Source organism: Schistocerca nitens, chromosome 8, assembly GCF_023898315.1.
Source record: "Schistocerca nitens isolate TAMUIC-IGC-003100 chromosome 8, iqSchNite1.1, whole genome shotgun sequence".
NCBI lineage: Eukaryota > Metazoa > Arthropoda > Insecta > Orthoptera > Acrididae > Schistocerca > Schistocerca nitens.
Genome location: NC_064621.1, coordinates 573,018,592 through 573,090,680, shown reverse-complemented (window position 1 = coordinate 573,090,680; position 72,089 = coordinate 573,018,592). Strand labels below are relative to the sequence as shown.

The following is a 72,089-nucleotide window of genomic DNA, read 5'->3' as shown; positions in this document are numbered from 1 at the left end:
CAGACTGTAGTTATGATTTTCACTCTGAAAACTATTTGACTGCTTACTTTGAGGTTTAAATTTCAACGTCCAAAAATTCATCTATTAAGTTGCTAGGACTGTGCATTAGATCCTACTGCAAATTTTCTCATAACCGCCTTTTCAACGTCGTAATTTCAGTAATCACTCCCAATGGACGTTTCACATGCATTAATCTCGCAAGTTCACGTTTACAAAAATCTCGCATCGACCCGTTCCTGTATTTAAATGTTGGCCCTTTCAGAAACTCATTTTGGAGCCGTGTTTCCTTCGCTTCACTCCTGAACTTGTTCACGAAACTGCTTTCAAATATTTCATAGGTAGTGAATGTATCACTGTGTATATTTGCCCTCGATTGCGGCTCAACTTCTAAATGTCTTTTCACGAATTTTATCTTCGCCTCGCCAGATATTCCCCTTATGAAACCATCCCTGCATGCTGCTAAAAAATTTACTGGGTGATATTTCCCGTCGTCTGCAAAACATTTGACCGTTCCCGAGTTCATACATGAAACAATGATCACTCTAGGGGTTTGATGTGCAGCTAAAGAGTTCAACTCGCTTTTTATTTAATTGATTTGCTTTTTAACTTCATCATTTTCAATTTTAATGCCAGATTCGACTTGTTCCTTTATTTTATCTACTTCTATCTTCCCTTTACCTGTTCGAACAAATAAGTTGGTAATAGCCTCTGTCGTCACAGCCATTAGAGTATCTTGCTTACTCATACAATTTCTTACGTTGCCTCCCAGATCTGCCTGCAATTTCTCCACCTTATCACTGAAATTTTTCTCCACTTAATCTACCTTTGAGTCAAGTATCCCAACTTCGTCAGAAATTTTACCCATTTCACCCCAGATGGTTTTTAATTTTCCATCTATCAATTAACGCTTGCACTAGCAATTTTACTTACTTCATCTTTCAAAACCGAAGCTATTTCGGATTGAACCGAATCAATATTTAAATTTACTTCACCCATATCAGTTTTAACAGAATCAGTTTTGGATTCCAATCCTCTTATCATTCGCATTAATTGTGACATCACTTCTCCCGCAAACTGCCTGATTTAGGACTATTCACCCTACTCAATTCACCACAGATCTTGCTCTCCTGCTCTGACTTTGGGCTAAGTGGCTCGCTAGTATTTTCGGACCCACACAAACTGGCTGACTGCTTAATATTAGCGTCGTCTGTTACTGGCGATTGAACTACAAAATCATACATAATCTCGCTGTCAGAGCATGTACTTAGCTTTGTCGTGCTGGATACTTCTGCCATGGTATTGCTGTAGCCTCTGCCATCGTACTGCAGCCGCCACTGCATGATGAATCGCCATTGAAGGTGCTACTGCTGGCTGGAACCACGTGCTTTCGAAGACGACTCTTCTTCTGCATTACTTTTTTATCACTCCTAAACACTACTAAAACTCGGTGCACACAACTGTTGAAAAATCCGTAGCTCAGAGCCCCCACGCAAACAGCCTAAACTGCCACAGACTTGGAACCTAGATCACAGAATGTCGTTCACTGTGAGAATTACAATTGCAATTTCACAACTATTAAAGAAACCTTATATTCAGCCCTGAACCGATATCACATTTAACTTTTGCGAGAGGTGCAGCCTATCGTAGTTCAGATAATACTTTTGGAAAGACTTTGCACAATTCAAATGCAATTCTAAACTTTCCAGAGTTCATATTCCACAATTAACACTTTCCAAAATCCAGTCCTGTTCCAACACTTTGCAACATTCTTATCCCTCAACTAACAGTTTTGAAGTTCCTATCCCAGATGAGCCTCCAATTGTGAGCAAACATCCCAAAGATGTTCAGGATCACATGGGCTTCCTCTTTGTCAAAATGTCTTGGTTCACTCGTCTAGGGGTTGAACAGTATGTGTCGCATTACGCGCCCTAAATTAGACACTTGTGACCCTTTGGTTAAATTATCTGGCCGACGGCAAGTTTGCGAAATTATATGAAACATACAGTGTTAATATAACAAATAACAACAGTAATAATAATATCAGGATCTAAATTAACAACCCATAAATGATTTAGGCCACACAGTTGCCTTTTGGTTAGAATAATGATTGTTCAAAAAGCAAACCAACAGCGAAAGTGGTTGTATTTAGAATTACTATTACACTCGAGCGCATATCCATTTGACACAGTTCAATCATTCACAATCTCATTGAGATTTACAGGCTCGATACACCACCTCGTTAACTATGCGAAAAGATAGAGTTCATACCAGGTGTGCGGCTGCTCACCATTCAGAGACTAAGTCCCGTGATACCACACAATGCGAAATTTTCTCAGTCGTTTCACTTCCTACCTACCTAAAGTCTGACCGTCCGCTTTCATGTCTTCACCAGTACCGTCCCTCTGCCCATCCCCAGCCACGTTTCCTGCACCCTGAACATCCTCGCTGAACTGGCTAGGGCAGTTCTCTTTCCTGAAACCATCCATCTGAGTGCCTACAACTTATTCTACATTATTTTACATTTTAACATGTTTAAACAAACAAAACTCGACCACTTTCATGTTCTAAATGAAGTGACAATAATATTCATTATATAATAAATGATAAATTCTTTTGCATAAAACCAATACAATTCCCTTCTTACCTTTGAATGTCATGGCCAGTAGCCTTGCACCAATGTGCTTTCTGATAAATAAATAAAGAACGAAAAGTAACTTTTATGCACTAAGTTTTACAACAAATATTCTATAATATAACCTAATGATTCAGTAAAGTGTCATGCTGTCATTGTTCACTGTGTTTTGTGTGGAGGAAATGATGATCTGATGCTTAACTGAAAATACTGATAATTTATGTAACTTTAAACAAATAAAGTTACAGAGTTGATATTTACAACAGTTGTCACTTTAATGATACGCTTCTATGTGAAATGTCGATTGTTAAGATCGACCAAAGCATTCAGATTTTAGCATTCAGGTCTTTGTTACAAAAGTTGTTAATTTCACTTTAACAGTAAATCCGAAACTATTATAGATATAAGCAAAATTCAAGTTTTATTGGGATCACCATGAAAATTTATTAAGGATGACAGATTAAAATGACTGTGGCTACAGAATTAAATAGTTTCCATAAATGTTAAAGAAGATTAAACGGGGTAAGAAGATTATTTTCCTTCTCGCGCCTATAGCACGGATTTTAGGCTTAATTTCACGCGCGCGTATCGTAAGTAAACAGTGAGTTATATGTAATCACCAGTTTTTTATTCAGTACTCTTTCAATTTATTTATATCTGCCTGAATAGTTTCTAGGGTCCTTTGTTAACGTTTTAGTCACTACTTAAATCAGCTTATACGATTTCTGTTTTTACCATGAGTGAGAAGTGTGTGACATGCCGTAGGATCGTTAGTTCCAGGGTGTGGTGTGATGCGTGCTGTAGTTTCTTTCATTGGGGCGAATGTAGTGGCGTGGGAAATGGGGACATAAATGAGGCTCACCAGTGGTATTGTAGGATCTGTAGTAGAGATAGGAAAATACTGGAACAGGAAGGGAAAATTGCAGCTCTTCAAGCTGACCTAGACAGGGCAAGAGAGGATCTGGACAGGTTAAAGAGGGAGAAGGGTGAACAGAGGTGGGAAGTGGCAACAGGTAATAGGGGGAACAGGCAAAGGAGAGCATCAGACAGCTTTGTCATAAATCTTGAAAATAGATTTGACCTGTTGCCTCAGTCAGAATCGGATGAGCCTCATGTAGCTGAAGCTGTAGAAAGGGCACAACAAGCTTTCAAGGACTTGAAAAAGGTAGGGAAATTCGTAAAGAGAAAGAAAGTTCTGTTGTTAGGTAGTTCCCATGGTAGAGGTGTTGGCCAACTACTGCAGGAAAATCTAGGTCCAGAGTACCAAGTCACAAACTTTCTCCTGCCTAGTGCAGATCTGGGTCAGGTAACAGAGGATGTAGGTGCTTTATGCAAGGATAAGGATTTCACAAAGGAGGATGCCGTGGTTATAGTGGGTGGTCCGGGAAATAGCATTGACAGAGACTCTGAATATTTCATAGAGAGTGACCTGGTGGAGATAGCATCAGCAACGAAGCATACGAGTGTGTGATTTGTGTCTGTGTTGAGACGCCATGATCGGCCTCATTTGAACTCTTCCGTGGGGAGGGTGAACTTGGAGTTGGAGTGGCTGCTTAGGACGGATATAGGGTCCCATATTGGTTTGATTCCTGTGGATGCTATCGATAGGTGGGACTACACTAGGCATGACCTTCACCTCAATAGGAAACGGAAGGGAAAACTGTCTGGGTTGATTGCAGAAAACTTAAGGGGGGACACTGGCACAAGTGGTAAAATACCAGTGGTCACAGGTGTCAGAGGGATGCCTTTTTTAGGATAGGGAAGCGGGAAAGAAAACGAGTTTTAAGAGAGATTGGCAGACACACTCAGTTTTAGAAAACAGATGAACAGGAGTCAGATTGTATCATACAGCCTCCATTTAAACAGTGTTTAACAGAAAGTAATCAGAAACTGCCAGTTCATCTTCGACAAAGCAGTTACAATCCCATTAGTATGCAGTATCAGTTACCTTTATTACACCAGAACATTCCGGGACTTAGAAATAAAGTTGATGAACTACTCATTTGTATCGATGAAATGAATTCATCTAACCAAATTGACATAATCTGCCTCTCTGAACATCAAGTGACCACTGATATAGATATGTTAGACATTTCAGGATTTAAGCTAGCTTCCTACTTCTGCAAAGTAGATATGGATGGAGAAGGAGTTGCCACATTTATCAAAAACTGCCATAAATTCGAGAACATTGACATTAATAAATTCTGTTTAGAGCAGCATCTAGAAGCATGTGCAACAGAAGTAGAGTTCCATAACAGATCCTATATAATAATAACTATTTACCGAGCACCTGCAGGAAATTATAACATATTCTTAGATCATCTAGAAGCTCTTTTGGGTTATTTAACAGGAAGAAACAAAGAAACATTGATTGCTAGTGACTTTAATACAGATTTTCTAATGCAATCTTCCAGTAAACATTCACTGCAGTTAGTAATGTTGTCTTTCAATCTAACTCACACTGTAAACTTTCCAACTAGGATCACTAAATCCTCAAGGACAGCCATTGATAACATTTTTATAGACAAATCAAAGGAACAAAATCATATCATAAAACCTGTTATAAATGGACTATCAGATCATGACACGCAGCTCCTTGTTTTAGATGTAAATTCTAAGCAGATTATCAAGACTGCTAAATCTGAGTACAGGAGAGTAGTCAATCAACCAAAAATTGAGTGTTTTAGAAAACTGCTCAAAGATATGAACTGGAAAGATGTTTATAGTGCTTATGACATGAATGAAAAATATAACACATTCATGAACAATGTCAGTACCATGTTTGAAAACTGTTTTCCTCTAAAAGTTACTCAAATTAAACAGAAGTCTATAATAAAACCATGGATTACACAAGGAATAAAGATTTCCTGTAAGACAAAAAGGAAAATGTATCTGTCGACCAAGAATAGCTCCAATGCTGATGATTTAGCTAAATACAAGGAATACTTTAAAACATCAAAAAAAAGTAATTCAGACATCCAAACAAATGCACTACGAGAAGAAGATAGCAATGTCAGGGAACAAAATAAAAACAATATGGGATGTAGTGAAAGAGGAGACTGGTAGAACCAGAAAGGAACAGGAGCAAATAGCATTAAGGGTAGATGACACATTAGTAACTGATGGGCATAGTGTGGCAAATCTATTTAACAAGTACTTTATATCCGTTACTGATAGATTGGGACTTTCAGGATCAGTAAATAATGCCCTTGAATATCTGAAACTAGCCTTCACAAATAGCTTCAAGTACATGAATATATCACTCAGTTCACCAAAAGAAATAACGTCCATAATAAAATCTTTAAAAACAAAGCATTCTAGTGGGTACAATGAAATATCAACAAAGTTAATTAAGGCATGTTCTTGTGAGTTTAGTACAATTCTAAGTTACTTGTGTAACCAGTCAATTATAACTGGGACATTTCCTGACTGGCTAAAATATGCAGATCTTAAGCCTCTATTCAAGAAAGGAGATAAAGAGATACCATCAAACTACAGACCGATTTCACTTTTGCCAGTATTCTCAAAAATTTTAGAAAAAGTAATGTACAGGCAGCTGCTCAACCATCTGACCACAAATAAAATATTATCAAGAACACAGTTTGGATTTCTGAAGGGTTCTGATATCGAGAAGGCTATTTACACCTACAGTGAAAATGTACATAATTCATTAAATAACAAATTACAAGCAGCAGGTATTTTCTGTGATTTGTCAAAGGCATTTGATTGTGTGAACCACAACATCCTTTTAAGTAAATTAGAATTCTATGGTGTCACGGGCAGTGCTGCAAAATGGTTCAAGTCATACCTCACTAACAGGAAACAAAGGGTGTCAGTGCAAGGGACTAGTGAATTAAGTCATCAGTCATCATCAGAATGGGAAGAAATTACATGTGGTGTCCCACAAGGATCCATCTTAGGGCCATTGCTTTTTCTTGTGTACATTAATGATCTCCCATCAGTTACACTGCCAGAAGCAGAGTTCGTTTTGTTTGCAGATGACACAAGTGTTGCAATAAATAGTATGTCAAGTGTAGTTCTAGAAAGATCTGCTAATGATATTTTCATGGATATTAGTAAATGATTTAAAGCCAACTCACTGACATTAAACTTTGAAAAGACTCACTATATGCAATTCAGAACCTGTAAGAGGTTTCCACCCAGCATATGCATAAAATACAAAGAAGAGCAGATAGAAGAGGTTGACAGTCTTAAATTCCTGGGATTACAACTTGATAATAAATTCAGTTGGGAAGAGCACACCACAGAACTGCAGAAACGCCTTAAAAAATCTGTATTTGCAATTCGAGTGTTAGCAGATATAGGCGACATAAAAATGAAAAATCTTGCATACTTTGCCTACTTTCATTCCATAATGTCATATGGTATAATATTTTGGGGTAACTCTTCAAGTCAAACAAAAGTTTTCAGAGTCCAAAAGCGTGTAATACGTATTATTTGTGGAGTAGATTCATGGACGTCCTGTAGAAACCTCTTCAAAGAACTGGGTATACTAACTACTGCCTCTCAGTGTATTTACTCATTAATGAAATTTGTCCTAAATAATATATCTCTTTTTCCAACAAACAGCTCAGTTCATACATACAATACCAGGAACAAAAATGATCTGCACAAGGACTTAAAAGCACTTACTTTAGTTCAAAAAGGGGTCCACTACTCAGGAACACTCATCTTCAATAATTTGCCAATAAACATAAAAAATTTAGTTACAAATAAAGATCAGTTTAATAGGAGCCTGAAAGACTTACTGGTGGCCAACTCCTTCTACTCCATTGACGAATTTTTTAATAGAAACAAATGATGTATTGTATATATTCATACTATTAGTATTGTTATTTCAGCTTTAAAAAAAATTGACATGTTCCACATCCACAAGGATCTCCTCAGCACGGATCTATGGAACGAAAACTAATCTAATCTAATCTAATCTTCCCTTTAATGTCTATCTTAGGTCCGCCATATTTAACACTGCTACGTCTGACTGGCCACAAACAGCTTCCACTGGGTTTCCGTATTATGTAGGTTCTTGTCTGTCTCTTTCACGCACTACAGTGCTTAGGTCTCATTCAGCACACTAAGCGCCTATGAATTTTCCCATCTTGTGGCAAAGCTGCGCTCTTTGTGGCACATGGTGCTGGACGACTCTTTCGGCCACATACTTAAATGAGAGTGAAATGCTCGTTAACTCACGTGGGGACAAGCTAAATATAATAGTAAAAGAAACACATGCCAATTCCAAAAAAAAAAAAAAAAAAAAAGAAAGAAAGAAATGACGAACAAAAAAAATTATATTATTCTGCTACAACAACAAAATCAACAGGAATCGGATTTTCCCTTTACCTATGTAGGTCAACCACAGCTGGCAATATCAAAACACCAACTCCTACAACTAAAACTACGAAAATTCGAATCTGACGTTTCCCTTGACCTTTATAGCTCAATCACAGGTGATGACACTGAAGCACCAACACCCACAACTAAAAGTATGAAATTGGCATTGGTCATTTCCCTTGACAAATATTGGTCAGTGACAACTATTGATACCAAAAAACAACACCCACAACTACAAAAAATTAAATGAAAACCACAACACCTCAATAATTCAAAAATCAAACATCCCTATATAAATCAAAGGACATTCAGTACAGCATAAATACACAAAACATCCCAACTCAAGAAAAAGAAAACAGTTACTTACTACCAAAAAATACTGGCACTTTTATATATATATATATATATATATATATATATATATATATATATATATATATATAGAGAGAGAGAGAGAGAGAGAGAGAGAGAGAGAGAGAGAGAGACACCAGTCCCCAGTCCGAGACATCAGAACTCTGGTCAATCTCATATTCTTGTGACAAATACTACACTTCACAGTTGCAGCACTCAGTAAAAATAACTGGAGGAGTTTAATAACGGACAACAAGTCCTCCCCCATCTGCGGCCACAACATAGCACTGTTACATTTCATTGTCATATCCATACCTAACAACAGAAGCCCACAATAAATTAAACATCTTACCACAACAGAAACAGCAAACCAATAACACGAAAACGCCAAACTCATAAACAAAAACAAAAAAAAAATTAATTGATAACTCACTGAAAAAACTTCCACACCTTAAGTTTGGAACTACAAACACCGCCAGCAACTTCAGATATCCAACACCCAGGCTCAAATGAGCTCGCCCGGCTAGCTGCGCGGTCTAACACACTGCTTCCCGCGCAGGAAGGCATGCTGGTCCCTGGCACGGATCCGCGCTGTGGATTAGTGTCGATGTCTGGTGTGCCAGCCAGCCTGTGGGTGGTTTCAAAGGGGGTTTTCCGTCTACCTCGGCGAATGCCTTATTCCACCTCAGTTACACTGTGTTGGCGATTCAGCAAATGCTGCGCAAACACCATTTCCACATAAGTGTACACCATAACTATTCTACCACACAAAACTCATCTGGTATGAGATGTTCCTAGGGTTGGGGGTGAGGGGGCCGAACCACACAGTAATATGGGTTCGATGTGGGGCATCAGTGCGGTGGATGGACTGCTGTGTCCTGTTGTGGAGTTGTGAACCACTGAGGGCTATGGCGGGATGAAGCCTCTCTGTCGCTTCTATGTTCCCAGTTTAATACATACATACAAGGCTCAAATGGGTCCAGTACAACACATCACAGTCAGCATATACATACACACCACTAGAGGGCACCATCAAACACAACAAGACGTCATCTATGGACACAACCAACTCATAAACGCCCTTTCATCACAGTTCAAAGCAGATGAGTGGAATCAGATGCTTCCATTGATCCAAAATGTTACATATTGTGATTTGTATAGTCACGTATTGATCGTGTCCTTTTGGAACAGAGTTTTCTATGGTAAAATTTGCATATCTGATTACACACTTTGCACTCACACATTGTTTTTGGTTCATGATATGACATGTTGTTGCAAATAAGGTGGTGGAAACCATGGACTGCCAGTCTGGTGATCACATGCCTCATTTAGAAGTTTTCCTATGCCCGTGCCCAGTCAATCATGGAGCCTGTGCTGTAAAATTCTGGAGGTATATCTTCCCTTTTTTCCTTCAATGTTTTAAGTAGACTTTCCAAAGCCCTGCTGTTGTGTAAATGAAACACTTGTAAGAAATGGGAATAAACTGATGTAACTATGCTACCATTAGAGTTTTGACGTAATGGTCAATACATCCATCGTATTTAGCTGTAATTTTTTGTATAGCAGACAGAAGATACAAGAAAAGGAACATGTCTCAATGCAAGCATAACTAGAAACATCTTACCTATTTCTGCTTTTGTACTGTATGTAAGCCTGAATAATTACATTACAGTTTCCTTTATCTGAAATACCGGTAGTATTTAAGTAGTTCATGCATATTTTAGGGGGTTTAATAATCTGGCATTAACAGATGTAGCTTGCTGATGTGCTTTTAACCAGTTTTGATCAATTTCGGCTTTTCTTCGAATAATATGCTCGTTATGAAATTGCTGCTGTAAGTTCAACATGCTATTTGTCGTTGATATTAAGTGTTTTTATTCATTTGAGTGTTCTTACAAAAGCTATAATACGCTTTAAACGTATATATATAACTTGATGCTCTTCTCATAACACGAGTCTACATTGTATGTGTAAAACTCAGCTATTACACAAATTTTTGCTCAACTGCAGAAATTCTTTAAACCATCTTGTAAATCTCACAACGCCATTTCGTTTCAGAAAATCGTGTTAGGACCACACCTGATGTTTTAATTTCACAGACTGGGCATATGATTAGCAAAACCGAACAGTTCAAATTTCTAGGTGTTCAGATAGACAGTAAACTTTTGTGGGAAGCCCACATTCAGAATCTTGTTCAAAGACGTAATGCTGTCATTTTTACTATGGTATTCGAACGGTATCAGAAGTGAGTGATCGTTTGACACGAAAATTAGTCTGCTTTGCTTATTTTCATTCGCTTATGTCGTATGATATTATATTTTTTGGTAACTCTTCCCATTCTAAAAGGATATTTTTGGCTCAGAAATGGGCGGTTTGGGCAATAAGTGATGTAAGTTCATGAACCTCTTGTCGACCCCTGTTCACGAGTCCAGGTATTTTGACATTGGTCTCTCAATATATATATTCCTTATTGTCATTTCTTGTTAATAATATTAGCTTATTCCCAAGAACAAGCAGCTTTTACTCAGTTAATACTCGGCAGAAATCAAACCTGCCTTTGGGGTGGACTACCTTAACTCTTGTGCAGAAAGGTGTGCAGTATACTGCTGCATCCACTTTCAGTAAGCTACCACTAGAATTCAAAAATCTTAGCAGTAGTCCACGCGCTTTCAAATCTGGACTCAAGAGTTTTCTCATGGGTCACTCCTTCTATTCTGTTGAAGAGTTCCTTGAAAAATTCAGCTGATTCTCGTTGTATTGCTGATTGCGTTTACTTGAACTTATGGCTTGACTTTTTTTCGAGTTCATAAACATTTTATTTTTATCTGTTATTACCCCTATGTTGTAATTTCATGTACTGACACTTCCATGACCTTGGAGATTTGCTCCTCAATTTGGTCCGATGGAATTTGTCATGTAAATGAAAATAAATGAACACAAACTTCCTGACATCGTCATCTTACCTCATCAAATGTCAGGGTTCAGAAAAAGTCGCTAGCATAGTAATGTATGTCTGTGTGAAATTGAGGAACTACATTAGATGTAGTTTTAGTTTCATAGATCCAAAAATAAGATGTTCTTCTAACAACAATAAAGTTTATTAATGGCCAAAGCAAGCTCCACGATGTATCTTCATCAGTTTTGTTTGGTAAAGTGCTGTGAACTGAAACAACATTTTAAAACATCACCATTTATTTGCTAGCGAAAATGAGGACATAAAAAACATCAAACAACATTTATAAGAGAATGAATAGATTTGTTTATCTTAGTCATTGTTTTTCCCTTGCATTACTGTCATTAACAACTGTATTTTTCTCCTTTATTAGAACTGACTCTTTCACTTAAAATGTTATTTACTGAAAATTACTTAGTCAACTCATTTTCTTTTTTATGTACATTGTGGGCGTCAGGCCTGTTCTGCTATTACAAAACCTTAATAATTTTTCGTTTTCAGATATCTGACCTTGCTACTGGAAGAACACTCAGTGGAAAAATATCCAAGTCGTCGTACAACATTTGGAATTTGCCACGAAAACAAACCACAATTATAGTGAAAAATAAAGTTAAAGAAGAAATAAAAGCACAAAATCCACTGATATTTCATTAGTGAGCGAGGTGAAAATAGGTTAACTTTCTATGTTACCAGACGACAACGCCGTCAAAACTTTCTTCCCCAGAAAATATGATGGGACCTGGCGTGAGGTGACGGTCCATTGACGGCCTGTTTGAATGCCGCCAGTTGAAATGCATTGACGTGACGTGACGACCAGGGTGAATTCACTTTAAGATATCTCGTTGTAGTAGAGGTTTCTTTGTTCTTATTTGTGGCTTCTGTTAATTGTACAATCTGAGAAGTCGTAATATGCCTATCAAAACAAGATCCAACTGTAACACGTCATACCTGATGTGCCACCTGAGTGTACAAAACATTTGAGCGGATCATCTGCATGGCACGTTCAATAGCGTTGGAAACGGTGCTGTGCGTCGGAAACAGTGACCTTATCGAGGTCACTGGTCGGAAACAAAGATGTAGATTTCGAATGACTGATCGGAAGTCATATGTTTTCAGTCGGCGCGAATTTGGATATTACAGCTGCTTCGTAAGTTTGACACATAATTGCATAGCGTTGGTTTGTGATTGTGTATTTTGTTGGGTTGTACGTGTTTTGTAAGACAGGCTCGTGATGCGTAATTGCAGTCAAGAGGCAATCAGCTAACGCCTTTTAAGTGTATTGTTGGGTAAATAGCTCCGGTTTTTAGTTTGAGAACAAGTGAAGGATTTGGGGTTTTTGGACATGTATGCCTATTAACGCATTCGAACCAAAAACTTCATATTGGACCGCAGTATGAATATACGGATATTTGCTAGAATGTAAATATAATTGCGGAAAGCGCCCTATATTAAAGACTGTGTCACGACACATTATTTGCAGTCTCATATGTAAATTAAACCAGTTGTATTAGGATTGCTTGAAAACTTTAGAATTTGTGCATACGGTGTATATTTGAATGCAAATAAACGATACTAAACGAGAACCTGCGGTGTTCACGTGTGGAATGACAGATACTCAAATGAAACATGGTGACAAAAATAAAATTGCAATTTTAAAACCCCACAGAAAGTAAAATGCTTTTAGTAACTTCACTGCATTATTTGAGTATTATAAGTATGCACAACACTGGTAGGTTATTCTAAATTCGTTTTATACTGGTAATGTTTTGGTGATCATATTTGATCTAAAATTTTACATATTCAAGGACGTGGGGGACAATGATATTAATCACATTACAGCTTCAGCCCTTCGTTTCTGATTTCAGTTATCATCAGCTTGAAAACGTTCCATCCGATTTGTTTCAACTGTCAATAAAATTCACTTATTTTATCAAAAATTTTAATTTTGCGTGAAAAATTGTTGTGTGTGTGTGTGTGTGTGTGTGTGTGTGTGTGTGTAAACTGTAGCGACTTGTTAGGTGCCACTTAAAACCTTGGATTCCATTTGCTCCAGTTAGAAATCTGAGCAAAATATGCGAACTGTCTGTTGAAATGCATCACAGCTAAACGTCAGTTCACTTGCCGTTTTTGTACAGTGCTATGTACGCAATTAACGTGCGATTCTAGCCAGTTTAATTTTGCATTTCTGCCAAACTTACGACCAAAACACGATGTAGAACGAAAACGAGTTGGTAAGTCGAAATGAGTTTATTAAATGCCGAAATTCAGATATCCTTGATATGCAAACTGCCCAAGAACATCTCCCGGTGGCATATACACACAAATAACAACATAAAATTCCACAGAAGACGCTTCACAAATAATACGTAAACCACTTATAGTACAATAAAAATAGTCTTTTATTTAGTTGCATTAGACGAATCACATCTCAAGAACCTTAAAATGACTTGCTGGTGCCAGAAACATACCTTAGGATCATACAGTAAGTTAAACCCTGTGTGTGAAATTCCTTGGCATTTAGCTAGATAGCAAAATTAGTCAAAACAAATTAAATAACAAAGCTCAGATCACTGTTTTTGTAACGACCTAATTTCTGACTGTTCACTTGAAGACAGAGTGCTGGCTTATTTTCATAGTTTCAGCCACTTTTACCCTAAACAGTTATCCTTTGGGGCAATGCAGCTACAAAAACGAATTAAGTATTCGTTCAGTTATTTACTACATTGTGTAGATCCCATCAAGAACCAACTTTGTGGATGCTGGAGTGAGACATTGTGTACATTAACATAAGATAAGCAAATAATAGAAAAATGTGTATGACATATTAACAATAAATTAGTGCAAACAGTGGAAAAATCCAGGTTGAAATGTAACGATATTGTGAAAAGGATAGTTCTTAATCACTATACAGCAGAGGTTCCAAGTCACAGATAGGCACAACAAAAAGAAAACAAGCTTTTGGCCAACAAAGCCTTTGTCAAAAAAAGACACATGGACACAACCACAGTCCCTCGCAGCTGAAGCCAGTAGTCTGGCTTCAGCTGTCAGAGACAAAGTCCTTGTTGGCCAGAAGCTCATTTTGGGACAGTCTTTTTGTTGTACCTATCTGTAACTCAACATCTCCGCCATATGGTGAGTTGTAACTAACCTTTTCACAATACTGTTACAATAAATTAGTGCCATTCACACTTAACCACTGAATGGAAAACTGTGCCCAGTAGCTGAAAAAAGCACTGATCACAAGAGTTTACAAGCAGGGTAGTAGAATGATCCACCAAACTACTGTTCAGTAGCCTTGACATCCTTTTGTTGTAGAATCTTAGAACATATTGTGAGCTCAAATGTAATGTGATATCTCAAACAGAATGGCACACTCCATGCCAACCAGCATGAACTCCAAAAACATCAAACTTGTGAAACCCAGCTCACACTTTCCTTACATGACGTCCTGAAAGCCATAGATCGAGGCAGTCAGGTAGATGCAGTATTTTTTGATTTACAGAAAATATTTCACTGAATACAACACCTGTGCTTATTATCAGAACTATGATTGTGTGGAATATTGAGAGAAATTTGTGAATGGGTAGTGGATTTCTTTACCTTGGATGGAGAGTCCTTGATGCAGAAGTAATTTTAGATGAGCTCCAGGGAAGTGTGTGGGGATCTTTGCTGTTGATCTTGTGTATTAATGATCTTGCAGACAATATTAATAGCAACCCCAGAATCTTTGCAGATGATGGTATTACCTATAATGAAGTACTGTCTGAAAATAATTAAATACAAATATTCAGTCATATCTTGATAAGGTTTCAAAGTGATGCAAAGATTAGCAACTTGCTTGACGTCTTCAGAAAAGTAAAATTGTCCACTTTCACAAAATGAAAGAACCATGGTATCAAACGGTCTCAGTTGGAATCTGTCAACTTGACATTTACTTGGCTGCAGGCCAACTCTTTATAGGAATGTGTAATGGATCACTTTGGTTCAGCTGTAGGCAAAGCTGGTGGCAGACTGTGGTTCGCTGATAGAATATTAGGGAGATGTGGTCAGTCTACAAGAGCGATTCCTTACAAATCACTCATCTGACCTATGCGAGAATATTGCTCAAGTGAGTGTGATGCATGCAAAATAGGACTAACGGGGGACATTGAACATATTCAGAAGAGGACAGCATGAATGGTCAGAGGTTTGTTCGACTTCTCAGTGTGTCACAGAGATACCGAAGAAACTGAACTGGCAGACACTTGAAGATATACATAGACTGTCCCTAGAAAACTTACTACAAAATTTCAAGAACCAGCTCTAAATGATGGGTCTAGAAATATACAGCATCTCCTGTAGGGATTGTGAGGGTAAGATTAGAGTAATTACAGTCTGCACAGACGCATTTAAACAGAATTTTTTTCTGCATCTCTATATGTAAGTGGAATGGGAAGAAGCCCTAATAAAATGATGGGTGCAGTGGGACATTCCCTACCATGCTGTTCAGTGGTTTGCAGAGTATGGTTGTAAGTAGCAGCTAAATCGAACCAAGTAAGGAAGAAAGCTGCTACTTTGAAAAACTTTTTATTAAACAGCTTTTATAGACAACATAATATTTCAACAATGGAAAATCTAGGATGGAAAAATGACAGTATCATGAAAAGGATGGATTGCTACTCACCATATAAAGCTGGTGTTGAGTTGTAGACAGACACAACAATTAGACTGGTTTGTTTTTTAAGAGAAAATGGTTTCCTACATGTGTAAATATTCAGCCATGGTTACAGTTGTCATGAAGCCTCACAACACTCTGCTGCTTGCCATATAGCTAACATACCTTTTAAATCTTTGAGTCTAGATATTCAGTTAATTTGTAGAAAGAATGACTAATGAGATAGTTTTTAAGTTTTCTTCTGAACTGGTTGTGATTACCCATTTCTTGCTTTGTCTGATGGGAAGTAGAATACTTTTGCACCAGGTAGAATACATTTACATGGGGGGGGGGGGGGGACAGTTCAGCTTCAATTTATTTTTGTCAGCAACATTGTAAATATATTGGGAAGTGAATGCAAGAATTTAGGATTTTAAAAAGGCATCTGCAAGATGAGCAGTTTTCTACTTAACATGCTATTCTTACTGGTCACTTCTGTTTATTAAACAGTTCATTTCTTTAGGTACACACTCCAGAAGATAATTCCAGAAGGCAATGAGGAGTGAAAACATGTGAAACAAACCACCACAATGAGAGATGCTCCTAGCAAAACATGCAGAACTGACCATTTAGATTTGTTTGTCAATATGCTGTCTCCAGTTTAACTTGTTTTCCAACAGGACTCCAAGGCATTTCACGCAGGGAATTGAATGAAGGAAAAAAGTTCTAAATTTTATAAACTCCCTCTTGATTGTCAAGTCTTAAGGAGTACGGTTAGAAGCCCAAAGCCACTGAACTTGAAGTGCCTTAGCAAATGATGTTTTGAAACTGACAGATCTAGGCTAGTTAATCTGTTTGAACCCAACAATACAGGAATATTAAGATGATAGTTGTTCTTATGTGTAAGGGGAATAGATAGGCACCAGGTATTTATTGAATCACACTGACATGGAGGCTCTTTGTTGATAGATTCCTCTTTCATTGAAGAGGCATTCATCCATGGAAAGGTATACTGTGTAGATGTAGTCATTACCAAATCAGTTGGCATAAAATAATGCATTATCCATCTTATGGCTGGCTGTTCCAGAATGAGCAACATAAAAGGAAACCATTTTGGAGGTTAACGATCACATGATCATCTTCCCTTCACACTTCTCAAAGGATATCTACTATTCTATGTTGATTACATTATAGCTATGTCTAGTTGGCTCATTGTCATATTCTCAGGCAAGGGGACCCATCCTATTGCCATTGTGAAGCCCCTTGTTGGTGCCCCACATTATGCTAGTGCCCCCAACTTCACTGCCCTGTGATGAACACTGGTGCTTCACAATTCTGGTCTCGGTAGGTGATGTCCAAGCTGTGGACATGGTTTCTAAACTTTAGAGATAGTTTTTGTATTCATTTAAGGGGCTCCGGAACGCCCTATACTTGCAATGTTAAAATAACGCTTATAAATTACATCTTTCCTCACAAAGTATTTGAGGTAGGAAGTTGAACTTTTTACAGATTATTTATTGGAATATGGGCTACAACTTAACACAGGGATTTTACAAAATTTTAGTTAGCTATTAAAGATGATTTTTTTCAATTGTAATGAAAATTCACAACATTTTTTTGCAATTATTTATTTATATATTCAAAAATATACAGTTTTTTGGAAAAAGGCTGTGTTAAATTATGCAGAAGGTACTGTGTAACATTTACTGAAAGTTTGAAACAAATATGTTTGGAAGATCCTTAGAAAACATGTAATTAGTATGAGAAAATAAAAGTTTTGGGAATCGAGCGACAAAGATTGGATTAACTTTTTAGTGCATTCCAGGTCCATAGGATGGATTATCTTCATCCTCTGCAAACTCCTCCTCCAGCTTCCTCTTGTTCCTCCTCCTGTTTACTCTTGCTTGTATTTCTAGACTCTTTACAGCCCTGTCTGCAGCCCGAAGGCGTTCCTTGTCTAAAGCAAGCATCGCTCGTACCATGTTAGAACCTATCTTCATTCCCATATTTCTAAATACCTTGGCTTTCCAACATTTCTCCTTTTCTTAAAAGCCTTCAGAGGATTTCTAATAACTTTACTTTTACTCATTATTATACTTCAACAAAACAGAGACTCAAGAAACAGAATTAATTACGAATATTTTCGAGATAACGACAGAGTAAATAAACATGAAACAATCGACAATCACACCAGCGATATATATTGAACCATCACAGGTTAGCCACAACACATACTTTATCTCACATCACTAAAATGTACCTGATGAACACGGACGTTAATAATAACACCATTTGACAGCAGTTTAACAGCGCCACAGTGGGTCACGCCCATGTAGAAAACATTTCAAAAAAAATTTAAAAATAGTTGTAGTCTTCGGAATTGAATAAATTCTATTAAAAGGTAATAGTCCGCAGATTCAGAAAACGCAAAAAAGTAAAAATTGAACTTTTCATGATTTTGAGCCTTTCCGGAGCCCCTTAAAGTGTGACACCATGGTCTCATCTTATTTTTCCCCATTCTGTGATGCGAGCATTCTGCCACTATTCTGCAATGAATAAAGGGCTGTTATCAGATGAGGAAGTTGACATTCAGCTACAAACTAGGTGCGTGAGAGGAGGAGGGGAGGTGGAGCAGTTGTGACTCTGGCTGCTTCAGATCGCCTACCTCTCCTATTTCATTGCAGTTCCTTACTTTTTGATGTTTATTTTCCTCCTCCTGCTTTTCACCTGGCTCCCTGTCTCAGGTGATGCCACAAAGATAAAGAGTAAATTGGCAGTCTCTACTTTCCTTCTTCCAGAAAGTTTTTGGCCTAGATTATTAAAGAAATTAATGAGAGGTGATGACCTCAATATTTAGTCCCTTTCAAACTCCTCAAAAATTTGACAATACTATGGGAAGGATAGATTGCTACTCACCATATAAAAGAGATGTCGAATGGCAGACGTGCGACAAAAAGACTGCTGCACATGTGAACTTGCAGCCAAAAGGCCTCCATCTAATCTAGCGAACACACGTGCATTCATGCAAGCGCAGCTAACACACTAGTGACCACTGTCTCTGGCCACTGAGTTCAGTCTTAGTCATAGCTTTGCCCTCGTGCCAAGAGTTGTCATGTGCTCAGTCATTGGCTGTGCAAACCAACTGTGTGCTTGAATACATTGTCAGTTGCTTATCTACGTGGGTTCAAAAGTTGTGCTTCCTATAGTTCAATTCGCATGAGTAATTTGTTCCACTCACAGGATTCTGTTACCCAGTCGTTACGAAGTCATCATTGGTGTTTGTAGTACCTGTAACGACCGTGTGGAGTACCGGCGTTGTCACACCTGCTGCAAATACTAAAACCTTCAAGAGGGATTCTGATTCAACAACATTGCAACCAGAGATGGGTAATAGGTGTGTGGATACAATGTGAAAACAGCATGGACAATGTGTGGGAAGCATTCTTCCCAATTACTGAAAACATGTGTGCCATGTGAAATAGAAAATTAAAATGATATTTTGTGTCAGGTCAGTTCTGTAGTGCTAAAAATAAATGGTGACGAGAGAAACACAATGTGCATAAAGTGGAAATGTGTCTACCCAGATTATACTGGAACAAAAAGGACTACAAGATGGTGACCAATTTCTATGTCTCAACAACCGGAAATACGGAAGCGTCCGAACCCACCTGTCTCCTTTGACCCATGACGTCACAAATCTGGCAGAAACGACCATAAACGACAATTCCAATATGGCGCATATAAAGTCGTTACATACACATTATGAAGACGAAAATACATCGAAAAACAAACACACACATGTTCCACAAGAGGCCTAATGACACTAACGGTACAAATGCGAGAAATTGGGGGTTTTTGGGTGGGGTCAAACTAAATATAAACAAATATGATAGAGGGAAACATTCCACGTGGGAAAAAATGAACTATAGGTAGCACAACTTTTGAACCCACGTAGATAAGCACCTGACAATGTATTCAAGCACACAGTTGGTTTGCACAGCCAATGACTGAGCAACAGTTTGTTGCGAAAGCTTGAATTTCGTGTGTATGTTTGTGTTTGTTTGTGTGTCTGTCGACCTGCCAGCACTTTAGTTCGGTAAGTCACATCATCTTTGTTTTTAGATAAATGTAAACAAATTTAGACACTCACCCCCATACAAAACCACGCAAAACGACGAAAAAAATCGACATCACAAAACTCCCAAAATACCACTAAATACAATATCATCTGGAATCAGATACTTCCCTTGACCTATATAGCTCTACACAAGCTCCCGATCCCATAAATTGGGATCGAACACTTCCCTCGACATATATAGCTCAACAGCAGCTCCCAATCCCATAAGTTAGGATCGAACACTTCTCTTTACCGTGTTGTTGTTGTGGTCTTCAGTCCTGAGACTGGTTTGATGCAGCTATCCATGCTACCCTATCCTGTGCAAGCTTCTTCATCTCCCAGTACTTACTGCAACCCACATCCTTGTGAATCTGCTTAGTGTATTCATCTCTTGGTCTCCCTCTATGATTTTTACCCTCCACGCTGCCCTCCAATGCTAAATTTGTGATCCCTTGATGCCTCAGAACATGTCCTACTAACCGGTCCCTTCTTTTTGTCAAGTTGTGCCACACACTCCTCTTCTCCTCAATTCTATTCAATACCTCCTCAGTAGTTATGTGATCTACCCACCTTATCTTCAGCATTCTTCTGTAGCACCACATTTCGAAAGCTTCTATTCTATTCTCGTCCAAACTATTTATCGTCCATGTTTCACTTACATACATGGCTACACTCCATACAAATACTTTCAGGAACGACTTCCTGACACCTAAATCTATACTCGATGTTTACAAATCCTCTTCTTCAGAAACGCTTTCCTTGCCATTGCCAGTCTACATTTTATATCCTCTCTACTTCGACCATCATCAGTTACTTTGCTCCCCAAATAGCAAAACTCCTTTACTACTTTAAGTGTCTCATTTCCTAATCAAATTCTCTCAGCATCACCCGACTTAATTCGACTACATTCCATTATCCTCCTTTCAAGACACTGTCCATTCCATTCAACTGCTCTCCCAAGTCCTTTGCTGGCTCTGAGAGAATTACAATGTCATCGGCGAACCTCAAAGTTTTTCTTCTTTTCCATGGATTTTAATATCTACTCCGAATTTTCTTCTGTTTCCTTTAATGCTTGCTCAATATACAGATTGAATAACATTGGGGGAGAGGCTACAACCCTCTCTCACTCCCTTCCCAACCACTGCTTCCCTTTCGTGCCCCTCGACTCTTACACTGCCATCTGGTTTCTGTACAAATTGTAAATAGCCTTTCGTTCCCTGTATTTCACCTCTGCCACCTTTAGAATTTGAAAGAGCGTATTATAATCAGCATTGTCAAAAGCTTTCTCTAAGTCACAAATGATAGAAACATAGGTTTGCCTTTCCTTAATCTTTCTTCTAAGATAAGTCGTAAGGTCAGTATTGCCTCACGTGTTCCAACATTTCTACGGAATCGAAACTGATCTTCACCGAGGTTGGCTTCAACCAGTTTTTCCATTCGTCTGTAAAGAATTCGCGTTAGTATTTTGCAGCTGTGACTTATTAAACTGATAGTTCGGTAATTTTCACATCTGTCAACACCTGCTTTCTTTTGGATTGGAATTATTATATTCTTCTTGAAGCCAGAGGGAATTTCGCCTGTCTCGTACATCTTGCCCACCAGATGGTAGAGTTTTGTCAGGACTGGCTCTCCCAAGGCCATCAGTAGTTCTAATAGAATGTTGTCTACTCCCGGGGCCTTGTTTCGACTCAGGTCTTTCAGTGCTCTGTCAAGCTCTTCACGCGGTATCGTATCTCCCATTTCATCTTCATCTACATCCTCTTCCATTTCCATAATATTGTCCTCAAGTACATCGCCCTTGTATAGACCCTCTATATACTCCTTCCACCTTTCTGCTTTCCCTTCTTTGCTTAGAACTGGATTTCCATCTGAGCTCTTGATATTCATAGAAGTGGTTCACTTTTCTCCAAAGGTCTCTTTAATTTTCCTGTAGGCAGTATATATCTTACCCCTAGTGAGACAAGCCTCTACATCCTTACATTTGTCCTCTAGCCATCCCTGCTTAGCCATTTTGCACTTCCTGTCAATCTCATTTTTGAGACGTTCGTATTCCTTTTTGCCTGCTTCATTTACTGCATTTTTGTATTTTCTCCTTTTGTCAATTAAGTTCAATATTTCTTCTGTTACCCAAGGAGTTCTACTAGACCTCGTCTTTTTACCTACTTGATCCTCTGCTGCCTTCACTACTTCATCCCTCAGAGGTACCCATTCTTCTTCTACTGTATTTCTTTCCCCCATTCCTGTCAATTATTCCCTTATGCTCTCCCTGAAACTCTGGACAACCTCTGGTTCTTTCAGTTTATCCAGGTCCCATCTCCTTAAATTCCCACCTTTTTGCAGTTTCTTCAATTTTAATCTACAGTTCATTACCAATAGATTGTGGTCAGAGTCCACATCTGCCCCTGGAAATGCCTTACAATTTATAACCTGGTTCCTAAATCTCTGTCTTACCATTATATAATCTATCTGATACCTTATAGTATCTCCAGGAGTGTTAGCTATGATTAAGTTATGCTCTGTGCAAAACTCTACCAGGCGGCTTCCTCTTTCATTTCTTAGCCCCAATCCGTATTCACCTACTATGTTTCCTTCTCTCCCTTTTCCTACTCTCGAATTCCAGTCACCCATGACTATTAAACTTTCGTCTCCCTTCACTACATGAATAATTTCTTTTATCTCATCATACATTTCTTCAATTTCTTCTTCATCTGCAGAGCTAGTTGGCATATAAACTTGTACTACTGCAGTATGCGTGGGCTTCGTGTCTATCTTGGCCACAATAATGCGTTCACTGTGCTGTTTGTAGTAGCTTACCCACACTCCTATTTTTTTATTCATTATTAAACCTACTCCTGCACTACCCCTATTTGATTTTGTGTTTATAACCCTGTATTCACCTGACCAAGTCTTGTTCCTCCTGCCACCGAACTTCACCAATTCCCACTATATCTAACTTTAACCTATCCATTTCCCTTTTTAAATTTTATAATCTACCTGCCCACTTAAGGGATCTGACATTCCACGCTCCTATCCGTAGAACGCCAGTTTTCTTTTTCCTGATAACGATGTCCTCCTGAGTAGTCCCCACCCGGAGATCCGAATCGGGGACTATTTTACCTGCGGAATATTTTACCCAGGAGGACGCCATCATCATTTATCCATACAGTAAAGCTGCATGCCCTCGGGAAAAATTACGGCCGTAGTTTCCCCTTACCTTCAGCCGTTCGCAGCACCAGCTCAGCAAGGCCGTTTTGGTTAATGTTGCAATGCCAGGTCAGTCAATCATCCAGACTGTTGCCCCTGCAACTACTGAAAAGGCTGCTGCCCCTCTTCAGGAACTACACGTTTGCCTGGCCTCTCAACAGATACCCCTCCGTTGTGGTTGCACCTATGGTATGGCCATCTGTATCGCTGAGGCACGGAAGCCTCCCCACCAATGGCAAGGTCCATGGTTCATGGGAAGGTCTCTTTACCTATGTAACTCAAAAACATCTCCCAATACCAACCTTCACAGCCACACATTTCAATGAAACACTTCCCTTGACCCCAACACACGACACATACACCGAAAACAAAACAATAAAAACTTACCACAAAAAAGTTCTGGCGCCACAAACTAGATTGGCCACCACAATCTCTCTCTCTCTCTCTCTCTCTCTCTCTCTCTCTCTCTCTCTCTCTCTGTCACACACACACACACACACACACACACACACACACACACACCAATGAAAAAATACTCAACCAAAAGAAAAACCCGACCCACCCACACCTCAAACTCTCCCTCCCCCCCAACCAACCCAACCTCCCCCCTCACCCCAAAATAAAAAACTCACAAACAAAAACCAAATGCAACATAAAAAAAATCTCAATCACACACTACAACTCAACAAAAACTTCAACAAAATAGATCCTCCACAACTAAAACACGAACAAACACCCCCCCCCCCACAAACACTCTAACACAAAATAAACCACCCACCCCACCCTGAGCTGCAGCCAGCCAGCTACCCACCCACCCACCCACCCACCCACCCACCCACCCACCCACCCACCCACCCACCTACCTACCCACCTACCTACCTACCTACCTACCTACCTACCTACCTACTCAGACCACCCTAACCAACTACTTTCGGCCTATACATTTTATTCACAGCCCTTAAGAAAACCGGAACAACACAATAGCCCTCAGGGATACTCTTCCGCCAACAGTACTCATCTAAATGAGACTGAAGGTTAGAAGAGTGCCTTTTCCCCCTCCCAAGAACTGACTTAACCACCCCCCACATCCCCTCTATTGTATTGGTACAAGCCCCCGTCTCATAATTCTTGAACTCTAAGCTATGATTCACTACTAAATGATGAAATCCCCTCTCACCCAACCCCCTATATGAAGAAAAAGCATCAGAAACTACTGTGAACCCCGGCTCTATATATTCCTCAATTAACCCCACTAATTTGGCCTTAGACCTCCCTTCCACAACCCTAAAAACACATTCGGAACACCCCCCCCGGAACAACAGCCCCCCACATCCAGAGACCAGCCACAGACTTACCCCTCCCATACTTCCTTTTCCTAAACTGTGACTCGTCCACCTCCACAACAACCCCATGCCCCTCCAGCTTACTACTGTACTTAATAAACCCTGAACACACTTCACAACAAAAAGAATACCAATCAAGCACACTCCTCTCACTCACACCAGTCTCATGCATGCAAAAACTGTGTGGGGATCCATAACAAAAGTAATAAGTAACCAGTAGAATCTCGCGCATGCCCAACCTAGACTTCTCGAACCAGGTACCGAGCCGTATGGAACGCCAAATGTCGTCTTTCCGACAGCGCCACATATAACCGACCCTGGTCTGAGAGGCCGGAACTTTAGCCAACTTCATTTCTTCACAGCAAACACTGCATTTGACCACCTTGGCAATTAAGCCAAAAAGCTGCAGAAACTTAATGAGCTCTAAAGGGGTGTTCCCCATCATAGCCCTCAAACGGGAACTATTAATCTTATCTGTCATATCCATTCCTGATCAAAAAACAACAACCGATTAAATTTAATAAAAATACCACATGACATACAGTGATCACAACTAAATTAACCTTCACACAAAACCACAAAATCGTTAACCACTGAAACGAATTCCACTTCAAACACACTCGAACAATACTCGACACTGAGCAACAGCAAACTGAGCCCAAAACACCAAACAAACGAAAACCCTGAACATACCACCAGAGGGCACAACAAACCATAACACGACGACATCTACAAACACGCCACACTCACAAACCAAACTCCGTGCCGTCATGACGTCACACACCACAACACCCTTACGTCACGGGTCAAAACCGACACGTGGGATCGGACGCTTCTGTTGACCCCAACAACCTTATCTGTAATAATGGGGACATAGATGTGGACAACAGCAGCAGAATGGGAGAGCTTCTACAATCTTCCAACATATATTCAAAGGGTGTGTCCACAAAGCTTTGGTCGTACTATTATCATCCTTCCGATGGCCATATATGCATGTTAGATGTGGAAAATATCAGTAAAATTGATACACAAGCTCAACGTTTTATACCAACAATTCTTCAGGAAAGTTCTGAAGGTCAGTTATCATCGCCACATTTCAAATGAAGACGTGCTGAGAAGTGGTCTATCCAGCCTGCACAAAGTCATTGCTGAAAGAAGGCTGAAGCTTGTGGGGCATGTTCTCTGCATGAAAGATGGAACAACCCCAAATCAACATTTCTGTTGAAATAAACAGATGGATACAGCAAGATCTTGTAACAAAAAGAAATAAACTTCTGCAAAGGATCATCAGTGCATGGACATGACCTGGGAGGAAGCTGAAAACCTGGCAGCTGATAGTTCACTGGAGGATTCTTGCTGCCTTATTTGGTACTGAGCATTGGAGGAACTAACTGTAAGTCAGTGGGTGTTACCTATAACAGCTACTAAATGAAAAGGCACTAAAAGGTTAAGAAGTAACAAGCTAATAGTCAAGTAATTCTCTACAGTCTTTGTGAGGTATTTCAGGGCAAGAGCCCAGGTCAGTGGAAGACAAGTTGCATCGCTATGATGCCCATCTGATCACAAATGAACCGTTTGTCGGAAAATTAAATTTCAGTTGTTTGCCAGTCTTCCTCTCCAGACATTACGTATTGTGACTTATTGCTGTTTTTTAAACGAAGATGCCTTTGAAAAAAAAAAAAAAACATTTTGAAAGGAGAGTAGACAAAGTGGAATATGATGATGGATAGCAGTAGATCATAATAGAAGAAATTTTTTTGAGGTGTTTTAAGCATTGGAAGGTTTGATGGGTCAATGCTTTGATGTGATAGGATTCTACTCTTAGGATTGCAACCCCATCAGATACACCATATATTTTTCCTAGCCAAAATATTAGGTTGGAAGCATGGATTCTGAAAACATGATAATGTGAAACCCAATTAGCACTTTTCTCACATGACATACGTGAAGCTATATATCAAGGCAGTCAGGTGGACGCATTATTTCTTGATTTCCGAAAAGCATTTGACTCAGTACAATACCTTTGCTTGTCATCAAAAGTTCGATCATATGTGTTATTGAGTGAAATTTGTGACTGGATTGAAGACTTGTTGATAGTAAGGACACAGTAGTTTATCTTGGATGGAGTCATTGTCAGATGTGGAAGTAACTTAAGGTGTGCCCCAGGCAAGTGTGTCAAGACCCTTTCTGTTCATGGTGTATGTTAATGACCTTCCAATATTATATTTTAAGCACTGTTCTCCTTTGTAATTTCATGCATAAATGCAATGTTTGGTTATAAACTTATTAATGAGAAAATTATTTTTTAAAAATTACTAGACACATTATTTCTTTACTTTATTTCTCGTGGAATACAATATATAGAAGTAGTATAAGTATTGCGTATGAGTGTGAGTGTTTTGTATCTCAGGAGAAGGCCATTTTGCATAAAGCTTGTGTGTCTAGCAGTCTTTCTGTTGTGCCTGGCCGGCCGAAGTGGCCGTGCGGTTAAAGGCGCTACAGTCTGGAACCGCAAGACCGCTACGGTCGCAGGTTCGAATCCTGCCTCGGGCATGGATGTTTGTGATGTCCGTAGGTTAGTTAGGTTTAACTGGTTCTAAGTTCTAGGGGACTAATGACCTCAGCAGTTGAGTCCCATAGTGCTCAGAGCCATTTGAACCATTTTTGTTGTGCCTGTCTGTGACTCAATGTCTCCTCCAAGTGGCGAGTAGCAATCTATTCTTTTCGTAATTTATATACAATCTTTGAAATGCTAATGAAACGAACATATAGTGGAAGCATTGGCATATCAACTGTTTGTATTTTTCAGAATTATTCTCCTTGAATCTGTAGATAATTTCCAAAACCCACAATCCTGTAAAATGTACATTATGAAAGTGCACATACTTCACCCTGTCTTTCTGTTTGTGTGTCAGCCTCATAATGGTTGAAAAATAAAAGTGCAATCTTCATTTTATCCAGCATTTGTAACACCATATTCAGTTACACACCATGTTAAATAAATTGCATCCTGCAAATGAGTATTTAGGGATATGGAGTGAGTCAAGTTGTGTATTAGCGAGCAAAAGAGTCATTGCAGGCAACTTCTGTGAAATATACTAACCACAAATTGCAACTGTCACATTGTTAGTTAGGGGAATTGCTTCTATGTTATTTTGTAATGTGTTATAAATAATGGTATTATGTATGTAAAGTTGTCCTCAAACTGAAGGTTGGTTTGGACACTACAGTAGTTTAGTAGCAGGGTCCTTTGTTTGAGCTTAGAACTGATTTACCAACCAATTATAGGAGAGACCTACCATTTAATGTCGAGTCAGAATCATTACACAGCTTGTAATTTTTCACATGAACTGATCATCACTTGATAATTTACAGAAAAGTATTAAGGCCACTGTAGTGCTGAACCCCAGACCTTTGGATTTGTAGCCAGAGAACCACCAAGTCAACTAATGGCTGTGTCTTAGAAGACTCTTTACCCTTCATTATTTCTCACATCAGGGTGTGTCTATTGATTTCAAATAGCGATACTGGCTGTCTGTATACTGAAAAGTTGAAATCTTGTTAGGCATGTACTGAAACTTAGACTGTTGAATTTTAATACTCAGTAAGTGATAAGACACTCTTGTATTTAATTTTTGAAAAGCTAGAGATTTCAAATCTCCTCTCTGGTTTTTACTGGCAGCCTGTTACTGTTGCACAAGAATATAAAACTACATTCTAAACCTGTAACATTTTCAATTTTAGTACTGTGGTTTCTAAATTTCACTGTTCATCTTAAGTTTGATGTTCATTTCTCATCAGACTAATGTTTTTGTAACAATTGTAAATGATTATTACCTTCATCTCAGACTGGGTCATGCTTAGCCCACAGTTTTCTTGTTAGAGCAATGAGAATGCATATATAGAAACCACAGTCTGAAAATTCAGGTGTGCCGTGTTTTAATTATAGGTTATGACTGGCTGTATTGCAAGGTGGGGTAGTGCAATATGTCTATAATCCTGCCAAAACAATGAGACTGGAAGTAACCTGCCCAAATAGTTAAGAAACATATTCAGTCTCTCAGTAATATGAAGAAGAGAGAAGGCTGCCCACCACATGTAGGAGACATTGCATTGAAGTAATACGAAGAAGATAGAAGGCTGCCTCTCTCTCTCTCTCTCTCTCTCTCTCTCACACACACACACACACACACACACACACACACACACACACACACAAAATGGAAAACTGCTAAACTTTCAGTAAAACTACAATGAAATTTTTGCTAAAAGATAAGCAGTCTTTTCATTGTGTCTGTCTGCAACTCAATGCCTCCTCCTATTTGATGAGTAGCAATCTATCATTTTTCATATTGTTGTTATTCTGTACTGAACTCGCATTATTTCTTCCTGTGTCACCAAAAGACTATTTCCATATGTTTTCCTAATGTCCCGTTATTTCCTGCCCCCTTATTGTCCTGTATGTCTTTCCCCTCCCAGCAGGGCCAGTCCTTCACTATTCTCCACACACACACACACACACACACACACACACACACACACACACACACACACACACACACACACATCTTCCAAGGCATCCACTTTGTACCAAAAAACACCAAGATTTCTCAAACTAAAAAAAAAAAAAAAAATATTTCTTTTTATTCCACACATTTTCAGTATCGGTACTCACAGAAAAAAAAGCAAATAATGAAATCTTACTTATGGTGCATGTACAATGAGGTGACAAGTCATGGGATAACAATGTGCACATATATAGATGGTGGTAGTATCGTGTACACAAGGTATGAGAGGGCAGTGCATTGTCATTTCTACTCAGGTGAGTCATGTGAAAAAGTTTCCAGCATGATTGTGGCTGCACAATGGGAATTAACAGTTTCTGAATGTGGAGTGGTAGTTGAAGCTAGACTAATGTGACATTCCATTTAAGAAATCATTAGGGAATTCAATATTCCATGATCTTCAGTGTCAAAAGTGTGCCGAAAATAGAAAATTTCAGGCATTACCTCTCACCATGAGTGAAGTGGTGGCCAGTGACCTTTACTTGATGACTGAGAGAAGTGGCATTTGTGTAGAGTTGTCAGTGTTAACAGACAAGCAACACTGCATGCAGTGACCATAGAATTCGATGTGGAACATATGATGAACGTATCCATTAGGACAGGCCAACGAAATTTGTGTTAATGAGCTATGGCAGCAGACAACTGCTGCAAGTGCCTCTGCTAACAGCATAACATCATCTGCAGTAATTCTCCTGGCTTGTGACCATATTGCATGGACACTAGATGACTTGGAAACTATGGCCTGTTCAGATGAGTTTAGATTTCAGATAATGTGGGCTTTGTTTACATGAAATGGACCAGGTTCTGTGGTGCAACCGTACCAATCATTGACAGGAAATGGTTATGTTCAGCAGCTTGGAGACCATTTGCAGCCATTCATGGATTTCAACTTCCCAAACAATTGTGGAAGGTCACAGTTCTTTGCTGTTGGTTTGAAGAACATTCTGGACAATTTGCATGAATTATTGGGCCACCAGATTCCCCGACATAAATCCCATCAATCATTTATAGGACATAAATGAGAGGTTAGTTTGTGCACAAAATCCTGCACCAGTAACACTATTTGCAGTTATGGATGGCTATAGAGACACCATGGCTCAATATTTCTGCATGGGACATCCATTGAGTCCATGCCACATCGAGTTTCTGCACTACGCCAAGCAGAAGAAAGTCCAACATGATAGTAGGAGGTATCCCAAGACTTCTGTCACCTCACTATGCTGTATAGTAAGAAGAATACACAATTTTGTTTGTATGTGGTTTTGGAGTATACAGGATGTGAAATGTACACAAAGCTGCCAACCGTAGCCGCAACAATGGCTCCAACCAGGCTGAGCATTGGGTTGAACTGAGATTTGACTATAGGTATGGGTAATTTGTTCTATTCTAAAACTTCCTGGCAAATTAAAACCGTGTACCAGATCAAGACATGAACTGAGGACCTTTGATTTTTCAGTGGCAAGTGCTCTACTGACTGAGCTACCCAAATACGCCTCTGTGAAGTTTGGAAGGGAGACCAGATAATTATGGAAGTAAGACTTTGAGGGCTGTTCTTGAGTCGTGCTTGGCGACCTCAGTCGGTAGAGTATGGGCCCAAAGAAGGCAAAGGTCCACACTTCAACTCTTGGTCCAGCACACACATTTAGTATGTCAGGAAGTTTCATATCAGTGCACACTCCACCACAAAGAGAAAATTTCATTCTGGCATTCTATTCTGCTTTAGCCTTATGGCAGAGTTCATCAGTCATAGCAGCTGTTGGTTGTTGGCGTGCCAGTCTCTCAGCAAATGGCCAGGTGTTTTCAGTTGGTCGAAGTTCTGGAAAACATATTGGCCAGAGCAGTAGCAGAACAATCTCTGTATCTAGGTGGGTAGGTCAGGACAACAATGGTGACGTGTGATATTAAGTTGCCTTGTTCACAGATTGTCACAGTGACTTTGGAGACTCATCTCGGCTAAGCCACTTGCCAGAAATGCAAATTATGCTGTCTGTATTAATATCTGTTTGAACCAGAAGTGATTGTGTTGAGCTGTTATATCATGTTTTATGTAATGTAATGTACCCGTGTATAAATTTCTGTTTGCCATTATAGAATTATTCATACCTAGATCAGACCAACTGTGCAGTCTTCGTTACTGTAGACTTCATTTCCTTCTGCAACTTCTGTGCTGGAAGCTGAACAGATCTCTTACAAATCTCAAATTTCCAATAAATAATGTAGAAACGTTCTTTGTTAATATGAATACATTGATCTATTAATTACAACAGTCAAACGTGTCATACATTCCTTTATGACCAAGGGGCAGTATCATTAGATTTGCTCAATTACGTATGATAGTAATTGACCTTTATTCTCTCTTGGATGACAGCTAACTGAATGATCTCAAAGACTCTCCAGATATTGGGGACATCATCACGATTGTCACAGACGTCCTCCTCCTGTGGATTGTACCATATCTCCAAGGTAGGAGCAGACAACGCAAAACCAACAGGTACTATGAAGCTTAGTAAGATTCCTGTTGTCATCCTGACTAGCAGATATGCTGTGTCCATTCAACTTACACACACAGAAAGAAAACAAATTTCCAAACAGCATGCTATACTAACTCATTACTTAAATTTGTGTTGTTGCAATCATCATTCGTTGGTTTGGTAAATGTTGTGCAACACCTCTGCTTGTTAAAGTGATATGTTACCTTAGAACTTGTGAACTTGGTAGTGCCCCCATATCATCACACTAGGTGCTGGGCTCATATGACAATGTTTATACTCAGAGCTACCCCACATGATTACATCCATCACAATAGTGTATGCAGAGCTGGGACTCATCTAAACAGAATTTGTCTTGTCAGTATTAAATCCAATGTTTTTGTTGCGCACACTGCTGTGGTTGTGCCTCTTTCCACCGGTGTTCTTCTCACTGCCACTGTATTAGTGGATGTCACCACAGTGACAAACATACTGACAGTAGATAGTGCTCCAGACTTCGTCCCACTGACCATGTGGATACTTGTGTTACTGCAAAGTAGCCAGTTTCTTGCCATCTCTCAGGTTTTATCAGTGTGACAGATGCGTTCTTCCAGTTATTTTGCTGAGTTGTTTCCATTTTATGCACAACATGTTGATTACTAGCCCAACTGTCTTCCTAAAGTGCTGCAAAGTTTGCTGCTGTGTGTACTCGATGCATGCACTCCAAAAGACTTGACTGCTATTATTGGTGTCATGCTGCTATTTCTAGCTGAGTTGGATTCCAGAAACCTACTTTGCCTTTTGATGTGCTTGTTTTTCAGAGCTCAAACTGAAATTCCATGAAATGCAAATTCTGTGTCCCAGCTCTGGTGAATATAATGGCCAGAGAGAACAAAATGAGTGCAGGGCCTCAAGCCTCGTTGAAAATAAAGCCTTTGTCCTTGTTTGTTAGGTTTTCTAACATACTTATTGCAGTTGGCTCCTTAATTATGCTGTCCCAGAAACCTGATATTTCCACTACAAGGCTGTTCGCATTATATTTCATTTCATAATTATATTCGAGGCAGTACTTAGCGATAGCTGGTTTGCCTGGTTGTTACAGTCGGATGTGTCACTGATGTGCTTTCACCTCTCCTCGAATGTCCCAATAGTCTGCCCCCACATAAGACGTGCTATGTTCTAATGGCATTTGATATATGCCAGACTTTTGGAGACATAATTTGTAAACAGTTATAGTGAATGTTACATAGTGCAGGTCTTCACAGTGGAGATAGTGGCGAAACCACAAAAAATGACAAACTGTGAAAAAAACAATTATAATAAGAAATACAAAAACATGGGAAAACGATAGCATTTTGTAACAAGGACGAAAATAATGCCCCACTGATGATGTTGGAACTTCAGCGAAACATGTCTGGAAGATAGAGGAAAAAATAAAATTGTGTTTTGCTCAAGGTGGACCACCTCCAAAATCAAATCTATTTTTAAGCAAAGGTGGACAGAAGAGCTTCAACCTCAAGGTGACATATTGTCTTTAACACTGTAAAGACTACTTTTTATCTTAGTTGAAAGGAGTGAAATGCACTGTGTGCCATATTTCTATAGGAGCCTACTGATCTTTCTGGATATTTGGCCGGCATTAGATATGTAAGCAGTTGTTTGCTTCTCTTCTTCCTTCTCAGACTTAATCTTTTTCTCATTCATTCTTGATTTTGACAATCTGAGTACCCATTCCTTTGGAGCATTGCTTGTAATTCTTCAACTCTCCTTGTCTGAAAGTATCGACCAGATTTCGTAGCAAAAAATTTTTGTTAACTGATGATGACTTGAGGCATGGAGATAGGTTAGTGCATATAGGTTTGCCTTATGCATTGTGACAAAGGTGTCAACGTGTTCTCATATCATGTCAAGGAAAGGTAGCTAGTTCTCTTTTCAAAGTTGCATCAGGGGTTTTATGTTACAAAGAGTTTACGTGTTCCAGGAGCTCAAGTTTTTCTGCTCGATGTGACCAAAAGACAAGTGCCGTCCATGTGCCAATAGAAACGTGTTTCAGCTTGGAGGATTTTAGTACCTTTGTTTAATTGGGTTCCATGAATAGGTTTGCCATCAGGGGTTTGGTCATCATATTTTCCTTTGAATAGGAAATAAGTTGACTTCAGAAAACACATAAAACTTTCTGTGATACAATCTTCAATGTTTTCCATGATTAGTTCCAAGGTGTCAAAGTGGAACCTGGTCAAGAGGGCAATACCACTGAAACTGACCATAATATCAATATTCCGCTTCCGCAGTTGGCTTGGGGGGGGGGGGGGGGGGGAGGACTCAGCACAACACACCATTAATCAACCACACTTGGAAAGCCTGAGAGATCACCTCACTTCATTCAACAGGGAGTAAACATTTCACAATGCATATCATTTGGAGAAGCTGTGCCGGGTGAAAGGTAGACTTCTCAGTACACAGATCAGATCTATTGGACAAGGTGTCATGATGAAAAAGCCGTACCTACATCTGCAGACATCGAACATCACAATAACACACCAGCCTTCCAAACTTGGCCCTAGTAAGAGAGAGAATTCATGAAATCCGAAGAATGCCAGACATCACTTAAAAAAAAATTCTTCATCTCCATCTTTACATGTCAGCTACACAATCTGGAATTCTTGGGAATGGGGTGACAATATGGCCTTGTCACAAACAGAATCAGTGCAGTTGAAAATTACTTCACACCAGAAAACAAAATTCAATCATTAGCACAAAAAGCCAAGACAAGGTACAGGGAAACATACTGTCATTAATCTCACCGACAATAATGTAGATGAGAATACAGTGAAGATCCTTTCTAAATGGCCCGATTTCATACACACTCCAAAAATTATACCAGTAGTAGATTACATCAGCTCCATGGAATATGTTGCAGCTTCTCTACCACCGGAAGCAGAAGAGGTGGTTTGTTGTAAAACCTTTAGAGCACTTATCACGGTGCCAATACTAAGATCCAGCATCTCCAAGGAAGAGCAAGCAACACTGAGAAATCTGCAAGGGGACAAGGAAATTATAGTCCTACCTGCCAATAAGGCGATCCTACAATCCTAATGTCACAAGGACTACAATAAGATTTTTCACCTTTTCAATTACGTAGCATACAGACAAATAAATGTCGACCCTACAAGTAAAATCAAAAGGAAGTCTGACCCTTCTCAATGACTCAAGGTTCGTCATGCAACATGATTAAGGCTCTTAGAATATGCTGAAGCCAGACAGTTGTTTCACAGACGTTTTTATGCACATTGTGACATCAGTTTATCTCCTGTTCTTTGGTAACTATTATGAACAAACTAATGATGTGGTAGTGGGTAGTCCATTATTCAGTACCAGCCTATGCAAAGACCCTAATTTCGCTAATTTGTTTCTGTTGGTATATGATACATTTATGGAGTGTTAGCACTTGGAACAGAAGAGCTGAAGAGTTACTGGAACATTTAAACTCTGTCCATCATAATACAAAATTTGTGATGGAACTGAGAGAGAGATCAAGCTACCTTTCATTGATGTGTTAGTTATGAGAAGAATCACAATGGATCCCTAGGTCACACCGAGCGAGGTGGCGCAGTGGCTAGCACACTGGACTCGCATTCGGGAGGACGACGGTTCAATCCCGCGTCCGGCCATCCTGATTTAGGTTTTCTGTGATTTCCCTAAATCACTCCAGGCAAATACCGGGATGGTTCCTTTGAAAGGGCACGGCCGACTTCCTTCTCCGTCCTTCCCTAATCCGATGAGACCGATGACCTTGCTGTTTGGTCTCTTCCCCCAAACCAACCAACCCTAGGTCACAGTGTATGTAGAAAGTCTACGTATACTGACATTTATCTCCAAGAATAGAGCCAATGCCATCCATCACAAAGGAATTTGATGCTAAAGAATGGTCCATGTGTAGTGGTTCCACCTGCTTTGTTTCTTCATTTGTTATCCTCGGTGATGACGTACTGCATTGCTACACTGGCTGAAAAATGAGTTGTGGATTCTGACACTGACTACTGTAAATAATGTAGCCAACAGGTGCACAGTTGCGCTTCACAGTACTTTAATTTCACTGTTCACAACCCGCTAATAATACACAGTTATTTGCCCAGTGCACAGTCTTTTTAATAGTTTGCAGGCAGAGCTTCAAATACTGCTACAATAGTTTACTGTTGAACATCTACGAGCAGTAAAAACCTAACCACAAAGTTCACAGTTCTTGAAGAATAGCAAGGTACATATGGAGCAGACACTGTCATTGGTTTGACACGTGGCCGAATTGTTTAACACTTATTCCACAGTTAAGTTGAAGTATTGTTGTTGTTCTAACCAACACAGATTTCTCATCTGAAACTCGGACGTGGACTGACTGACTGACTGACTCGTGACCAAAAAGTGGGCCGTTGTATATCATCAGAATAGTAGGCCCTGAAACTAACTCATTAAATTAACTGAATACATCGAAAAATTGGTTCTTTTTAACAGTTTCTTCTACTACAAGATGTAGGCCGAATTATTTGTTTAAATCATGAAATTAACAAATATAAGTACACAAACAATACTTTGGACAAAACTGTTAATTACTTTGGAATTAATTAAAGGCTGGCTTTGCTAACATGTTTTTGAATAGAGCCAAATAGATACTTCAAGATTACTAGTATTTTGTCTTCCAAATCTTTACAATTATTACAGAATTTATATTTGTTTATATGTCAACAGTAGAATTTAAGTTAAGAAACAATTACTGAATTCACCCTATAATGAAAGATACTAACTAGTAATAGTCAAAATAAACTAGAAAGTCAATTACATATATAAAACTAAGCACAAAATTAGATCTGGTGTTATAATTCTTTAAACCTGAGGGCCAACCTTTCTGGATTATGAAAATACAGATTATACTCATGTATGTTATTGGTAATTAGTTCAAAAATGAAAAAAAAAATTAAGTAGACAGATGGCAAAATAAGAGGGGAATTAAAAATATCCCAACTTGCTTTGTCGCACTTGGAGCTCAAACACTTTCAGACAAGAAGACCCTTGCTGAAAAATTTGAAACACTTATGAATAATGTTCTGAAGGAATGGGTACTCATTATCATATGAAATCAAAATAAAGAATATGTGAGATAGAGGTTAAGACTGAGAAGGAAGAACAGGAACTAAGAATTGCTTGTCTGGCTTATGCTGACCAAATATCTGGAAAGATTGGTGGAGTCCAGTGAGAACATGATATCTGTTGTATTTCACTCCTTTCAACTAAGATAGAAAGCGCTTTTGTAATATTAAAGATGATTTAGGCCTCTGCAAGTCTGTTGTGTACCACAAGGCTGACTATCATAACAATCAAAGAGAGATGTGAGTAACATCAGTGATATACTAGACCAACACAACCAAGCGAATTTATGTTGCCAAGTATAGCAGAACCGCACTATCCACATCCTACAGGACCAGAAGCATGGTCAGACCACAAAAAGGCTGGATTATCAGAAGGACACTTTTATTGACCCACATCATCATAATAAAGTACAGCACAACTTCAATGTTCAACTGGAAATACTATCTGAAATATTGTTCCATATTAAAACAGCAACAAAATGAAAACATTCACACAATCAAAAATCTTACAAAAAAGTGTAATGTTTAGTGGTGTGTGTATTGTAAAATATGTCTGTATCGTACAGTAATATATTTTCTCTGTGAGTGGCAGCTGAACATCGGTTCATACCTTTTTACAGTACTGCATTAACATGCAATTGATTTACACTTAACTCTTCAAAATACGAGAAATCTACAATTACATCTACACCTATACCTGTACTCTGCAAACCATCATGAAGTGCTTATTAGGATTTCTTCCCATTTCATTCACATATGGTGTGTGGAAGGAATGATTGTTTGAATGCCTCTTTGCACACTGTAATTTTTTTAATCTCACCCTCACAACCCATATGTGTGTGATACATAGCGAATTGAAGTTTATTCCTAGAGTAATAATTAAAGCTGGTTCTTGAAACTTTGTTAGTAGATTTTCTCAGGATAGTTCACATTTATCTTCAGCAATCTGCTAGTTCAATTTCTTCAGCAACACTGGAGCACTCTCCCACACTGGTGCTCATTCTTGCTGCCTTACTCTGTATGTGTTCAATATCCCCTGTTAGTCCTCTTTAGTACAGGTCCTACACACTTGTGCAATGCAATACTCCAGAACCGGTCACACGAGTCATTTGTAAACAATCTCCTTTATAGACTGATTGCACTTCCCCAGTATTCTACCAACAAACCGAAGTCTGCTTTAACCTCAACTGAGACCTTGTGAGCATTCCATTTCATATCACCACAAAGTGTTACATCCAGGTATTTGTATGAGTTGGCTGATTCCAACAGTGACTCATTGATACTACAGTCATAGGATACTATGTTTGTTTTTTCTTCTTGTAACGTGCACAATTTTTTGTTTCTGAACATTGAGAGCAAGTTGCCAATCTTTGCACCACTTTGAAATCTTATGAAGATTCGACTGAATATCTATGCAGCTTTTTTCAGACATTACTTCAGAACAGATAATTGCATCATCTATAAAAAGTCTTAATATTGTGTGAAAGGTCATTGATGACATCATGAACAGCAAGAGTCCCAGCAAATTCCCTGGGGCATGCCTGATGTTTCTACATCTGATAATGACTCTCTGTGCAAGATAGCATGCTGTGTCTTCCCCACCTAAAAGTTCCAGTCCAGCCACAAATTTCACTTAATACCTCATATGATCGTACTTTTGACAGTAAGTGTAGGTATGGTACTGAGTTAAACACTTACCAGAAATCAAGAAATAATGCATCTACCTGACAGTCTGATCCAAATCTTTCAGTATGTTATGTGAGAAAAGTGCAAGTCGGGCTTCACATGATTGACTCTTTGGACTCCATACTGGTTGGCATTGAGGAGGTTATTCTGTTCAAGATACCTCGTTGTGTTGGAGCTCAGAATAAGTTCAAGGATTCTACAACAAATTGATGTCAAGGATATTGGACGGTAGTTTTGTGGATCACTTCTTCTAGCCTCGTTGTAGATGGGTCCGACCTGTGCTTTTCTCCCTGAACTGGGCAAGGTTTTTTGTTTGAAGGGTCTACAAGAGAGTATAGTTAAAAGAGGGGCTATCTTGGCCACAAATTCAATATAGAACCTGACAGAGATTCCATCGGGTCCTACAGTTTTGTTCAATTTTAAGGATTTCTTCCCTTTCTCAACACCATTGACACTAACACTGAACGCTGACTTTATTTATCTTTCCAATGGTAAGAGGATTAAAAACAGGGCAATTCTCCTGGGTTTTTCTTCGTAAAGGAACATTTGAAAATAGAGTTAGGCATTTCAGCTTTTGCTTTGCTACTCTGAATTTCAGTTCCTGTTTCATTCACTAGGGTTTGGACACTAACTTTGGGGCCACTAACAGCCTTTACATAGGACCGTAATTTCTTTGGGTTTTATGAAAAATCGTTTGACACAGTTCAGCTATGGTAGTCATTGAAGACTTAAACCATTGTCCTCTTGACAGCTTAATTCAGCAGCTCTGTATCTATAAACCCAATGCTGTTTTTGTGGGTGAACGCTGGGCGATGCCTAACCCTAAACTTTTTTTGTCAACAAAGTAATTTTTTTACGATATTGAGAACTTGGAAGAGTGCCAAAGATTTATTTCACAGGCGTAAATTTTTTATTTCATTTTTTCTTGTTGGTAATTGCAATAGGAATGATACCAGTGCAGTTTTTGGTGGGAAAAGCGATGTCATTGACTGTTTAAATCAGAAAACTAACAAACTATTTTACTTGTTCTCCTGCATCTAAAAAACCAAAAACTGTCAATAATTCGTGTGCGAGTGAAAAGCTAGGAAGTTCAACATCAGTGGATGACGAAAGTGAAACTGTAAACCTGAGCATTGAACCTATGTGGAAAATGCAGTGAACGAACTAGTGCATGATAGAAAATTAAATGATCGTCCAGAGTGTTGGACTTTGGAACAAGTCCGATACCATTTTTTTGTAGTTCGACATGTTGATGACGTCATGGCTAAAAGCAGACGGGTGGTATCCCATGCTTCAGTTATAAGTAATTTTTGCTACATTATATCCATTGTCGGAGTACCCTCAAACTTTTTTTTTAGAAGAAAAGCACTGTATAAACCTGTGCTTTGTTTTTACAGCTATTATTCAGTTATCTCTGTTTCTTTCGAAGTTTCTTTAGAATGAATGACTGACAAGGGAACCTCTCCATCGCACACCCCCCCCCCTCCCCCCCTCAGATTTAGTTATAAGTTGGCACAGTGGATAGGCCTTGAAAAACTGAACACAGATCAATCGAGAAAACAGGAAGAAGTTGTATGGAACTATGAAAAAACAAGCAAAATATACAAACTGAGTAGTCCATGTCCAAGATAGGCAACATCAAGGATAGTGTGAGCTCAGGAGTCCCGTGGTCCTGTGGTTAGTGTGAGCAGCTGCGTATAGAGAGGTCCTTGGTTCAAGTCTTCCCTCGAATGAAAAGTTTACTTTCTATATTTTCGCAAAGTTATGATCTGTCCGTTCGTTCATTGACGTCTCTGTTCACTGTAATAAGTTTAGTGTCTGTGTTTTGCGACCGCACCGCAAAACCGTGCGATTAGTAGACGAAAGGACATGCCTCTCCAATGGGAACCTGATATTTTCTATACGACACTTGTGACGGCATGTGCGTCACATGACAGGAATATGTTGTCAACCCACCTAACTTGTACACTTGGCGAATGGGTAAAAAGATTCTTCTACCTTGCCCAATTTAGGTTTTTTTGTGGATGTGATAATCACTCCCAAAAAAGTGATGAAAACATAAGAGTTTGTCACATAAACTGAAAATAAAAAATTAAACTTTTCATTCGATGGAAGACTTGAACCAAGGACCTCTCATTCCGCAGCTGCTCATGCTAACCACGGGACCAGGGCGCTCCTGAGCTCACACTGTCCTTAATGTTGCCTATCTTGTGTATGGACTACTCAGTTTGTATATTTTGCTTATTTTTTTTTCATAGTTCCACACAACTTCTTCCTGTTTTCTCGATTGATCTGTGTTCAGTTTTTCAAGGCCTATCCACTGTGCCAACTTATAACTAAATCTGAGGGGGGTGCAATGGGGAGGTTCCCTTGTGAGTACCAAGGAGAGTCTCTCTCATTATGAAATGTTCTACTAGGTACATACCTAACCAGTCCATGGTCAATTATTCTTTTAAACTTGAGCCATGCTCATGCCCTGTGCTGAAAGTTTCAAGTTCCTCACTGAGATATGACACTACTGATTTCTTATCTATTTTATTGAACACACATATATCTTTCCTTTTTTTAGTAGTCCTTTGTACTTAGGTAATCATTGTTGCCACAACTGTGACCTGGTGAAGATTGCATCAGCATCGAAGCATACTAGTGTTGAGTTTGTATCTGTTCTTGGGCGCCATGACCGACCTCATTTGAACTCTTCTGTCAAGAGAGTTAATTTGGAGCTGGAACGGCTGCTCATGTCGGGTGCGGGGTCACACATTGGTGTGGTTCATGTTGATTCTCTCAGTAGGTGGGATTATACTAGGCATGACCTTCACCTCAACAGGAAGGGGAACGGTAAATTGGCTGGGGAAATAGCAGGAAAGTTAAAGGGGGGAGGCACTGTCATGAGTGGTAAAATACCAGTGGTTATAGGATTCAGAAAAGACCCTTTTTTAGGGTAGGGAGGACAGAAAGAAAGCAAATTTTAAGAGAGGTTAGAACTGAGACAAACCTTCAGTTTGAGAAAGAAATCAAAAAACATAATTCCAGCTTATTACATCAGCATAAACAGCCATTGGTTAAGAATTTTCAACTGTCAGCAGATATTTTAACTCCACCCAATTTTAACTCAGTCAATGTGAAATGTCAGCTATCTTTATTGCATCAAAATATTCGATGACTGAGAAATAAAATTAATGAATTAACTATGTGCATAGATGAATTAGAGTCTTCAAACCCAGCTGACATAATCTGCCTCTCTGAACATCATGTGACCACTGGTATAGAACTTTTAAGTGTTACAGGGTTTAGGTTAGCATCTCACTTTTGTAGATCAGAAATGGAGAAAGGAGGAGTTGCCACATTCATCAGGAACTGTCATAAATTTAAGAACATAGACATTCATAAATTTTGCCTAGAACAGCATATGGAAGCATGTGCAACAGAATTAGAATTTCACAAAAAATCCTTCATAATATTAAGTGTATATCGAGCACCTGCAGGTAACTTTAATCTGTTTGTAAACCACCTTGAAGCTGTACTGGCCCATTTAACAACCAAAAACAAAGAAATAGTGGTTGCTGGTGATTTCAATGTAGATTTCCTTAAAGACTCTCCAAATAAGAACTTATTTGAGTTAGTAACACTATCATTCAACTTAATTCCCACTGTAAAGTTCCCCACTAGGATAGCCACTTGCTCACAAACAGCCATTGATAATATCTTTATAGAAAAGTCCAATGAACAAAATTATATTACAAAACCAATAGTCAATGGCCTCTCAGACCATGACATGCAGTTCCTTCTGTTAAATGTTAATACTGAACAGGATATAAAATCTGTTAAATCTGAGCTCAAGAGGGTAATCAGTAAGCCAAAAATTGATTATTTTAGGACACTCCTCAGAGACATTCACTGGACTGATGTTTACAGTGCTCATGGCATGAATGAAAAATATAACATTTTTGCTAATAAAGTGCTTACCTTAATCAAACAGTGCTTTCCCCCAAAACTTACCAAGGTTAGAGCAAAGTCTACAAAGAAGCCATGGATTACTCGAGGAATAGGGGTATCTTGTAAAACAAAAAGAAAACTGTATCTGTCAATCCGAAACATTTCCAATGTTGATGCTATAGCACATTATAAGAAATACTGCAAAATATTAAAGACTGTAATACGGATGTCAAAGCAAATTTATTACAAGGAAAAGATAGTCATATCAGATAGCAAAATAAAGACAATATGGGATATAGTGAAGGAGGAGACCGGTAGAACCAGACATGAAGAGGAACAAATAGCATTAAGAGTAAATGATATATTGGTGACAGATGTGTATAGTGTTGCAGAACTTTTTAACAAACATTTTATAACTGTTACTGAAAAGATAGGGTTGTCAGGTTCGGTAGATGCTGCTATGGATTACCTTAGACCAGACATTTCAAGTAACTTCCATAATATGAATTTGACCCTCACTACCCCAACAGAAATAATGTCCATCATAAAATCTTTAAAATCAAAAACATCTAGTGGGTATGATGAAATATCAACAAAGTTAATTAAAGAATGTGATTCTGAGCTAAGTAACATATTAAGCTATCTGTGTAACCAGTCGTTTATCAGTGGAATATTTCCTGAATGGCTGAAATATGCTGAAGTTAAGCCACTGTTTAAGAAGGGAGATAAAGAAATAGCATCAAATTTCCGCCCAATTTCACTGTTGCCAGCATTCTCAAAAATTTTCGAAAAAGTAATGTACAGTCGTCTTTATAACCATCTTATCTCAAATAACATACTGTCAAAGTCACAGTTTGGATTTCTAAAAGGTTCTGATATTGAGAAGGCTATCTACACTTACAGTGAAAATGTGCTTAATTCATTAGACAAAAAATTGCAGGCAACTGGTATATTTTGTGATCTGTCAAAGGCATTTGACTGTAAATCACAATATCCTTTTAAGTAAACTAGAATATTACAGTGTAACAGGAAATGCTGCAAAATGGTTCAAATCTTATATCTCTGGCAGGAAACAAAGGGTGTTATTAGGAAAGAGACATGTATCAAGCTATCAGGCATCATCCAACTGGGAACTAATTACATGTGGGGTCCCACAAGGTTCCATTTTGGGGCCCTTACTTTTTCTTGTGTATATCAATGACCTTTCATCAGTAACATTACCAGATGCCAAGTTTGTTTTGTTTGCCGATGATACAAACATTGCAATAAATAGCAAATCAAGTGTAGTCTTAGAAAGATCTGCCAATAAAATATTTGTGGACATTAATCACTGGTTCCTAGCCAATTCTTTATCACTAAACTTTAAAAAAACACACTACATGCAGTTCAGAACTTGTAAGAGGTGTCCCAAGAGTATATGTCTAACATACGATGACAAGAAGATAGAAGAAGTGGACAATGTTAAATTCTTGGGATTACAGCTTGATAATAAATTCAACTGGGAGGAGCACACCACAGAACTGCTGAAGCGTCTTAACAAATCTCTGTTTGCAATGCGAATTTTGTCATACATAGGGGATATAAAAATGAAAAAGCTGGCATACTATGCTTACTTTCATTCCATAATGTCATATGGGATTATTTTTTGGGGTAATTCGTCAAGCCAAGCTAAAGTTTTCCGGGCACAAAAACGTGCAGTAAGAGTTATATGTGGTGTGAACTCAAGAACATCCTGCAGAAGCATGTTTAGGGAACTAGGGATACTAACTACTGCTTCCCAATATATTTATTCCTTAATGAAATTTGTCATTAAAAATATATCACTTTTTCAAACCAACAGCTCAATTCATGGAATCAATACTAGAAATAAGAATAATCTTCACAAGGATTTAATGTCACTTAGTCTTGTACAAAAAGGTGTGCATTATTCAGGAACACACATTTTCAATAACTTGCCAGCAGCCATAAAAAGCTTAACAACCAATGAAATTCAGTTTAAGAGAAGCCTAAAGGATTTATTGGTGGCCAACTCCTTCTACTCCATTGATGAATTTCTTAGTAAAACCAACTGATTTGTAAATAAGTACAACATAACTTCTGCACAATTTCAGTGCAGTAATGTGTTCATTGAAAATTTGTGTGTGTGTGTGTGTGTGTGTGTGTGTGTGTGTGTGTGTGTGTGTGTGTGTGTGTGTAATCTAACTTCTGTGCCATTTCAGTGCAGTGAAGTGTTCATTGTAAATAAGTATTACAGTAGTTGTATTACATGTTTATAAATAAATAAAAAACTTTTTTATTTTAAATTCAGTGCATTAGTATTTGTAAAATGACTCTTAGTGTTCATTAAAAAATGATGATCATTCCACTTGGGACCTGTGGAATGGTACATTAGCTTATTTGTTTTAGTTGTAAATATTTGTCATGTATTGTTGTTTTTCTGACATGTTCCACATCCTGGAGGACCTCTTCACTACGGATCAATTGGAATGAAAGTAAATCTAATCTAATCTAATGGTCACTGACACTGGTTTCTATGTGGGCATCCTCAAAGAGGTCAGGTCTATTTGTTACCAATATTTCTAATATATTTACAACATGACTAGAGTTCTGAACTATCTGTTCTAGACAGGTTTCAGTAATGTTTCACAGGATGTTTTATCACACAGATCACTAACAAAACTGTAATTTTCCCAATTGATTAGCGGATTATTAAGGTCTCCACCAATGATTACATTATGGCCGAGGAACTTACGTGCAAATGAACTGAGGTTCTCTCCAAAGTTTTCAGTTATATCAGGAGATGAGTCAGGTGGATGATAGAAGGCTCAAATTATCATTTTATGCCCACACCTGATACTGAGTCTTGCCCAAACAGTGTCAGATGCAGCTTCAATTTCTATCTCAGTGGATTTGAGTTTCTTGTCTGCTGCAACAAATTGCATTTGCCTTTCCTTTTGATATACACTTAGATTTTCCACAAAAATCTCACTACTATCAATTTCAGGTTTCGAGCAGATTTCTGTACGTAGTGTTATGAGAGCGTCACTGCTTTTCATAAGCAATTTGAACTCTGCCACTTTTTAGTGAATGCTTCGGCAGTTAACCATTAGGATTTTAATGCTCTCATCTGTAGGAGGCCTTTCTTTCAACCTTACACTGATGCTTCTGAGTTTTGTACAGCTGTTGTTATCTGGATTGGATGGAGAGTCACTTAATCTAAAAAAAACCTTGTGTACACCCCACACAGTCAGCTACCAGAGTAGCAGCATCTGATGTGTAGGCCTAGTGCACACCTTAGACCTGCTGACATGTTTAGAGGGACCCTGCAGTTCTCTAAGGCACAAGTCCAGGGAGTTGCAGCCTAGCTTGCCACAGTATCTTTGAAGTTGCTGGTTCAGTCCTTCCATTCAGCTCAGAACCAAAGTGCCATGATCAGTTTTGGGGACAATGCTGCAAATTTCGAGCTTTATTGAAATTCCTTGCGCAAAGCTGGTCTTCTCAACTTTCTCTGCCAGTCACTTGATTGACCCAAGTATGACCTCGGACACCAGATAACAGCTATCATTTGTTTGAACATGTACCACACTCTGCAATTGTTTGCACTCAGTTTCCTCAATGGCTGCCAGAATAGCCTCTTCAACATGTTGAATGATGCCCTTAGATGTACCAGAATGAGTGCATGTGGTGTTCTTTCCTGCCTACTGTTGCCATTTCCCTAAGGGTTACCACAATTCGTCTTATGTATAGACTGCTGATGATAATATATCTCTACCTTTTTGTATTTGCTTCCTTTTGGCACTGTACAAAACTGGTGAAATGAGTTCCACTGGCTCATGCTCATTTTCACTTTCAGTGAAAGACAGCACCTCAGACTTGTTGGCTAGGGGGATCGATACAACACCCTGAGTCCTCCCTCACCACCCACCTTGTACAGGATGCCTAGCTCTACCATTGAAATGCCACTCACAGTCAAGTGGATGAGTAATACTTCTTGCAGAGGACACAGGATCCACAGAAGTGGATATTACTTCAGGTACCTTTGGTACTGGTACCACAGATACACAACTCTCAAGAGATCTTCCAGCACAATGACTCACAGCAGCTGTTAATTGTTTGACTGTAATCATGGACATTGCCAGCTGCTAATGAATGTCAACCAATTCATTCTTTGAGAGCAGCCCTCAAAGTTGGGCTGCATTTTAGCTGGTGAGATGTGTTACAGGACAGTGAACAAATAAACACTGTAAAAACAGTTGTTCTGGTCTTAAGAAGGACAAAAAAGTCTGTAATGTCCGTTTGCTTAGGAGACGACAGCTTTGATTTTGCTGCTATATTCTACCATTTCCTAATCCACAAAATGTCTGTTGTGGTAGACCTAGAACTTTGTTCGGTGTATTAAAGGGCCATATCAAATGCATTTGTAGCAATGATACCCAAGCCATAGGTTCATTGTCTTCCTCATTCTCATTGGTTGTTCAAGTTACAGTGTCAGAGTTGGTAGTCAGTTAATTCTGCTTCTGTTGTGCAGTCAGCATCAGCTATACTGATAGTCACTTACGACACTGGGCCCAATGTTTGCTTGTTAAGATAGCAACACATGTTTACATTTAGTTGGTGCCATAATTTAGTTTTACACACTTTAATATGAAAGAAGTATATTATCACTGATTTATAAAAAAATGTGTGGCCAGTAACTAGCTAGAAAAAAGTTAATTCATACTAAAAGTGTTGGAACTATCGCACGTAGCAGCTGTCAACTGTCTATAGATCCATATTGCAGACAATGAGCCATCACCAAGTCCAGTACTGACTGTAACAGTGGCCTGTGTAGGTGAACAAACACTGGAAATGGGATAGTCAGACTAAGTGGGTAGTTGGACCATCCGAGATTAGATTAGCGAGGTTCTACTGTACCACCAAGAATATAACCATGAAATGAAATGCTATAAGACTAGTCTTGTGGTGGGTTTCTGAGACTGCATAATTAAAGAGTCTATTGAAATGGCATCAGTAAACCTAATATATAGGGATGGAGGTTTCAGCCTGCTATGCTACGTAGTCAACGTGTTAAATAAGGCTTGGGATCTGACACTCAGTTAAAGATCTTGCTGGCCATCACATCCACCAGAGCTGGGAAACACACAGAATTTATTTTACAGAATGTAAATGTTGTGTCTGAAAACCAAGGGCATCACACGTCATAGTTTATATTGGGAATCGTACTTGTCTATAAAGAGCAGCATGAGACCAACAATAGTTCAGTCTGGTTGGGATCCAGGCAGTAAGTATACATGTCAGCAAAACTGCAGGCTTGTTCAGTTGTCATAAAATTGCGCAGAAAATGTTAACAACTTACAGAATAACTGGTAGCACGCCATTAACTCTGTTTCTCAATGCAATGAATGTGATGTGGTTATAAAATACTGTCCGATGAACAGTATGTGTCCTCTTGGATGTTAGTCATGTGGTACTGTTGGTATGGTGCTCCTTGGTGAATATGGTCCTCAAGAACCCACTGATTGCAATTGTAGGAGTCATGGGATCCCAGGCAGTATGAGTAGCAAAATCTTTGGATGATAAACAATAGTCACAGTAGGCCACAGTCATGTTGCTTTGGTGAATTTTGTTTTTTGTGTCTTAGTTGTGATCTATGGCTTACTTGCCTAGTATTTCATCTCCATTGCTGTGAACATCAACAGAGGCTATAAAGAATCAGGTGGCAGCTTAAAACTAGAACAAGATCAGCAAGCCCAACTGTTTATACATATCTGTGCAGTGGTTGGATTGAGACATCAACAGACTGCTGCCTCAGATTGTGAATCCATGTATGTTTTGGAGCTTTCAGTTGGGAAAAGTTGGCACAAGGAACCCTAGTGACTGTCATCTGGGAAATAAGGCTACATCAGCAGTTCCAGATTACCCATTGGGGCGTGGCAACCACCAAATTCATTTCTCTAATATTGTGGATTTGTCAAGACCCAGTCATTACTATGTGGGAATTTACAGAGGCCATCAAAATTCTAAATCACAGAAATAACTTGAATAGATAAGGAAGATTGGATTTAGACCAGTTGTACTCCTTACTGCTAAACTCTTCCTCATTACAATTTCCAGAACCCAGCTCAGCATGATTTCACAATCTCAGGTAATACTTTTCACAAACTGACAGTTACATGGATAAATATAAACATTTTGGTTTGCAGAACTTATTTAAGTTTGAAACAGCTGTCCATGCCTTTATTGCTTCTGATATGCCTCCAACTTCAGGAGGTGAAACATTACTCAGGTATATGCTTTAAATTACAGCCTAATGTGCATAAAATAAAATTCACCAAAGACATAAACACCAGCCTTGAAATCCTTCCTTGTATCATCCTGTTGCTTTTAAATTCAGGCACATGCTGGTAAACATTTCTCTTTCTTATAGAGATATAACACCATCTTTCAGGAAACAGTCAACATCCAAATGAATGAGAAATCCTCAGCATAAAAGATCAGCAATGTAGTTGTTGTACCCGTCTAAAAATAAACAATAAAATCCACAATTCCACAATTAATGAGCATAGTTTTCATGCAGGACTGTATGTGCATGCACAAAGGTATGCACAAACACCTGACATAAGTTTGGAGACTGCATTGACTATCCTTATCAAGAGCTCACTTAAAACAACAAAGCAGGATTCTCATGTTGTTTCCAATACTGATTTATGATAGGCTTTGCAATTTGGTAAACCATAATTCACATACTTTTATGTAAGATTCTAATGCTTGCACTTGTAACCTCTGGAACTACTGTTAAAACCGTCTATAATTTGAGACAGTTAGTGTGCTTTTCTGCTTGGTTACTTTCTCTGTGAGGCTGCTGTCATCATTATTGCTAACAATTATAACTTTTATTATTTCATGGCATTATAATAAAACTGTATTTTTTCCTTTGCGTATCTGTATATTAAAACAGTTACCTTGGTTTACGTTCTGTTACAGTATGAGTGCTAAGGAGTGTGATTCATTCAAGGTTCTGAAGGAGTGTGCACGGAATATAGACAAAAAAATAGTACACTTAGAGAGAGAGCTGCTTAGCCCTAGCCTCTTTGGAGATCCCCTGAAGGCTACAGCATCAGAGGAATTTGTAGACCAGCGCATTGAGGAGGTTATTGATATCAAGGTATCATTTTAACAGTTACAAAGTTACAAATATAGTGTTGCTTATACCATTCTTTCACAACTGTGTATGCAGTTAAAAATAATGAACAGTAAGCTGATAGAAATCATGGATATTTGTTTTAGGAGGCTGGGATGAAAATAATACATGACAAATACATACATCCCAGGTTTCAATGCTAGTGATGTGTCAGGTAATGAGTCATTTTAGAAGTTGTTTTATTCCTCACATTGTGAATGTAGTTGTTATTCTTGAGTGACCATAAACGTGAGCAAGACTTGGATGCACTTAAGAAGTACTGAAGATTTAAGAGAAACAGTCAACTACAGCTGACAATTTTCCAACCACCACAGTTTTCTATCAGTGCTGGTGGTATATGTAACATGTTGGCTGCCACAAGGCCGCTGGTGACCTCAACAGAGTCTTAGGCCTTTGGGTGCCTGTAGCAAAGCCTAATGCCTAAGGCCTTGGCCCTGGCCTGGCTTGGCCTGGTGATGAAACATCCAACAATATGAATGTGACAGTCAGTATTAACACTTGCCTTGGTATGGCTCATATAAATGAAATGAACTGGTATGCTAGTAATGAGATTTGCAACAATTATATGTCAAGGAAAGGGTTGAAAAAACAATAAATTATTTCCTATATTGTCTGCAGCACCGCAGTCTCTGTGATTCATGAACATGGGAACCCGAATCCATGTGGTAAATCTTTTTTATGTACTTTGGAGTCTAGCACTGGCTATCCTCTCCCTGGGAGCTTACAACTCTTGGGGGAATGTGTGTGTGGGGAGCACACAGGAAAGGAAGGAGAATGCCCTTCATCTTTGACTTGATACGTAGGATGGCTTCCAAACTGACAACCTGGGTTTTCTCATGGATACTGATTAATGCTACTTACTGAAACTTCCCAACACTTTATCAGCTAATGTGCTAGTAGCCCAAAACCTAGCATGGTAACCATTCCACTGTAGGGGAACTGTAAGGAACCTGCACAGTTTTAGCCCCATAATGATGAAGGGAAAGCATTTTTGGTGCCCAAGCTACAAACTCCTCATGTAAGCCAAGGAGTATGTGCCTGCTTGTCTACTTTAGGGTGCAGGGACACCAAGCAGTGGTTTCCTTGCAGGGTAGTAGCTGCAGTGATGAAATCCCCATTACAGTCACCTTTCATAAGAACAACATGATCCAGAATGTCATAAAGACCTCATGTAATGTGTAGTAACCAAGTAGCACACAGATCTGATCCAAGAAATAAGAATATGGCTTTTATTCATAAACCTCTGGACAATAATGGAAATAAGCCTCTCATGACTTCACATGTAACAAGACAAAAGAATTATACAGAGGTGCAACATGAGTGATACACAGAACAACTGATGCAAATGGTACAAACTAAAAGAACGTAGTGAGAGTGAGTCAGCATTGTTCCGAATGTATATAAATGTGAGTTGCCAGTAGATGGTGTGGCAGAGACCGTGCCGTGTGCACACTTCCTACAGGCAGCGTCTAGTGCCCAGCCTGCACCGATACAGTTGGCAATTTATTTAAGTACACACGTGCAGCGACACTACAGTTGGCGCACTCATGTGATCACATGCAATAGTAGCAGGATAAGCACACCTCCCCCTCATGTGAAGTGGGCACCTAGGTGACAGAGGAGATGCCATTGACTTGATGAGACACACATGCGTCGAATGCAGAGCGGCAGTAGCTGATGGCAGAAGTGGGATGACGTGCCAGGTGGGGCCCGGTGCATAGGGTTGGAATATGCGGAGACGCGAGCATGTCCGAGGATGGTAGGCCTGCGCGTCACGCAACAACAGCACCGGGCTGGAGAGTGCCATTGCCATCTTTGCATTGTCATCAGGAGGCATGTCCCAGTGCAGAGAAGATGGGGCTGGACTCACCAGTGATTATGGCTGAGGTGATGATGACGAGGGGGCTGGTGGAGGCGGCCCGACTGGAACAGCGGGCTATGACAATGGACCCAAGACCAGAGATTGACCAGCACCCAGTGCTGAGAAGCTGGAAGCCCATGGTGCCGCACATGGAGGAGGATAGGGGTACCTGCACAAGAGGCAATGATGGGCTCGAGGCAGAGAGTGGCACAATTAGCTGCGGTGATGAGTGCCCCGCCAGCGAATCAGTAGCATCTGGTAGCGAGCTGAGGCGCAACTGGTCAAAGCAGTGCATCACCAACACGTTGGTCATGCAGATGTCACGAAGGTAGTATCCCTGGTGGCAGTCAGCTGTGGCTGGTATCAACTTGGGCTGGCGATAACAGCACGAAATGGCCAGACGAACCTGACCTTGGCAGCTGCAGTGCTGGTCGCAGAAGGTGGAGGAGCGTCTGAGGCTGCCAGTCATGAAGCAACTCTGCTGGGTCATTCCCCCTCCCCCCCCCCCCCCTCCCGCACCATGCCTCCAGTGGTGGGAAGCGATAGATACTAGATGCTCATAAAACAGAGAAGGGCATTGTCTGGCAAAGAATTGACAACAACCATTTTCATTTTGGACTTGAATGTATGCACTAGTCATTCTGCCTCCTCTATTGATTGGGGGTGGTATGGCGGAGCCATAACATGATGAGTACCTTGAAGGAAACAAAACAGTTGAAAGGTGTGAGAAATGAATTGGGGCCCATTATGGTAAACTAAGGTACAAGGCAACCCATCAGTAGAAAAAGGCCTCAAAAGCATATGGGTTGTGACCTCAGCCAATGTCGACACACACCAGAGAATGTAAAAAAACTGGGAAAATGCATCCACAACCAAGAGCCTATAGGAATTGAAGAAGGGATGTGCAAAGTGCACATGAATGCACTCCTGTAGCTGGCACAATGTGGGCCAGGGGGACAGAGATGCCCTGGGGTTGTCTTGTCAGGCACACTGCTCACAAGCCACAACAAAACAGACAATTTTGCTTTCAATCCCTGACCAAGAAACATGTCTCCTAGCTAACAGATTAGTGCACAAAACTCCCCACTGGCTCTGGTGGAGAAGGGGTAGAACCTCTCATCATAATGCGGCAGAATGACTGCTCTGGAAGAGATGTTTCCCATGGACAACAGCAAAACACCGCCAAAAACAGAGAGGCAGTACTGTAAGGAAAAATAGTTGCACAGGGGGTCCAAAGACTGGTAGTTCAGCCCTGTTGAACAAACCGAACCACCTGGCAGAGAATGGGGTTGATGGTAACAGCAATTGATATGCACGAGCTTGTAATTGAGAAACCCTTGACCGCAGCCTACGTTTCAATATCAAGATGGAAGCAAAGCAATTACTCAAGGTGAAGGTCAGGATCAGAAGCCACAGGAAGGCGGGATAAGGCATTCACATTGCCATGTTTAGACTTGGTTGAAAATGGATTTAGTAATTGAGACAAGAACATTGCCCAGAATTATAGGTGGTGTGCTGCCTTGTCAGGCAAGGAAGTTTGATGGTTAAACAAGAAAACCAAGGGGTTATGCTATGCAGTAAGGTGAAACTTGAAGCCATACAAAAAACATAAAATGTCAGGAGAGCATAGACCATGGCAAGAGCCTCTTTTTTCCATCTGAGAGTAATGCCGCTGGGCTGGAGTGAGAGATTTGGAGGTGTAAGGAACAGGTTGTTCAGGGCTTGTTGGCATCTGGGTGCACTGGGACTGTGCCGAGACCTTACTGTGAGGCATCAGTCACCAAGACCGTGTTTTGGTCCGGCGAGTGCCCGCAGTAAAACAAAAATTATTAGAAAGCAAAATGAACTTGGCAGTAATTCCAGGCGGAATGGCGTCAATTCTGCAACAACTTGATGTCTATTTGAGAAAACCATTTAAGGACAAACTTAAATGCATGCACACGGACTGGCTTTCGAAAAATGACATACAAGTGACACCAGCAGGATGTATAAAACATGCAGGTTTTGTTGTAAGTGTGCCGTTGGAGTGGTGATGCATGAAATGTGTTCCAAATCAGATGCTTAAAAAATGTTCAATATCAAATGCACTAGGTGGTGTGGAGTATTATGCTCTTTACAAAGAACTGAGCAGCAAGCACTTAAGTGAAAGTGATTCAGAATTATCTAATTGATATTTTAAACGTTTCATAAAGTTTTTATTATAAATGTAATAAAATTTTATTTTATATTTCCACTTTTAATTTCTAAGTAATTTTCATTCTTATTTTGTAACTTTTGCTTTTCATACATTTAAAGTCCTCACGAAAATTGTTCTATGAAAAGCCGATTGGTAAGCCCGTGTTAACAGTTTTTGTCAATATGGCCAACGCTATGTCTTGGATGTTTTCCTACCAGTGACAAGAGATGGTTCCTGTGAATCCTGACCGTGCGACTGCTACGGTCGCAGGTTCGAATCCTGCCTCGGGCATGGATGTGTGTGATGTCCTTAGGTTAGTTAGGTTTAAGTAGTTCTATGTTCTAGGGGACTTATGACCACAGCAGTTGAGTCCCATAGTGCTCAGAGCCATTTGAACCATTTTGATTTGTGAATCCTGAATCAGTATGCTCTTTGTCGTAATATGAATGTAAACAGTGCACCATGCATTCTTTCAAGTTAGCTCTTACCTCATTTAAATCCTGTTCACCTAACAAACTCGAGTGAGGCAACAGCAAAGAATGTGCATCTCATGTACTGTTTACATTCATATTCTTATGCTGAATAGTAAGACAGACAGAAATGAAGCATAGCTTGTTGCATTGTATCTATAGTTTTCACCCAGCAACCACAGTGCACTGTTCATTCTGATCATGTTATTATCACACAATACTTTGGGGCATGGCAAACTTTGCTCAAATGTCTGCATCTGACAACTACCTCTGTCTTCAGTGTACTTAAGACAGGTAGGGGATAAGAACCTGGCCTTCACTGCTAGAGGTAAAGCAGGAGATAGGCCTCAGCTCCTGGGTAAGGTAATGAAGAAACTTCAGTCAGTCCACAAAAAGAGACCGCTTAACAAAACACTTCTGTGTCCTACAGAATATTGCTGGAGTGTGTGGGGTCCATAACAGATAGAACTACCAGGGGATACTGAACATCCATTAAAAAGGACAGGTTTGTTTTACTCATAGGAAAGTATCACAAATAATGAATAATCTGAACTAGCAGATGTTTAAAGATGTACATTAGTTATCACGCAAAACCATACTTACGAAGTTTCAAGAACCAGTATTACCATAAGTGAACAATCTAGAAATATTCTTCGGCCCCATACACAGCAGTTCCTCAAAGGCAAGCTTACACGAATTACAGTGCACACACAGGCATTTAAGCAGTCATTTTTCCTGTGTTCCATACACAACTGGAGCAATAAGGAACTCTAACATGTCCCACAATGTTAAGTATCCTCTGCCATACATTTCACAATGGTGTACAAGAAAACTTGAAACTACTTCTAATGTAATGATTTTCTTTTGTGTCTATATGATAATCTATTGTAACCATAATCTTTGAACAGTATACCTCTCAGTGCTAGTCAATTTCATTCTGTTGTCTGTGTTAGTATTTGTTCATTACAATGTGAAAGTTCAAGGATGTCCAATTAAGGTAGTTGTCATTCCTTGTTGATATACCATGATATAATCTTTATTCGGAACTCTGTACTTCTGTTTAAAGCTGTGAGGATAAGTACTGTATAGTTAGTGAAAATTGGAATGGATATGCTTAATTTCTAATTCTTGGATGTACCTCAAAATTTTCCCAGTTTTCAGTAGCTAATGTTATAACTAATTTACAAGTCCTTTCTTTTAAGGAAAACCTCAAAAAACTGATTGAAGAAACAAAACATAGCCTAGAAGTTCAGAAAAAATTCAATGAACAGTTGTCTGCAACAAAGAATTCACTGATCCAGCAAGTAGAGGAGACAGAAAGCCACTTACAGAAATATGGCTATAAACCTTCACAAAAGAACTACAGAGATTTGTATCCTTTTGACACTCCAAAGATATGTAACTTGAGTATTTATATGTGTGGTTCTGAAATATCAACATATAAGTACAACGCCAAGTGAATATGGGTAGCTAGTATAAAACTTGTTGTTGGTTAGCATGATTACCTTAATGTTTAGATTATCCTGTAGTTTATTCTTGTTTTATTCATTCTCTTACAGTTATTTTATACATTAACCATTTTCATACTGGTCATCATCTAAAAAAACTTAATGTGAAAATATTGTGACAGCATTTTACTGGCAATGCTAGGAATTGTCCTCAAATGCTACTCAAAAGTGACATAGTATTTCATCTGGATACCATATTAAAGCCAAAACAGTGTAACATCTTACTGATTTAAGTTTTGGTTATTATTAAGAATAACTTGGTTTTATTAAAATTCATTGTAAATTTGTCATGATAATTTGTGATTAATTTATATGCGAACAGTGCATATTTTAAAGCATTTTTCATTACTTAATTGAACAGAATATGGAAATTAACCACCAACAGAATATTTTGTCATGCAGAATAGTCCAAAGTGCCTGTAGTTTTTCCATTCCATGCCTGCAAATATCTACTGGTTTGAAGTTACAGATGTTGTAAAGCAAAATATGAAATGCTTTTTTGTGTGGAAAGGAATTTCCTTGATATCCATTTGAGAAGGGGTGGCAAAGGTAAATATTTGCAAGAATAAGATGAGAAGTTGTGCAGCATGCCCTTAATCTAACATGGCCTGTGCTACATCATTTGAAGAAGAGGAGGGAAAAATATTAAATTTCTGCTCATTTATATCACAAAAGATACAATATTTCATTTATTCTTCCAACTTGATGATGATAGACAGCACCCATGCCTTAATTCTTTTGCTTAAGCCAGCACCCATGCATTAATTCTTTTGCTTAAGCCAGCACCCACGCATTAATTCTTTTGCTTAAGCCAGCACCCACGCATTAATTCTTTTGCTTAAGCCAGCACCCATGCATTAATTCTTTTGCTTAAGTCAGCACCCATGCATTAATTCTTTTGCTTAAGCCAGCACCCATGCATTAATTCTTTTGCTTAAGCCAGCACCTATGCATTAATTCTTTTGCTTAAGCCAGCACCCATGCCTTAATTCTTTTGCTAAATATATTCATTTTCTTTGCATTTCCATGGTCTTACAGTGTGCCTTCAGTTTGGTACTACACACAGAGGTGACAAGTCATGCGACAGCAGTATGCACACATAAAGATGCAGTAGTGTCGTGTACACAAAGGGCATTGCATTGGCAGAGCTGTCATTTGTACTCAGGTGATTCATATGAAAAAAGATTTCTGATGTGATTATGGCCGCATAATGGGAGTTAACGGATTAAACGCAGAATGGTTAGAGACATTGGTTTTTGTGTGTGTGTGTGTGTGTGTGTGTGTGTGTTGGCTGAAAGCTTACTTGTTTAGCAGTCTTTGTTGTGCATGTCTCCAACTCAGCAGCACCTCCACTATATGGTGAGTAGCAGTTTATCCTTTTTATAATATGATCATTATTCTGTCCTGGATTTTCCCTTGTTTGAATGGTAGTTGGAGCTAGATGCAAGGATGGTTCCATTTTGGAAATCATAAGAGAATTCAATATTCCGAGATCCACAGTGTTGAGAGTGTGCCGAAAATTTCAAATTTCAGGCATTCCCTCTCAACATGGACCATGCCGTGACTGAAAGCCTTCACTTAATGACCGAAAGCAGCATTAAAAGACAAGTAACACTGAGTGAAATAACCACAGGAAACAATATGGGTGTACGATGAACTTATCCATTAGTATAGTGAGGCAAAATGTAGCATTAATGTGGCAGTAAATGACCAGTGCGAGTTCCATTGCTGTCAGCATGAGGCCACCTGCAATGCCTCTCCTGGGCTTGTGACCATATCAGTTGGACCCTAGACGATTACAAAAACATGGTCTGGTCAGATGAGTCCTGATTTCAAATGGTAAGAGCTGGTGGTGCAGTTTGAGTGTAGCGTAAACCCCATGAAGCCATGGACCCAGGTTGTCAACAAGGCACTGTGCAGGCTGACGATGGCTGGTGGGGGCTGTGTTTATATAGAATGAACTGGGTCCTCTGGTCCAGTTGAACCAATCATTGACTGTAAATGGTTATGTTTGGCTACTTGGAGATGATTTTCAGCCATTCATGGACTTGATATTCTCAAACAACAAGGGAATTTTTATGGACAACAATGCACCATGTTTCTGGGTACAATTGTTCATGATTGTTTTGAAGAACATTCTCGATAGTTCAAGCAAATGATTTGGCCACCCACCAAACGTTTATGGGACATTATCAAGACATCAGTTCGTGTACAAAATCCTGCACCAACAACACTTTCACAATTATGGGTGGCTGTAGAGGCAGCATGACTCAGTATTTCTGCAGGGGCTTCCAATGAGTGGTTGAGTCTATGCCAAGTCAAGTTGCTGCACTATGCCAGGCAAAAGATGGTCCGACACAATATTAGAAGGTATGCCATGACTTGTCATCTCAGGGTATACAGTCCCTGCTGGTTACATGCCCGTAGGTACAGCTGCTGCCTCAGTTGCTGCTACAACAGGAGCCAAGGTGCAAGTTAGTAGCCAGAGACATCCAGTGAAGACATCCTGTAAAGAAAATCGGAATACAGAGAAGTGTCAACAGTTGCTCTTATTGTGAGCTAACGCCGTGAAGTTTTCTCCAAAATGAGTTTAACTTATGTTACTGTTGTTGTGGTCTTCAGTCCTGAGGCTGGTTTGATGCAGCTCTCCATGCCACTCTATCCTGTGCAAGCTTCTTCATCTCCCAGTACCTACTACAACCTACATCCTTCTGAATCTGTTTAGTGTATTCATCTCTTGGTCTCTCCTACGATTATTACCCTCCACGCTGCCCTCCAATACTAAATTGGTGATCCCTTGATGCCTCAGAACATGTCCTACCAACTGATCCCTTTTTCTAGTCAAGTTGTGCCACAAACTTCTCTTCTCCCCAATCCTATTCAATACCTCCTCATTAGTTATATGATCTACCCATCTAATCTTCATCATTCTTCTGTAGCACCACATTTTGAAAGCTTCTATCAAATACTGTCAGAAACGACTTCCTCTCACTTAAATCTATACTCGATGTTAACAAATTTCTCTTCTTCAGAAACGCTTTCCTTGCCACTGCCAGTCTACATTTGATATCCTCTCTACTTCGACCATCATCAGGTATTTTGCGCCCCAAATAGCAAAACTCCTTTACTACTTTAAGTGTCTCATTTCCTAATCTAATTCCCTCTCACATCTTGCTCACGAGATGGTAGAGTTTTGTCAGGATTGGCTCTCCCAAGGCCGTCAGTAGTTCTAATGGAATGTTGTCTACTCCCAGGGCCTTGTTTCGACCCTGGTCTTTCAGTGCTCTGTCAAACTCTTCACGCAGTATCGTATCTCCCATTTCATCTTCATCTTCATCTACATTCTCTTCCATTTCCATAATATTGTCCTCAAGTACATTGCCCTTGTATAGACCCTCTGTATACTCATTCCACCTTTCTGCTTTCCCTTCTTTGCTTAGAACTGGGTTTCCATCTGAGCTCTTGATATTCATAGAAGTGGTTCTCTTTTCTCCAAAGGTCTCTTTAATTTTCCTGTAGGCAGTATCTATCTTACCCCTAGTGAGACAAGCCTCTACATCCTTACATTTGTCCTCTAGCCATCCCTGCTTAGCCATTTTGCACTTCCTGTCAATCTCATTTTTGAGACGTTCGTATTCCTTTTTGCCTCCTTCATTTACTGCATTTTTGTATTTTCTCCTTTCATCAATTAAATTCAATATTTCTTCTGTTACCCAAGGATTTGTACTAGCCCTCGTCTTTTACCTACTAGATCCTCTGCTACCTTCACTGCTTCATCTCTCAAAGCTACCCATTCTTCTTCTACTGTATTTATTTCCCCCATTCTTGTCAATTGTCCCCTTATGCTCTCCCTGAAACTCTGGACAACCTCTGGTTTAGTCAGTTTATCCAGATCCCATCTCCTTAAATTCCCACCTTTTTGCTGTTTCTTTAGTTTTAATCTACAGTTCATAACCAATAGATTGTGGTCAGAGTCCACATCTGCCCCTGGAAATATCTTACAATTTAAAACCTGGTTCCTAAATCTCTGTCTTGCCATTATATAATCTATATGATACCTTCTAGTATCTCCAGGATTCTTCCATGTATACAACCTTCTTTTATGATTCTTGAACCAAGTGTTAGCTATGATTAAGTTATGCTGTGTGCAAAATTCTACCAGGCGGCTTCCTCTTTCATTTCTTATCCCCAACCCATATTCACCCACTAAGTTTCCTTCTCTCCCTTTTCCTACTACCGAATTCCAGTCACCCATGACTATTAAATTTTTGTCTCCCTTCACTATCTGAATAATTTCTTTTATTTCATCATACATTTCTTCAATTTCTTCGTCATCTGCAGAGCTAGTTGGCATATAAACTTGTACTACTGTAGTAGGCGTGGGCTTTGTGTCTATCTTGGTCACAATAATGCATTCACTATGCTGTTTGTAGTAGCTTACCCACACTCCTATATTTTTATTCATTATTAAACCTACTCCTGCATTACCCCTATTTGATTTTGTATTTATAACCCTGTATTCACCTGACCAGAAGTATTGTTCCTCCTGCCAGTGAATTTCACTAATTCCTACTATATCTAACTTTAACCTATCCATTTCCCTTTTTAAATTTTCTAACCTACCTGCTCGATTAAGGGATCTGACATTCCACACTCCGATCCGTAGAACTTATGTATGAAGTATGAAATGTGCAGGCAGCAGCAGCCGGCAGAGGTAGACGCAGGAACAGGGAAGTAATCGTTTTTGTGAGTGAGTTCCTAAAGAGGAACAAATTGTATAATTACATGTGTTTGCTTTTATAACAACGATACAATCAATTATCGACAAAATTATTTAATTGGATGTATAAAAATTCCACTCACCAAGCGGTGGCAGAACACACACATGAAAGACGGTTGTAATTGGCAAGCTTTCGTAGCCAGTGACTCCTTCTTCAGGCAGAATGGTTAAAGGGGAAGGAAGTCTTTCCTTCTCATCCTCTACAGTAAGTCTCTCCTGACTCACAATTGTGGTTGACTTTCCTGAAATCTACCCCTTTTCCTAAACCTCTCCAGTCCTTTTCCTTTACCCCTCTTCCTTCCCCTTCAGCCCCTCTGCCTGAAGGAGGAGCCACTGGTTCTGAAGGCTTGCCAGTTACAACCGTCTTTTATGTGTGTGTTCTGCCACCACTTGGTGAGTAGATTTTTTATGTATCAAATTAAATGATATTTGTGTGCTTTGATAGTTTAGTGTCTTGAGTTTCTGCATGTTCATTTAATATCTAATAGGTACAGTTATTGCATTTTCATTCGCATCGTAAAGTAAACCAATCTTGTGAAATGTTACAGGTCCCGTATAAGGAGTGAATTATTTAGTCTCACTTGAGTGCTTCACTAGTTCGGTTTTTTAATCTCTGCATATTAATCTAATTTATTGCACACAGTTCTTGCTTTGTTGTCAGGGTCTACAGTAGAGTTCTGCAGCACATGTCAATAGTCAATTTGTCTGGGTAGTGTAGTTTTCCACAGACCTTCATATGGATACGTTGTGTGTGGATGTGAGCCAAGTTGGTGACACTTCGCTCTCAGCTTCAGGCTGTAATGGCTTTAGTTACACAGCTTGAAGATGCAGTGGATGGCATCACTGTTGTGGGCCGGCCTTGAGGATCCAATGGATGTTCAGCACATCCGCGTCCTCCAACCAATAGTCTCCGGTGGCCAGCCTTTACTGCTCACACTGAGGTTGACCCCTCACCCATGGTTGAGTGGGAGGTCTCTTTGGGGTGTGACAGACAGCGAAAGACTTCCAGGGGGCTGCACATAGGCCCTCCCTGGTTAGTCTGACAAGTTGGTTCCATTTGCTGTCTGTGGCTGACACTGTTGCTCAGCCAGAAGGAGTCACCTGTCCTGTTTGAGGAAACCTCTTTGCCTTAGATCCGGGCAGTCACAGAGGGTGGGATTATTGGTAGTTGGGAACTCCAATGTTAGGCACTTTATGGGGCCTGTTAGTGACATGGCTGCCAAGAAGGGGAAGGAAGCCAGTGTGCACTCCATGTGCATACTGGGTGGAGTCATTCCAGATGTGGAATGGGTCCTTCCGGATGCCATGAAGAGCACATTGTGCAGCCAATTGCAAGTGGTGACTCATGTCAGTACCAATGACGTGTGTTTCTTTGGATCGGAAGAGATTCTCTCTGGTTTTGAGTAGCTAACAGAAGTGGTATAGGCTACCAGTCTTGGTTGCGAGTTGAGGCTACCAGTCTTGGTTGCGAGTTGAAAATAGAGCTCACCATTTGCAGCATAACTGACAGGACTGATTGTGGACCTTTGGTACAGAGCCGAGTGGAGGGTCTGAATCAGAGGCTCAGGTGGTTCTGTGACGGTGTAGGCTGCAGATTCCTCGACTTGTGCCATAAGGTGGTTGGGTTTCAGGGTCCGCTGAACAGGTCAGGAGTCCACGACATGCAGGAGGCAGCTACATTGGTATCAGGGGCTGTGTTGCATTGAATGGGCGGTTTTTTAGGTTAGAGGGTCTCGGAGAAAACCAAGAAGAGCTTTAGTCACAAAGGGTGCAGGCTGAACACAGGAAGAACGTAGATACAGGAGCCATCGGTATTGTGTTGGGAAGATACCAGAGCTTCAAGTGCTAGCAGAAAGCACTGATGCTCAAATCATTATAGGCACTGAAAGTTGACTAAAGCCATAGGTAAGTTCAGCCAAAATTTTTGTGAAGAACCTAATGGTGTTCTAAAAGGATAGGCTTAACACAGTTGGCGGTGACATGGTTGTTGCTGTTAGAAGTAACTTAGCTTATCGCAAAATTGAAGTAGATAGTTCCTGTGAGTAAATATGAGCAGAGGTTATTCTTGCAACCGGAATAAAATAATAATTGGATTCTTTTACTGATCTCCCAATTCGGATGATGCAATTGCTGAAAGGTTCAAAGAAAACTTGAGTTTTATTTCAAACAAGTGCGAAACTCGTACAGTTATAGTTAATCATGTCTTTAATTTACCCCCACTATATTGGCGAAAATGTGTGTTTAATTCCCGTGGTACACATAAAACATCACCAGGAATTGTGCTAAATTCATTCTCTGAAAATTATTTCAAGTAGTTAGTACATGAGCCCATGCGAATCGTAAACGGTTGTGAAAACACACTTGACCTCTTAGCAACGAATAATCCTGATCTAAAACGAGCATCAGAACAGGTACTGGGATTAGTGAACACAGGGTTGTCTTAGCGAGATTGATTATTGTAAGCTGCAGTTCCTCCAAAAATAAATGAAAAATATACCTATTCACAAAAGCAGATAAAAATTCACTTGACGCCTTCCTGAGAGACAATCTCCACTCCTTTCAAATTAACAATGTAAGTGCAGAACAGATGTGGCATGAATTCAAAGAAATAGTATCGGCAACAGTTGAAAGATTTATATGAAATAAATTAACAAACAACGGAGCTGACCCTCCTTGGTACACAAAACCAGTCAGAACTGTTGTAGAAACAATGCGGAAAAAACAATCCAAATTTAAATGAAACTTTGTCTCGAAACCCGGCAGAAAATCCAAAGAGGTTCTGCTTGTATGCGAAGTATGCTTGCTGCAGGACACAATCAATGCCTTCTCTGCGCGATAGTAATGTAAATACTTTTGACGACAGTGCTGCCAAAGCAGAGTTACTAAACACAGCCTTCTGAAATTCGTTCACCAAAGAAGGTGAAGTAAATATTCTGGAATTCGAATCAAGAACAGCTGCCAACATGAATAACATATAAGTAGATGCCCTCAGAGTAGTGAAGCAACTTAAATCATTTAACAAAAGCAAGTCTTCTAGTCCAGACGGTATGCCAGTTAGGTTCCTTTCAGAGTATTCTGGTACAATAGCTCTATACTTATCAATCATATACAATCGTTCGCTCGACGAAAGATCCGTACCTAAAGGCTGGAAAGTTACACAGGTCACACCAATTTTCAAGAAAGGTAGTAGGATTAATCCACTAAATTGCCAGCCCATATCATTAACGTAGATATGCAGCAGGATTTTGGAACGTATATTGTGCTCTAACATTACGAATTACATCAAAGAAAAGGGTCTATTGACACAGTCAACACTGATTTAGAAAACATCGTTCTTGTAAAATACAACTAGCTCTTTACTCACATGAAGTGTTGAGTGCTATTGACAATGAATTTCAGTTAATTCCATATTTGTAGATTTACAGAAGGCTTTTGACACTGTACCACACAAGTGGTTTGTAGTGAAATTGCATGCTTATGGGATATTGTGACTGGATTCATGATTTCCTGTCCGAGAGGTCACAGTTCATATTAATTGACAGAAAGTCGTCAAGTAAAACAGAAATGATTTCTGGCATTCCCCTACATAGTGTTATAGGCCCTTTGCTGCTCCTCATCTATATAAACAGATCTAGGAGACAATGTGAGCAGCCGTCTCATGTTATTCGCAGATGATACTGTCGTCTATCGACTAGTTAAGTCATCAGAAGATCAAAACGAATTGCAAAATGATTTAAAAAAGATACCAGTATGGTGCAAAAATTGCCAATTGACCCTGAATAACAGAAAGTGTGACGTCATCCACATGAGTGCTAAAAGCAATCTTATAAACTTCAGTTACACAATAAATCAGTCATAACTATGGGCTGTAAGTGCAACTAAATATCTAGGAATTACAATTATGAACAACTTAAATTGGATGGAACGCATAGGAAATGTTGTGGAGAAGGCTAACCAAAGATTGTGTTTTATGGCAGGACACTTAGCAAATGTAACAGATCTACTAAAGAAACTGCCTACACTACACTTGTCCACTCTCTTTTAGAATAGTGCTGTGTGGTGTGAGATCCTTACCAGATAGGACTGACGGAATGCATCTAGGAAGTTCAAAGAAGGGCAGCACGTTTTGTATTATTGCAATATAGTGGAGAGAGTGTCACAGACATGATACAGAATTTTGGGTGGACATCATTAAAACAAAGGTGATATCTTCTCACGAAATTTCAGTCACCAACTGAATGCTAAAATATTTTGTTGACACCCACCTACATAGGAAGAAACGATCACCAAAATAAAATAAGGAAAATCAGAGCTCATACTGATAGATACAGATATTCATTTTCTTCTGCGCACTGTACGAGATTGGAATAATAGAGAATTATTGTGGAGGTGCTTCAATGAACCCTCTGCCAGGCAATTAGATGTGATTCGCAGAGTATCAATGTCGATGTTTTGTAAGAGTTGGCTTAAAAGTGCAACCAGCAACAATCAAATTGTCTCAGGAAAACAGTCAAAACCAATGCCAAAGGTAACTGGCTTCAAACATCTAAACATGATGTAACAATGTGCCATGCAATTTCATACGAAAATGTACGCTCCCGTAAAACTTTCAGTACTGTCCAAATTGTCCACCTTTTCTCTTTGGACACACAAGTACGATCAGCTCAACATACGGTATACTTAAAATAACTTTGTGGCTGACATTTCTGCATGTTGAGTGTTAGCACGAAGTGACAGCCAGTTACAGTTCTTAGTCAAGTTCCATTTGCTCAATCTGTTGCCTTTTCTGTAGATTCATGCAGAGTCTTGTTGTCAGTGTGGCTCTCAGCACATAGCTAACACTGTCCCCTCCCATCCTGTCTTGTCTCAACTCATTGCCTCCCCTCGCCCCTGCCCTCCGCTCGCCTCCACTGCCCTCCGCTCGCCTCCGCTGCCCTCCGCTCGCCTCCGCTGCCCTCCGCTCGCCTCCGCTGCCCTCCGCTCGCCTCCGCTGCCCTCCGCTCGCCTCCGCTGCCCTCCGCTCGCCTCCGCTGCCCTCCGCTCGACCTCTGCTGCCCACCGCTCGGCCTCCGCTGCCCACCGCTCGCCTCCGCTGCCCACCGCTCGCCCCCGCTGCCCACCGCTCGCCTCCGCTGCCCACCGCTCGCCTCCGCTGCCCTCCGCTCGCCTCCGCTGCCCTCCGCTCGCCTCCGCTGCCCTCCGCTCGCCTCCGCTGCCCTCCGCTCGCCTCCGCTGCCCTCCGCTCGCCTCCGCTGCCCTCCGCTCGCCTCCGCTGCCCTCCGCTCGCCTCCGCTGCCCTCCGCTCGCCTCCGCTGCCCTCCGCTCGCCTCCGCTGCCCTCCGCTCGCCTCCGCTGCCCTCCGCTCGCCTCCGCTGCCCTCCGCTCGCCTCCGCTGCCCTCTGCTCGCCTCCGCTGCCCTCCGCTCGCCTCCGCTGCCCTCCGCTCGCCTCCGCTGCCCTCCGCTCGCCTCCGCTGCCCTCCGCTCGCCTCCGCTGCCCTCCGCTCGCCTCCGCTGCCCTCCGCTCGCCTCCGCTGCCCTCTGCTCACCTCCGCTGCCCTCCGCTCACCTCCGCTGCCCTCCAGTCCACTCCACTCCACTCCCTTGATCACCAATCTGACAGTCATGAAGTTAACTGTATTCAAACTATATTAAAGCAATAAATTTTCTGGCCAAAACAAATTGGGTTTCAGAGAAAAAATTATGATTTAGTACTGTGGTACATGTAGTACAAACTTACTTTCACTGATTCATTGAATCTCTCTTTTTTCCTTGTAATTGCATGAAAAGATAGAGTTTTTATCAGTTTATGTGCAGGTTCCTGTTCAATTAATGTAACATGTTTCATCGTTCTTGACAAATTAACACCTTAACATTTCTTCATACTACCTTATGAAGAAGGAGAAGAAGAATCCTGTGATGGAAGCAAGAAAATCACTGATGATAGTTGTGTATCTCATGAGGATGAGGTAACGAAGGATTTTGAAGAACTGAATCTAAGCTACAAGGAATGCCTCACACCATTTGTATCAGTTGCACAATCAAGAAGTAACAATGTAGTATCAAGTAACCAACATTACATTCCTAGGAAACTGGTTGACAATGAATCTACAGTGTCTGAAAGTGCCCCTGATCAGACAATAAGTGCCAATGATATTAATGAAACTACTGGATATTCTGAAACATTCTATGCACTGGAGAGAAAGTTTAAAATGTATAAACTTCAGAAAGGACGTGAATCGCCATTTTAAAATGTTACAATTTTTTTAGAATTAAAGTGTTTTTCAGTTTGTTGTTTACACTAATTTAAATCATTAGGCACTGCAGAGGAGACTCGGATCTATCACAGTATGTCATTAGCTGTGGCAATGTGACAATTTGACCTCTTCTCCCACTCTACAGGGCAGTTCAGATGGATAAGTCTGTTGCCTGTAAATTAAAATTACTGGCAGAAAGCACTGACTGACTGTCTTCTTATCTGCATGCTCCTTCAGGTGTTTCCCCTCAAAAATAACTCTTCCACTGCAGCTATGAAACAGATTTACTGGGCATAGGAACTGACTATTCACTAGGAAAACATGTTGTGTAAACCACTATATACATTCTGAAACTAACTCTTCAAAACATACATGGTGCTCAAGTCTTTTACCACAATTATTTTTGAAATAATCCAAAGATTTTCACCTCACTGTTGACATCCAGAGCCCAAACTCACAATAACACTGTATTCTAATGGAGTAGTTTCAATTTGTCAGAAAAGTTCATTTAATAACTTGCCCAAAAGAGAATTCTTGAAATCATAAAGTCAATAAAGTTTCTTATTGTGAAAAGAATCCACTCACCATGCAGTAATATACGTTGATATCACCATGCAGTAATACATGTTGATATTACACAAGAAACAGTTCATAAGGTTTATTGTTCCAGCTACTAGACAAAATTTAGAGTCCAAAATAGAGCGAGAAATTCTAAGTTCATATACAATACATTTTGGAAGGTAGTGCTCAGACTAATGCAGTGACAGAATCCTTATACCACTGCAACTCTCCTCCGGCCAGTGAGGGGCACAACTTTCCTCTGGCATAGCAGACAGCCGGCCGAAGTGGCCGTGCGGTTAAAGGCGCTGCAGTCTGGAACCGCAAGACCGCTACGGTCGCAGGTTCGAATCCTGTCTCGGGCATGGATGTGTGTGATGTCCTTAGGTTAGTTAGGTTTAACTAGTTCTAAGTTCTAGGGGACTAATGACCTCAGCAGTTGAGTCCCATAGTGCTCAGAGCCATTTGAACCATAGCAGACAGCAGACAGAGATCTGTCTTCAACTCACTTATGGTCGTTTTCAACCCAACCAAAATGTGATCCATCCAATTAACAAAATTGGTCATAATATTTCCCATTTGGGTCTCCACTACAGCAATATAATTTTTAATATTTGAGGAAGTCCTGCAAAAAGTACAGCTGTGATCTTCTGGCAGAAGCACAATGATTCATTAAAAATGTGGCGTGGTCATCTGTGGTTGTGGAAAGAACCTGTAAAAAACATTATTTCAGCTGATTTATTAACTTCAGATAGTTCAAAAACTACATATCCCTTTGAGTTCCTGTAATGAAGAATATGTCAAAATATCTATACCGAGAGCTTCAGGTTACTTAATCTGAAAAGGTTTTACCATATTTAGAAGAATGATTAATTTCCTTAATTGCCATAAACACATTTTAAAAAAGCACTGATATCTCCAAAAGTGAATGTTAAATTTTGAAGAAACTTTGCAAAATGTGTTTCTTTGGTATGTCCCATGCATTGACCATATTCTATTTACTGTATGAGCTTTCTTGAACAATCGAACAAACACTGGCCGCCGTGTCAACCTCAGCCCTTAGGTGTCACCAGATTGAGGATACGGAGGGTCACATGGTCAGCACAGCACTCTCCCGGCTGTGGTCAGTTTTCATGACTGGGACCACTGCAGTAATCAAATAAATCCTCAACTGGCCCTACAAGGGCTGAGTGCACCCAGCTTGCCAACAGCGCTTGGTAGACCTGGACAGTGACTCATCTAAATGCTAGCCAAACCCAACAACACTTCACTTTAGTGATCTCACAGGAACCAGGGTTACTACTGCGGCAAGGCTGCTGGCACAAGCTTTCTTGAGCAGCTCCAAAATGATAAAATGGATGTTCAACAGGCTGTGATGTTATCACTACACTTTCAGTGTGGTCGGCTGACAGAGCAGCTAGCTGTGTGTCTAAAACCTGGTGGTGGCTGGGAGGAAGTCTATCACTAGCTTCCCTATAGTACATTTTAGTGGCTATACATATGTTGAAAATTTGTATGTTAAACCAAAAATATTGGCTCTATTTTTATGGTGTCAGGCTGTTACCCATGTGAGTTATTGATTTGTTCCTATATAGGTAAATCTAAGATTATGAAATCTTTGCTTACCTAATCAAATTGTTTGCTTGTAGCTTCCTATTTAAGTTGTTGTTATGAAGTTTGTTGCTGTAGACATGTTATGTTACTAGCTTGATCCTAGCTTAGCTTTCGTTGCTTGGTAGGTACTTACTTGGCTCTTACCAGTTTATATTCCCAGTGTGGTATGTTCACCTTCGTACAGAAATACTTTTTGTGAGACAGATTGTGACAAATACTTATATTTCCAGTTTGGTATGTTCACCGTTGTACACCAATACTTTTTGTTAACTGACTGGGATAAATATTTTAAAGATATGAAATTGCACAGAATCATAAAGGGATGTGTGGAAAGATTTGAAATTTTCTGTTCAGATGATACTTACAATATTATTTTATTTATAGTTACTTTGCGTTCAGTTACTAATGTCTGCTTTATGTACTACATGCACAATATAGCCTGGCCCCTTTCATGCAGATCTTACTGCAAGCACACAGTTGTCACCCAGCACTTGGGCTGCTGTGGGTTGAGAGGTGTATGAGTGGGATTGTGAAGTCATGCTTCTTCCATGCAGGGCAAGAAGCACACTGGAATCAACATTGCATTGACAATGTCTATTGCAGTTTTACAGTGTGTTCCATTGGCAAAAGATAGAAACAATACATATGACCGGAAGTCATTCAGCTTCCACAGATTCCTCCAATCTCAAAAAATTGCCAAGTTATATTGGTCATGTAGTAGAAAGAGTGTGTGTGTGTGTGATGTCCATCAATCATCTGCTGGTGGACGGTAGCCATTTTAAACTTTTTGTTTGTTTCAATTCTGTTATCTTTTCTTGTACTGTAAAACACGTACAGTTGGTAGTCACATACCACAAATTTTAAAAATCTTGTTTTCTTCAGTTTCACTGTTTTTATCAGTATTAAACCTGCTTTCTTTGAGTGTTGTTGTTGTTGTTGTTGTTGTTGTTGTTGTGCTTTCTTTCTGTCCAGATTATAATTTGGAAGATCATGTCTGTTGTAAGACAAGATGAAAACTACTTTATCTGATAATAGAAGACTTATTGAGAGTGTGTCAATTTGTTTGTGTTTCGTTACTCAACTACCTTAATCATACATCTTTAGCACTTAAGATGCTGATCTTGTAGGCAGTTGTCAGTACCTGTGGAGTGGCTAAAATCTGTTCCTAAAAATGAAACTACAGATAGCAATATCAACAGTATATGGTACTTACCATAAAGATAACACTCTGAGTTGCAAATGGGCACAATTAAGAGACTTAAAACATAAGCTTTTAGCCACAGCCTTTGTTGAAAAAAGAGAAACACGCACCATTGATTCACACAAGCAAGCACACCTCACACTCACATGACCGCCAACTCCAGCAGCTCGGGCTAAGCTGCTGGAGTTGGCGCTCATGTGTCCATCGGGTGTGCTTGCTTTCATAAATGAACTGTGTGTGTCTCTTTTTCTGCTAAAGGCAATGGCCGAAAGGTTATGGGTAAGTGTCTTTCAATTGTACCTGTCTGCAACTTAGTGTGAGGTAATACTTTATGGTAAGTAGCAATCTGTCTTCTCTACATTGTTAAAATCTGTTTCTCTTCGTGTGTGGGTGTATGCATGCACATGCATGCATATGTACATGTTACTAGTGTTGAAACTGAATGCACAGATGTAACTTCATTTTAGTTGTAATTACTGCAGGAAAAAAATTGAAAAAAATTCTTGTATTAAAATACATAACCAATCATCTGATCTCTGTCTTTAGATTTATTTTATAGCCAATTTAAATCACGAACACTTGAACAAATCATAAGATGAAAGTACAATTTAGTGTCCTCAGAGGAGTACAGTATGATACAGCTTGAAACATGTAGAGACATTATGATCACTGCACTTGTCGGTGGTATGTAACTCAGGTAAACACATGCACAAATAAGAACTTAAAACTTCTTTATTATAACATTTTGTAAGACATGAATTGGCATGTTGCTTAGGCAATGATAGATTTTACAACTCTCAAAAACAATACAATCTTCTTTTGTCTCTTGTGGTATCACAGATCATATAGCTCTGAAGCCAACCTTATCCATGTCGAAACACTCACTAACACACCAAAACACCATATGGAAGAGGGAAGAGGAACCTGCTCCCGCATCACCCCCTTCTCAGTAAGACAGTCACAATTCACTGTACCACATCCACTAGTGCTGCGGGAAATCGAATTATGCGACCCAATCTTGATGTTTGTGGTTTTTTATCTTCAGGCTATTTGTCCTAGGGTGGTGGTGAAACTGGAGTATCTTCCGGCAATCTGAAGTCTTCGTTCAGCAAATATGCAGGTTTCAATCGCTCAATGGAAATGTTTTTTACTTGGTCTTTAATTTTGAGTCCAAAAAATTTTGGTGTTCTTTCCACGATTTCGTATGGGCCTTCGTGTGGAGGTTTTAATGACTTTTTAACTCTGTCAGCTCTTACAAATACGTGTGTTGAAGTGCTGAAGTCCTTGTATACAAATGGTGTCTCCTTTACTTTGTGAGCTATTTGCACAGGTTTCAGCCGTTTCATATTTTGTTGTAGTTGTGAAACAAATTGGGGTAAGTCTGAATCCCTTTTTGTTCTGACTTCTTGAAAAAAATCACCAGGTATCCTGATGGGTGAACCATAAACCATTTCTGCTATCGTAGCATTCGTGTTTTCTCTGATTGAGCAACGTAGACCAAGAAGGATTACAGGTATTGTTTGAGTCCATTTTGTAGTTGAATGTGAGTGGATTGCTGCTTGAAGCATGCGATGAAATCTTTCTATTTTTCCATTGGATTGAGGATGATATACTGTAGTTTGAGTTTGATTACAACCACATATTTTTGATAGTGCTTGAAATAGCTCAGAATTAAATTGTCTTCCCCGATCGGTTACTATTTGATAAGATGTGCCAAATCTAGTAATTCAATAACTGAAAAACTCCTGAGCTACAGCTTCTGCTTGTATATCCTGAAGTGGTATTACCTCTGTCCAATTCATAACTATTGATGCATGTTAAGCAATACTTATATTCAGCAGAAGGAGGCATTGTTCATCAGTGTCAGGAAAGTGACCTATTGGTGAATGCACGTCACGATACCTTGTTTTTTTTTTAACAAGCATTACATGCTCGTGACCAATTTGAAATGTCCTTTTTCATATTCATCCAGACATCTTGATGTAATCATTTTTACAGTTGTCTTGATACCTGGATGAGCCAAATTATGATAATGTTGAAAAATAGCATAACGGAATTGTTCAGGAATATAAGGTCAAATATTT

General features: G+C 39.7%; 1 protein-coding gene across 1 annotated transcript; it reads left to right on the top strand.

Annotated features, from left to right (window-relative positions):
• The first annotated feature begins 12,280 nt into the window (after nucleotides 1–12,280).
• On the top strand, nucleotides 12,281–69,858 carry LOC126198867 (uncharacterized). The gene is made up of 4 exons (XM_049935465.1): nucleotides 12,281–12,435; nucleotides 49,366–49,546; nucleotides 55,292–55,461; nucleotides 66,260–69,858. The coding sequence occupies exons 1-4, from the start codon at nucleotides 12,395–12,397 to the stop codon at nucleotides 66,624–66,626; spliced, it is 759 nt and encodes a 252-aa protein (XP_049791422.1). The 5' UTR covers nucleotides 12,281–12,394; the 3' UTR covers nucleotides 66,627–69,858.
• The last annotated feature ends 2,231 nt before the right edge of the window (nucleotides 69,859–72,089 follow it).

What these genes read in the sequence shown, in the direction of transcription:
- LOC126198867 (XM_049935465.1), top strand. Translation starts at nt 12,395, where the DNA reads ATGTTTTCAGTCGGCGCGAATTTGGATATTACAGCTGCTTC. An exon ending in TTGGATATTACAGCTGCTTC is followed by an intron (nt 12,436 to 49,365) that starts GTAAGTTTGACA and finishes GTTCTGTTACAG; the next exon opens with TATGAGTGCTAAGGAGTGTG. An exon ending in AGGAGGTTATTGATATCAAG is followed by an intron (nt 49,547 to 55,291) that starts GTATCATTTTAA and finishes CTTTCTTTTAAG; the next exon opens with GAAAACCTCAAAAAACTGAT.